We start from the raw sequence: 72,089 nt of genomic DNA on the forward strand, positions 1-72,089 counted from the left end.
TATGACACACGTTCATCGTGTGGTAGCCAGTCTCCAGCGGCCGCATCTTCTGGTATTCATACCCTTGTGTATTTATCTCCAATAGCGTATGGCAGAAGTGATGGTGTGCCACTTCTGAGATTAGATTATGAAAGACTGTAACTTCTGCCTTGGGTGATTTCTCAATTGTTTTCATTCTGTCTCAGGGACACCAAGGAACTACATCTGTGAAGATGCCTACTTAGTAATGAACGGAAACCTCCTTCACCAAACAGCAAGGAGTTGAGGCTTGCCAGTAGTCAGGCGAGTGAGCTGGGAAAAGAGTTCTAACTCCAGATGATCCTTCAAATGGCGGCAACTCCAGGAGATAGTCTGAATACAGTGTTGTGAGAGATGCTGAGCTGCAATCACAGTGAAGCTGCTCCTGGAGTCTCAAATCTCAAAAACTGTATAAGAAAATTCCTCCTTTTATAAATTATAAGTAGAGTTGATGTGTTTGTTGTTTTAAACTGTTAAGTTTTAGAGTCATTTGCTGCCAAGCAGTAAATAACTAATACAACATGAGTAAGAAGTAAACTTTCACTGAGCCACTGGGATTGTTTGTTACAGTACTTAACACTGACTAATACAGCTGCTGCTGCTGCTAAGTCGCTTCAGTCATGTCTGACTCTGTGCGACCCCACAGACGGCAGCCCACCAGGCTCCCCCATCCCTGGGATTCTCCCGGGCAAGAATACTGGAGTGAGTTGCCATTTCCTTCTCCAATGCATGAAAGTGAAAAGTGAAAGTGAAGTCGCTCAGTCATGTCCGACTCTTAGCGACCCCATGGACTGCAGCCTACCATGCTCCTCCATCCATGGGATTTTCCAGGCAAGAGTACTGGAGTGGGGTGCCATTGCCTTCTCCGGACTAATATATCAGGGTGATGCTTACAGTAACTGTGGACATACAGTGAGCAGCACTCTAAGCTCTCTAAGGGTAAAGGCTTTGGTTTGTTCCTCTTTGATATTTCACTGCCTAACACAGTGCCTGGACAAGGGTAGGCATTGAACAAATGATAAATAACGCATGTGGCTTTCAGTAAGATGCAACGTGTGGTCCTATGTATGGAATGTATAACTTTAAGGTTAGATGGCATTAAATGCACTCTATTCAGGGTCAGAAAAATTCTACAATTGTATTCCTACCAAATATGTAGACTGTAGTTGATCAAACATTCATCCAAAGAACAGAACTCGGTCATCTAGTTATGTATGTATTATTTCCAGACCAAGTACTCTGCTGCTGCTGCTGCTAAGTCACTTCAGTCGTGTCCGACTCTGTGCAACCCCAGAGATGGCAGCCCACCAGGCTCCCCTGTCTCTGGGATTCTGCAGGCAAGAACACTGGAGTGGGTTGCCATTTCCTTCTCCAATGCATGAAAGTGAAAAGTGAAAGTGAAGTTGCTCAGTCGTGTCCCACTCCTAGCGACCCCAAGGACTGCAGCCTACCAGGCTCCTCCGTCCATGGGATTTTCCAGGCAAGAGACCTGGAGTGGGGTGCCATTGCCTTCTCCGAGACCAAGTACTCTAATAGGTATTAATACATCTGTTAATTTAATCTTTATAAAAACTTGGTAAAGAGTGTGCTATTGCTCTTCTGGGTTTACTAATGAGAAAACAAACTCAAGAAAGTTAAGCACTTCATCCCAGATTTCAGAGCAATTCAGTAGCAGAGCCTGTGCTTGATGTGTGAATTGCAAATACCAAGGATCATGTGTGCATGCTAAGTCGCTTCAGTTGTGTCCGACTCTGGAGTGGGTTGCCGTAACTTCCTCCAGGGGATCTTCCCGACCCAGAGATCAAACCCATGTCTCTTAGGCCTCCTGCATTGGCAGGTGGTTCTTTACTACTAGTGTCACGTTATGCTAGGTTGCTCCCTGAATTGAATTCTCAAAGAAACAGGACAGAGCTCCAAAATCTAAGAAAAGGCTGTTAAATTGATGGCGTGGATTAAAAGATAACCCTATGAAGATAGAATAGAATAATCAAGACAGGCCTTGAGAGATTCCTATTAAGAGGTGCTAAGATCAAAGTTTCTAAAGTCCTGGAGGACCTGGACTGAGTCGTCCCTCAAACTGATAAACATGCCAGGGATGGGACCTCACTTGAAGCTTATCAGAGATTGTTTAGGAGACTGAAACACCTTCTGCCTGTAGATAATTAGATGCTTTCTCTGCCTCATGTCAGCTGCACAGAGACGTGGGTCACCACCCCAGAGGCCACCATGGAGAGAGAGGTAAAGAATATCCAGAAGTGAAGTGAAGTTAGTTGTTCAGTCGTGTCCAACTCTTAGTGACCCCGTGGACTGTAGCCCTCCAGGCTCCTCTGTCCATGGAATTCTCCAGGCAAGAGTACTGGAGTGGGTTGCCATACCCTTCTCCAGGGGATCTCCCCTACCTAGGGATTGATCACAGGTCTCTGGCATTGCAGGCAGATTCTTTACCATCTGAACCACCAGGGAAGTCCAAAGAATATCCAGAACCACAGGGCAACCAGCTCCACTGGAGTGGCAGAGACAGCGAGGCTTGGCTTCCCTCTAATTGACAAAAACCTTTATAACACATTCCTTCCAAGGCTTGCAAATCAGCACTAGCCTCAGAGAAATCAGGTATGAACCAAAGAAGCACAGGGAATAGATAGTTATCTCTGTGTTTGCCTCTCCTGTCGGTCCTGTTTTTGCTTGTTTTTCATGCGAACTTATGTGTGGTGAGGAGGCTGGGTATATATTTACTTTGGGCAGTAAATCTCTTAGCCCAGCCTTGTGGGAAGAAGTGGAAGTCGCTGTTTACAAGGAACACTGCCAATGGGCTAATAAGAATTTTTCATGACTTTTGGATGTTTGTAGAACTAAAGGCTTTTGAAGTCAGAATCCAAGGCTGACCTAGAGTCTTGGAGACCAGGATAATGACCTCTGGAAAGCTGCTGTGGCTAACGCAGAAATACCTTACTTATTCTGACATTTACAAACTTTGGTTGCCTAAGTATGCTCCTCTCCATCTTAGATAGGGAGACGGGTTTTTAATCTGTAACCGTTGGTGGTACGTCAGAGTTTTAAATTTATCTTTCACTTCATGGGGCAGTGGATTTTTCTAAAGAAATGAACGATGCATTCACCTTTAGCAAGGAGAATATATTAAAGTTGTGCAAAATAATATACCATTTTAAAATGTGGAAGATCTGTTTACATAAAAAGCAATTGATATGTACATTATTCTAATATTCTAATCATTCTAAATAATTTATTTAAGGAGGCCCTCAAAGATGTAATTGTAACAGGAACTAAGTTTAAATTCTTACACTTGAAAATAAAACTGACTGCTTTATAATGATTCACAATTTAGAATATATTTATGCTAGTAATTGTTTTCTCCCAATCATTTTGAATTAGCAACGTCTTGCTAGAGAAATTAAAAAAAAACCTACATTTATGCATCTTCATACTCCTTTGCAGCTGTGGCTCACAAAATCAATTACTAGGCATTAATTCAACACATAGTTTTTTCCACTAGGAAAAAATATAATTTAAAAAAAAGCCAATGATTGTCATTGTATAAATGAATTCAGGGTCCACTAACAAATGGATCAGTGGTGTGTGAAAGGCTTTGTCAAAGCCACCTGCTAAGTAAAGGGGCAACTTGGGGAGATTCCGAGGATCCTCCTACAGTCACCCCATTTGTCACACGTGTTCAATCTCCATCTTTTCCCTTTACTCCTAAACGAGTATAAATTAGGAGTTAGAAGAAGGTCTGAGCCAGATACAACACAGAGGAAGCCAGTGACTGGAGAGAAAGGTGAGCAGGTGCTAGGACAGTACCTGCCTAACACTAACAGCAGAGCTCCCAAGGGAAGGTTCCGGCAGTAGGCTCCTCTGTGATTCCTGCTCTTCCTGTGGCTGGTGGGTTGCTTCTTTACATATATGTCTTTACTGCCAAAGAATACTTTGTGTGTATGTCCTGACAACAGCCCTATTGTTTTTACACTCACCTTATTGTCGTTGTTGAGTTACTAAGTCATGTCCGACTCTTTGAGACCCCTTGGACTGCAGTACACCAGGCTTCCCTGTCCTTCACTATCTCCTGGAGTTTGCTCAAATTTATGTCCATTAAGTCCATTAAGTCAGTGATGCCATCCAACCATCTCATCCTCTGTCGTCCCCTCCTCTTCCTGCCTTCAATCTTTCCCAGCATCGGGGTCTTTTCCGTTGAGTTGGCTCTTCGCATCAGGTGGTCAAAGTATTGGAGCTTCAGCTTCAGCATCAGTCCTTCCAGTGAATATTCATGATTGATTTTCTTTAGGAAATCACTCATAAAGAATGCCTAACTGCTCCCCGTCTCCTACATTGTTCCCCATCTAACACTACGCTGCCACCTGACTACTCTCTGATATGCAAATTTGATCATGTTATTTCCCTATTACAGAATGGCTTCTCACTCACGGTTTCTCAACCCAACACTGGCTTTCAAGATCTTCCATGACCTGCCTCCAGCCTACTCTCCGGCACCATAGTCCCTCACTCTCCCTCCCAGCTCTGTGCTCACAAAGCACCTAAAAGGGTCTACCCTCTCCACCTTGGTATGCTTCACCTGCTCTCCTCTCTACCTGGAATCCTCTCTTGCTCCTACCTGTCCCCACCTGTGGCATCCTCTGCCTGATAAGCCCCTCCATCATCCTGTAAGACCTAGATCTTCATCTTGGAAGCCTTCTCTCTACCAACCAGGGCTGTGCTCTCCCACCTTGGAGCCTCCACTGTGACAGATGCAGCATTTACTACTCTATTTTCAAGTTTTGTTTTTTTTTTTTTACATCACTTCTATATATATCAGTATTTCTCTACATATGGCCTGAAGAACAAGTGCCTCGAAAATATTTGCCTCTGAGGCTTCCCTGGTGGCTCAGTGGTAAAATAATCTGCCTGCCAATGCAGAAGACACGGGTTTGATCCCTAATATGGGAAGTTCCCACATGCCTTGGAGCAACTAAGTGAACCTGTGCTCTAAAGCCCCGGAGCCATGACTATTGAAGCCCGTGATCCACAACCAGAGAAGCCGTCGCAGTGAGAAACCCATGCACAACAGGAAGAATTGCCCCTGCTTGAGAAAAGCCCATGCACAGCAACAAAGATCCAGAGCAGCCATAAATAAATAAATAAAGATATCTGCCTCTGAGAAATGCAGAAGGCTTGTTCCTGTTTGAAATAGGCCTGCTCAGGGCTTCTTAGGTGACTTAAGCTGCAAACCGCTTGGACTGGACTTTAAACTCCCAAGGGCAGGCATCATCTATTAGGACATGGTTGGTGATGAATGAATAAAAAAGTTAATTGCTCTTCTGCCACAGGTTGAGCTTCTGTAGCTCCTACTCTCTGTAATGTTTATGAATGCAGCTCAGAGTATAAGTTAGTCTTGTTTGCCATCGCATCTATCCCGGATCCTCGCCCAGGGCCCCAGGGCGTGATAGACACTAAATAAACACTTTTTCACAGATGGAAAGAAACTATGGCCTGAGGAGGCTCTGAGTGCTGTGCAGCAGGGCAAAGATGCAGCCAAAGCATGAAGAAGATTAGCACAAGGCCTGCTCAGTTACCCAGGAGGAGGCACTAAGTCCAACCAAGAGCATAGCTGGCAATGCTCTGATGTTCCTTTGTAGAAATCCTTGATGTGGGCTGTGAAATGTCAAATCCAGATTTGATTAAGCCCAACTCCAAAGCCCCAAGGCAAGTGTATATCCACGGTCTTAATGTAATTATTGGAGCCACCTCTGTCTGTTACTTTCAAAAGGGCTGAGCTAGCACCCCATCCATTGATACCAACTCCTACAAAATGAAGCCTGCAATTAATTCAGCACATCCCAAGTGGATCATGCCTAAAAAGCTTGATCTGGCTCCTTCCTGAAAATTGAAATATTAAATTAACACCCTTCCCCCCCCCCCCAAAAAAAAAGGTTCTGATCTACTGTAAAGCCAAAAGGAAGGGTGGGCTCCAAAGGCTACAGTAGAAATCAAAGTTCTGTTTCTTTTGCTTAGGGCTAGACTGGTGTCTATTTGGCACTTTCCACTTCCTCCTTCAAATGATAACCTATCAATTTTCAGATAACCCATGCTTTGAATTTTTAAAGGCAAGCCAGTAAACACCATTAGCTATTGTAAGGGCTATGCACTTCTAATTGAATGATCAGTGTATATAAGTGGAAACTTGGCTTTCCCTGCATAGGCACACTTTGAGGGATGGACCAAAAAAAAAAGTCAGGACAGAATCAAGTCTCCAACCAAAGTAGGCACATTGGGATCTATCAAATTAAACCCAAATGCCACAGTTTCACTGGAGCAGACCTGATTTCACCACTGCATTCTCAGAGGGAAGAGGGGTGGAGGGGTATCCACTCACAAGCTCCACCGCAAGCCAGAGCTCCACTTTGTTCTGTGAAATTCAGAACATATTTAATTCTTTTTTTTCCTAAAATTTACTCTTGCCCTCACTTAGGGTCTGGCTGGAGCTAAAATCATAAGAGCCAAAGACAGCAGGGGAAAGGCTGCTTTATTGTGAAATCCAATCTGAGTAAAAGCAAATGGATCAGCAATCTTTTGACCTCACCTAGAGGCACAGTCTGACTGACCCACATGGTTTAGAGAACTTGGAAAAGGTCTGATGAGCTGTCAAACCACTGAAAATTTAAAGCTTTGTTTGTCACCCTCTATAGAAGTGATTCCACAGTTTCTCAAATTCCAGAAGCTTCCTAAGCAGGACCAACAAGTCTGAGGAGACATAAGTCTCTTAGAAGTATCCTCATGTGTCTGGGACTCTGGAGATCAGCCCAGGCCAGTTATCTAGAGGCGATAATGGATTCTGCTGGAGCCGTCTGCACTAGACTTACCCCAAGAGATAGATCATTTCCAAACCAGCATCAAGTGTAGGAGGGTGGGGGGAGCAAACGGATTTTCACCACTTTTTGGTTCCTGCGTCAAGAGCTAATCCCAGACATGGCAATGACATTAAGGCAGGAGTCCTGGCAGCAGCTGCCACTGAGTCAACAGGTTTAAATTGCAAGCAGTCTTTAATGCACAGATTATATCAGACAGAGTTCCTGCCTTTCAGGGACTCCCTTGCCTAAAGTAAGTAAGTAAGTGTCAGTCACTCAATCATGTCTGACTCTTTGCAACCCCGTGGACTGTAGCCCGCCAGTCTCCTCTGTCCATGGGATTCTTCAGGCAAGAATACTGGAGTGGGTTGCCATTCCCTTCTCCAGGACATCTTCCCCACCCAGGGTTCAAACCCAGGTCTCCCACATTGCAGGTGGATTCTTTACCGTCTGAGCCACAGGGGATCCCTTGCCTAAAAACACGCATTATCTCACTCTCTCTTGACTTATATGTGACACCCAAACTCAAGTAAACCCCTTCCAGCTTGTCCTCATGGACTCTTCCATCTTCCCACCATATCCGCCATACATTCTATCCTTCAGACCAATGACTGGCAACCATGTTCTGTGAAGAGTCATATAGTAAATATTCAGGGTTTAGGGCTGTATGGTCTTTTTCATAATTATTCAACTCTGCTATTGTAGAACAAAATCATTCGTAAGGAGTAATGTAAATGAATGAGTCTGGCTATCTTTCAAAAAATCTTTTAAAATACATACATTTATTTATGACTGTGCTGGGTCTTCGTTGCTGCTTGAGGGCTTTCTCTAGTTGCAGTGCATGGGCTTCTTATTGTGGTGACTTCTCCTGTTGCAGAGCACATCCTCTAGAGTGCGAGCTCAGTATTTGTGGCACACGGGCTTAGTTGCCCTGTGGCACACAGAATCTTCCTGGACCAGGGCTTGAACCCATGTCCACCTCATTGGCAGGTGGATTCTTAACCACTGAACCACTAGGGATGTGCTCAACAAAACTTTACTAACAAATACAGGTGGCAGGCTAGATTTGGTCCCCAAGCTGTCAGTTTGCTAACTTTTGTTTTAAATAGACCCAACTTATTCCTTTGTAAGTGCTAGTGCTTCTGCCTGGGATCCTTTGGTGCTAGTTCTTCTGCCTGGGATCCTTTGTCCTTTTATCTCAGCTCAAATAAATTAATTCATTAAAATTCCTTATTTACTGCAAGATTATTAGATGCCAGATACTGTGCTAAGATCTAGAGATGCAACAGTGAAAAAACAGACATTTTCAATAGTGATAGACTTTAAATTCTAGTGGAAGCAAATGAACACTAAGCAAGTAGCAAACAACAGCACGCATGCCAGGTGGAACCAGGATGAAGAGAAATAAGGGAGGGTAGGTGAGTGAGTACGATGTTTTATTTTTAAAATATTTATTTGGCTGTGCTGGGTCTTAGTTGCAGTACGTGGGATCTTTAGTTGTGGCATGTGAGATCCAGTTCCCTGACCACAGATTGAACCTGGGCCCCCTGCACTGGGAGTGTGGAGTCTTAGCCACTGGACCACCAGGCAAGTCCTGAGGATGTTATATTAAATAGTGGTTGAGGAAGGCCACTCGGATGAAGTAACATGAGAGCAGAGACAAAAATAAAGCATGAATTCAGTCAATGTGGATATAGAAATAGAGGGGGTGGTGGTGGTAGGAAAAGCATTTCAGGCAGAGGGAACAGCAAGTGCAGGGCTCAAGGCAGAGCCTTCTTGGTATCTTAGAGGAAGTGACAGGAGACCAGTGTGATTGGAGTGAGGTGAACGAGGGAGGGATGAGCTCAGAGAGGTAGGGATGGGCAAAATTTTGTAGGGTCTCTTGGGGCCATGGAAAGGACTTTAATTTTTATTTAGAATAAGGCTAGAAACCACTGAAGGGTAGAGAGCAGAAGACTGAAATAATCTGCCTTATATTTCAACAAGATCTCTCCCCTAGCCATGTAAAGGATAGAGTACAGGGAGGCAAGAATAAAAGCAGAAAGACCGGATAAGAGCATTTTATAATAATCCAGGTGATACATGTTTCCCAGGATGACAAGAGGGAAAATGTTAAGAGTTTTTATGTTCTGAATATATTTAAAGCTGCAAGGTAAAATGTGAAGGAAATAGTTAGGGATGATGCCAAGAACTTTTGACCTGAGGAACTGGAAGGATGAAGTTTCCATTTATCGAGATGGCAAAGACTGTAGAAGGAACAGATTGGGTGGGAATAATCAAGATTTTTAAAAAATTATGTTATGTGCAAGATACCTGTTAACCCATAAGTGGAAATTTCAGGTAGCCTGTTATAGGACATAACTGCTTTGGAGTTCAATGGGAATATCATGGGGTGGGTATTGGGGAGTTATCTGAAATAGATGATATTTAAAGCCCTGAAATGAGGCAGGAACACTTAGAGAAAAAGGGAGAAGAGAACAGAGTTCAAGGCCTGAGTTCTGAAGTACACCATGTTCAGAGTTTGGGAAGATAAAGAAGAGTCAACACAGAAGACTTAAAAGGAGTGACCACGAGACAGGAAGTGAAGCAAGAGTGGCCTCCCAGGAGCCAAGTGAAGAAAGTCTTCCAATAAGGAGGAAATGAATAACTGTGTGAAATATTACTGACATATTGAGCAAGATGAGGACCAAGACATGACCCAGATTCAGCAGTGTGGGAGTCATTGTTGTCCTGGATAAGAACAGTGTGAGGACTGGTGAGTATGAGAGCTTGTAAGGAGTGTGTCAACAGAGAATGGGAGAGGCCCAAAGAGTACCTTCCTTCTCCTGGGACCCCATAATACTTCATACTCTCATAACATTTTTTCAGTTACAATTATCAGCTTATATTTCTATCTCTGCAACTACTCAGTGAGCAATCTGAATGCTGAGCCATGTTTATCATCCTCTATACAACCCAGCATGAGGTACTCATTAACTATTTGTCAAATGAATGTGAAACTGTAATCTAAGAGAGAAAGCTTTCATATAAATGAATATGGGTACCATTTAGACTGGGCTTCCTGGTTGCTGAGTGGGTAAAGAATCCACCTACAGTGCAAGAGATGCAGGAGATGTAGGTTCGATCCCTGGGTCAGGAAGATCCCCTGGAGGAGGGCACAGCAATCCACTCCAGTATTCTTGTCTGGAGAATCCCATGGAGCCTAGTGGGCTACAGTCCATGGGGTCGCAAAGAGTTGGACATGACTGAAGCAACTGATCATGCAAGCATGCCATTTAGACCAGCAAAAGTAATACTAATAAATGGGATTTTAAAAGGAAAGGTGATGGATGCTGTATATTACACATGGTGTTGTGACACTGTAGATATTTGGGTTTATTCCCTGAATATTTTATACTATTTTTGTGTTTAAATTATACATAAATTATTCTCCATAGTGTATGGCGAGATCCCTCAGTACAACTAGTTCAATTTTGTTAAAGAGTAGAGTGAAGATCTATAGAAATTAGGAGCTTTACCCTCTTCCTGTAAAGTTTATGTACTTGTAAGATTAAAATGTTTCTTACCTCCTTTCAAATTTTTCAAGTTACCAATGCACCATTGTTGCAGGAAGTCTCCAAAAATGCATAGTTCCTTATTCTCTCTCTTTATTTTAAGATTACATTTTTTAAAAGCAAGAATCACTAAAGTGAGTTACTTTGGGGTCTGAATAACACTGAGTTTGTTATTTCTCTCTTTGTTGGAATAATTATTTGAACATTGAGTTCTTAGAGCCATAACTATTAAGGTCCAGAAGCACAAATTATTACATGATGATTCAAGTGACTTTCTGATTATACTGCTTAATAAAATTAACACTGGAATCTGAAACACTGTGTCCAGAAGTCAAATGGTGACTTTCCAAGGGACCATTAAAAAAAAATAGATTCATTTTAGAGCATAAAATTTTGCAATCTTTATACTTCCAAGTGAGAGCTAGTTCGTTCAGTTAGTTACTGCAAATTAGTGATTCAGTTACATTTTATTTATTCAGTATGTGGGGAGAAGTTTTAAAAAGTGTTAAGTGAGTCATTTCATAAGACCAAAGCCAAGCAAAATTAGAGCAGCCCCTGGTTGAAGCTATTTTTATTGCAATAAGAACGTTTCTCACCGCATCCTAGGTACACAGGTGTGGTCAAACTTCAGCATGGAAAGTAAGAAGTCATGGATTCTAAGGCAATGGTTACTAATGCTTTGAATATGTAATGCCACAGACACATTTGCTATAAGAAGCCAAAAACATGTGACAGAGGAAACTAGGTAGAAACAGTTGAAAATTTTTCCCCTTTATATTCCACTTATCAATGGCTCAAAGACCCAAATTCCGACTTTACATAAAGGCTTTCTTTTTGCTATCTTATAGAGAAATAACTTAATAAAAAACTGTTCTTACGAATTACTCTTTTGTGCCTATCTAGCTCCTTATTTTCTGGGTCGTGGATTTAATAGGCTATAATGCTATTTAAACACCACAGATACTTAATGCAGCATGAAAAACCCTTAAGCTACAGGAAATTGAAAAAAAAAAAAAAAAGTCTCAGTGCCCTGGTCACAAAGTGAAAGATCTTCTTGACGTGAACCTCAAAAGTAAAACAAAATTACGTTTCCCTTAGGTTTCTGTGTGTCCCATGATCAGTAACCATGGTCTCCCATGATTTCATTCACGTACCTCTTAGGGGTTCTGTTCCAGCCAGCCAGCCAACTCTCAGCTCTAGGTGCTCTGGAAACTCAGCTCTGGAAAATATCAGGAGCTAAATCAATGATAAAGCCAAGAGGTTGCAACCATAAATGTCTTTTGAACACTCAAAATAATTACCTTATGCACATCAGGGAGCAAGTTCCTGGTACTCTTGGTGTCAGTAACAGGCTGTTCAATCAGGAGTCCTTGATCTAAAGAGAGTGCATGTGCTAAGTCGCTTCAGTCATGTCTGACTAAAGAGAGGATCTGTCAATAATGCAATCATGGCCAGTGCCCATTATCGTTGTCATCAATTTAGATAAACGAATACAAATCACCAGAGATGTTTAAAATCAGTATCTAATAATTATACAGATATTACAGAACATAATAGAATTTGAAAAATATATAAAAGAATAAAATATGATGGTCTTAGCATGCAGTGGGGAATGTATAAACATGATGAAGTAGGCCTCTGTCTTTACATTTCTTCTTGTTTTTATCCTTATTAAGGGGTCAAGAGAAAGTGTATGAAATTTTATGCTAGCAGACTAGAATGTTATGCTTTCTTTATTAAGAGGGAGAAGACAATATCTTCTCCAAAGACCACCAATTGATAAAGGAGATTACACTTCAGTTCAGTGATTTTTTGTTTATTAGAGTTAGGTGGAGTTTGCATCAAATTCAGCAACCGGTTTTTCAACGCAGTTTTACAGGCATTGCCTGTAACTATTCTTGGAAATACCGAGATAACATGCTTTCTTGTATTAAATCAGCTTTGTGTAAACCAAAGTGTTTCTGCCCTGCCCTGTCCTGGGTTTAAACAGCCACTCCTTCATTCTCCCTTCTGTTACCCTCCTACTATGCTCAAATAGGGAACTTTTTCATTTCTTTTACTTTCTTTCCTGTTCTTAAAAAGAAAATTGTTTTTCTCTTCTTCTTCAACAGTTTTCAAGCTGGTCATGCACGGTTTTGAAAGGCAGTGGAACGTAGCGGTTAGTATAAAGGTTTGGAGCTAAAGAGTCCTGGGTTTGAAACTCAGGTCTGACACTAACTGTGCCCCTTTGGGCAAATTATTATATACTTAGCTCTAAGCCTCAGACCTTCATCTGTAAAATGGGGATATTGAAAGCTACTTTCTCGGTTTTTGGGGTGACTATTGGAGAAAAAGCAGTTCAAAAGCGTTCAGAGAGCACAGCAGGCAGAAATCATAGCTATTATGATTTTTAAAATATGACAAACTGACTTGTAAAAACATAGGAAAGATAACTTTTTCACAGAAATACTATTTGTAATGTTCTAATGGACCCACGAACACACTGCAAAATTAGTGCCAGATGACATTAGTGGGAATTAAATGAAGAGCTTTGTCACCAAACTCCAGGCAAGCTTCATTTAGAATAGACACACAGCAAAGACAGAAGAAATCCAGAAAGCTGCTTTCATTTAAGAATTGTATATTTCTGCTCTTTACTTTGTCCAGAAAAGTATTTTAGAAGGTATATCTTTCCTAACAAGTTAAGAATGTGTGGTATGGATCAATAAAGGTTATAAAGTAACAGAGAAAATAGGCCCTCATCAGAGTTTGGTGCTTTACAATAGATAAAAAAGCAAAGAGCAATTTAATCAGCTTCCATAGGTCTGAGTTTCTCTTCTTGAGTCTTAGAAGAAGGGATCTTGCTTTGTTTCGGCTATTTCCCATGGAGAGCCCTCCCCGCCTCCCTTCAGTATTGAGGCTAATTACAACTGGTGAGGTAGTTTCCAGGCTGAATAAGAAATCAAAAGGGAAGGGAGGAGAGGTGGTGTGGATTTCAGAGAAAAAATAACTTAAGAAAAAGTATGTTCTCAGAGGGGGGAAAATGAGAGAATCAGGTCACTGAGCTGGAGCCAGGAAAAATCCACATGAGTGGAAACTGGAGCGATGAAAGTATTTCATATTAACACATCCGACGGCTGAATGTGCCTGGCCCAGAGCATGTTCTTCCCCTCCTGGAAAGTGGCCGGGGGCTGAAAGACCTCTAGGCTTTCCTCTGTCATATTCATTCACTAATCAGTGCTATTCAGCCAACTGGACACGTGGTCTTATGAGAGGTGCCCTGGAAAGCTGGAGGACCACATAGCAACAGTTATAATCAAAACCACCGGAGACTCTTATTTCAGCTTCTGAAATACGAAGCTTCAAAGGCAGTCATGCCTCCAATGCAAACAGCACTTTCTTTTCTTTCTTTCCTTCTTTCTTCTGTTTTCAGTTTTAGATTCAAGTACTTGCTAATTATATATCAATAGGGACAGAATGCATTTGGCCTAAAGCAAAGATATAAATGGTTTAAAGGGCAGGCAAAGTGTCATATGTCAGTAGACATTAGTTGAGGTTAAACTCTGCTGATGTGACCAGAATATTGACATCTCTGTTAGAGTCAATATCTCGAAATTGATGGTGTGGTTTGGCATACGTACTTCCTTAATGACTTGCCAGTATAATTCGAATATATCTAATAGCACTCCACACATCGGAGGGCCTTAAGCTCCTTCCTCTCGTGTTTTCACCAAAAACTCTCAAACCTTTTTGCTATCCAAATCTCAGTTGACAATGTGATATGAGGCACAACATTACAATTCTGAAAATCTTGGCAAAAAAATATGTCTGTCTGTCTATCATCTATATATGTTGTTTGTGTGGCTAATTTTGCTGCAATTCAGGTGATACTGGGCCTGAATTTGAGGATAAGGACCTAGAGGACTCATGAACACACTGCAAACTTAGCTTAAGATGACATTAATGGGAATGCAATGCAGACCTTTGTCACCCAACTCCAGGTAAGTTTCATTTAGTACAGACACAGAAAAAAATGAGATAGAAAAAAAAATAGAAAAATTATATTTGTTCAGAAAAAAAAGAGGAATGTTCTTTTATCTTTCTGTTTCCTCCTTTATCTCTAATTGCTGTGTTCTTCTCAGTTTGTGCCTTTGCAGCTTCCCCAACATAATGAGGCTTGTTGTCAATGACTAAGCAGTTTTTGTTTTATTTTGTTTATCTAGCTAATCCTAGTTGTTCATGACTTCTGAATTTTATCTCTCTGTTTCAGCTCAGTTTGACTTTCTAATTCAGGGTATCCACTTAACGATTCTACCTGGACCAGTGATTCTGAACTCTAATTCTACATGAGAGTCTGATGGAAAGGTTTAAAATACACCAGTATCTAAACAATTGAATTAGATTACCTGGATTAGGGGTCTGGGAGCTAACCAGTACCCTTTAATTTAGAAATGGTAAAACTCTGGTCCAAACTACCACATTTCAGTTACCTATTGGTGTGCAATAAACCATCCCAATATGTAAATAACTTAAAAGTGAAAAAAAAAGTGTTAGTTGCTCAGTAGTGTCCCACTTTTTTGATTCCATGGACTGTAGCCCACCAGGTTTTTCTGTCCATGGAATTCCCCAGGCAAGAATATTAGAGTGGATGCCATTCCTTGCTCCAGGGGATCTTCCCATCCCAGGGATTGAACCTGGGTCTCCTGCGTTGCAGACAGATTCTTTGCCATCTGAGCCACCAGGCAAGCCATTTTTTGATAATTCTATGGGACAGAAATCTGGGCAAGGCACATCTGGCTGGCTCTTCAGTCCCACATAGTGTCACCTAGAGTCATTCAGCTGCATTCAGTGGGCCCAGGGTCCAGTAAGTCTTCACTCATATGACAGGCACCTCAGTGATCTTCAGCATGGCCCCTCTCTCACCACAGAGCTACCTCGGGTTTCCTTATAACATGGTGGCCTCAGGTTAGTCAGACTTCTTAGATGGCGTCTGGCTTCTGAAAGAGAGGAAGCAAAAACTGTTAATCTCTTTCAAGGCTTAGCTTCTGAAGTCCCATATAACTACCTCCAAATTTGGTCAAAGCAAGGTACAAGGCCAGCCCAGATTCAAGGGGCGAGGAAATCAATTCTCCCTGATGTGAGAAGTAGCATGCATGCTCAGGGGCTGAGTAACCGCTGGTGGCAATGTTTTGAGATTACAGATCACACACCATCAGTTCCCAATCCTAAAGTCATGGCAGACATTTCTATCTCATCATGGCAGTCTCTCCCCTTGGTCCTGGAATTGTTCTCGGTGCTGGACCTCAGAGGTCAGAGGTCAGAGTTCAGGATATTGGAATGAGCATGCAGGTTGAAATGTACTGACTAAACCTGCTCTACTGGGAAAAGAGAAAGTTCTAAACTCTCTCTGCCATGGCTTATGAAGCAGAAGGATTGACATTCTCAGGGAAAATTAGGGAAAGTGCCAATGGTCTCCCGGCCCTACATGGGGAACAGGACAGTCTCTTCAGTTCTCATAGTAATCTGTGAAGTAGGAATTTCAGGTTTTGTTACTCTCCTCTAATTTTTTAGTTTTTTTTTTTTTTTTTTTAATGTTAATTTGGCTGCTCTGCGTCTTAGTTGTGGCATATGGGATTTTTGATCTTCGTGGTAGCATGAAGGATCTTTAGTTGGGGTGTACAAACTGCTAGTTGCAGCATGTGGAATCTAGTTCTCTGAACCAGGCGTTAAACCTGGCCCCCCTGCATTGGAGCACAGTCTTAGCCACTGGCCCACCAGGGAAGTCCCTCCTCTAGTATATAAAGGGGGAAACTGAGGCTGGCTGAAGACAAGGCACTGCTTTAGGTGCTGTAGAGAACATAAAGCTTGCCTAGACATTGTTGCAATTCTTAATATCATTTTCTGGCAAAGGAAAGGCATTTAAACAACTAACTATAATACCCAACATAATGAAATGAAGGTAATCAGAGAAGCAGGGAGGGAAAAAAAGGCCCTGGAAGTCAAAGGCAGAAAAAGAATAAGTGAGGTGATCTAAGTTGGATTTCATGAGGGACACGGATGGTGACAGGACAGCTTCTTCAGAAGAGAATGACTTGAACATCAGAAGCTAAGGGAAATATTGGGAAAATTAAGCCGGTCATAAATTTTTTTAATAAAAATATCCTCTTTAAGATCACGCTTTTATGATGCCACTTCATGACATCATACATTTTGCTTGCAAAAATGATGCTAAAACAAACCCAAGTTGATTTGTTATGTGTTTATTCAAAGAACTCCCATATGAATATACATGCATACTATACATTTTTAAAATGTGCATTTTAATACAGTTAATTTCATAATTTTAGTTTTGTTTTTCAAAATGGTTTTACTCCTCCCTATGAAACTTAAGAACTTAGTTTTGGTTGATTCATTATAAGTGGCATATTTTTCTGGTACCTGTTATTTTGGGGTTATGAAGTTAATGTGTAGAAAGTACCTATCATGTAATGAGCGGTTCACAAATTTTACTCTTTGTGCCGTAAATTTGTATGACTTTTGACAAATGCATTGTGTCAAATACCTACTGTGCCATTGTTATCTCTACTTTAACAAAGATGTATATGGTACTTACTATGTGATAGACACTAACTTATTTACTCCTTTTATAACCTTATTAGATGCTATTAGCACATCATCTCTGGTATAGGTAACAAGATTAAGATAGAAAGGCTAAGTAATTTCTTTAAAAATCACATAGCTAACATGGGTAGATCTCCACTGAGAACCTGGGGCATCCACCACTCTAATACCTTTCTGGTGTTATAATTATTTTTTTTTTAATTAAAAAAATTTTTAAATTGGAAGATAATTGCTTTACAATGTTGTGTTGGTTTCTGCCATACAAAAATGTGAATCAGCTATAAAGTATATATATATATATATCTCCTCCCTCTCGTGCCTCCCTTCCGCCCACCCCATCCCACCATCTAGAATGTCACAGAGCACCAGGTTGAGTTCCCTATGTTATGCAGCAACTTCCCACTATCTATTTTATACATGGTCTGTATTTGTTTCAATGCTACTCTCTCAAGCCGTCCCACCCTCTCTTTCCCCCACTGTGTCTACAAGTCCATTCTCTACGTCTGCATCTCCATTCCTGCCCTGCAAATAGGTTCATCAGAACCATTTTTCTAGATTCCATATATATGTGTTAATATACAATATTTGTTTTTTATTCTATATATTTTTTTTACTTTTATGGCATTCTTCTCTTCCTCTTCTTCATCCTAAAACAATTTCCCTTTTACCACACATTGAATTTAACTTTTACCTGCTACATCTCATTACTGGCCTTTTCATTTTAAAAAAATTTTAATATGTTTTTCCTTCATTCAAAACCTAATAATCAGTCTAACAAAAATTTTCAAACACATTAAAATATGATTTATTCTGTAAGCTGAGTAGAGACTAGAGTACAATATGCTGCTGCTGCTGCTAAGTCACTTCAGTCGTGCCTGACTCTGTGTGACCCCATAGACGGCAACCCACCAGGCTCCCCTGTCCCTGGGATTCTCCAGGCAAGAACACTGGAGTGGGTTGCCATTTCCTTCTCCAATGCATGAAAGTGAAAAGTGAAAGTGAAGTCACTCAGTCATGTCCGACTCTTAGCGACCCCATGGACTTCAGCCTACCAGGCTCCTCCATCCATGGATTTTCCAGGCAAGAGTACTGGAGTGGGGTGCCATTGTCTTGTTAGCATTTAATCAATTGCTGTTCAGTTCAGAAATTTGAAGAGTGCAGACAGGAGCTCCATGGTAGTTATCACACACAAAAATGATGGTTACTCTGATGCCACTAACATGCTGTCTGAGAAGAACAACAGCTGACTGACCCTTGTCTGCCTTGGAACCAAGGTACTTAAGAATCAATAAAACATGAGATTTTAAAGAAAAGGCAGTCTGAAAAGTTAATACAATAATTTTATCACTTGTAAATGGTTTCTATCTTCCTGTCATTCACCAAAATATACAAAAGCAGACTTTCTATCTCCTTTAGAAATTTTAGGAGCTGCTAAAGAAATGGATAATATTTAGGAGCAGTGGATTCTAATCATCTCTATGTCTTTTCTTTTGGAAAAGAGGATGCATATCTTGAAGATAATCATAAAAAGCTTTTCAGGAGACATAATATCTCAACCAAGATGCATTCACTATTCTCTTTTCAGTGGATTTAGAGTGAAACTATACATGGAAAGAGTTGGAAAATTATTCAAGCAAATATCAAAGAAAGACGTTCCTTCAATTCACTAATTACATCCTATATATCCTGATATAAAAATCAAAATCAGTTGCTATCAAAAAAGTCTGAGCTCAGAGAGCAGACAATTCAAATTTGATATTCACTTGGTTTTGAAAAAGTCTCAAAAGGCAATGTTCCTTGGAATTCTAAGACATTTTACTCTTTCCACTGTTGTATGAGCAAGGCCAAAATTTAGGCTAATGACAGTGAAAATTACGTTACCCATCCCTGGGTATTTTCCTAAAGTTCCCCAGTGGATAATAAGAGGAATGTAAATAGTATCAATAACCTCAGATACACAGATGACACCACCCTTATGGCAGAAAGTGAAAAAGAACTAAAGAGCCCCTTGATGAAAGTGAAAAAGGAGAGTGAAAAAGTTGGCTTAAAACTCAACATTCAGAAAACTAAGGTCATGCCATCCAGTCCCATCACTTCATGGCAAATAGATGGGGAAACAATGGAAACAGTGACAGACTTTATTTTGGGGGGGGCGGGGGCTCCAAAATCACTGCAGATGATGACTGCAGCCATGAAATTAAAAGATGCTTGCTCCCTGGAGGAAAAGCTATGACCAACCTAGACAGTATATTAAAAATCAGAAACATTACTTTACCAACAAAGTTCTGTCTAGTCAAAGCTATGGTTTTTCCAGTAGTCATGTATGGATGTGAGAGTTGGACTATAAAGAAAGCTGAGCGCTGAACAATTGATGCTTTTCAAGTGTGGTGTTGGAGAAGACTCTTGAGAGTCCCTTGGACTGCAAGGAGATCCAACCAGTCTATCCTAAAAGAAATCAGTCCTATATATTCATTGGAAGGACTGATGCTGAAGCTGAAACTCCAATACTTTGGCCACCTGATGCAAAGAACTGACTCATTAGAAAAGACCCTGATGCTGGGAAAGATTGAAGGCAGGAGAAGGGGACAACACAGGATGAGAAGGTTGGATGGCATCACTGACGCAATGGACATGAGTTTGAGTAGGTTCCAGGAGTTGGTGATGGATAGGGAAGCCTGGAGTGCTGCAGTCCACGGGGTCGTAAAGAGTCGGACACGACTGAGTGACTGAACTGAACTGAACTGAATTAATGTTGATTGAACGCCTGCAAGGTACTAGATGCTTTTCATATTGTTTCATTTAAACCCCGTAATAATCACATATGAAAATTACAGACCAAGAGAGGAATTTGTTATTTTTAATGCAAAGGAAGCTATTCAATGTGAGAAAACTGGAATGGTAAGAGATGTTCATTCCCTTTTTTTTTGCATAAGCAAGTGGTGGAGTTAGGCTCAGAACTCAGGTCTCGGTGCTCAGTGTTTGTTTGTTCCACTGAGTCTGCCATTAGCTTCTGAGCTCCTAAGCTGGGCAGGGGCTGGGGGTGGGGGGAGGAGGTAGTCTAGAGGAGGCGGATGTAAGTGGCGGGAAAGCAGCTTCATTGAGGAATGTCAGGACAGAGAGGAGGTGGGGTCCAAGGTGATGACGTGTAAGAAGGACACCGGCCAGCTAGGGAAGACTTGAACAGGACCCTCTACCTGGATGTGCTAGCTTCAAGTTCCAGGTTTGATTCCAGCTTCTCTTCACCTACTAAATCCAGCTCCTGGGCAGTTTCCCACAGCCCATTAAGACCCACCTCCTTCCACTGGTGGCGTCATGCTCGCTGTAAAGCTGAAGTGTTGCAGGCCTCCTCCAGCATGGCTGTATTTCCTGTCATTAGACTATTTTCCTCAGGGCCCAGCTCCAGAGAGGTCTTGGCTTCTCAGCCAAAAAGACCTGGGATCGTCAGGCAGTAATTCTTCAATTTATTGCCCCTGTTTCACATTCCTGACCTGTGAGTATTCGCAGACAGAGACCAGCTTTCCGAAGCCCAGCCTAAGCTGCTTTGATTTTGTCATTGTCCTATAATTTCATGGAAATGGCTGCTCTGATGCCAACAAATGACTAATAAAGTCCCTCTGCCCACTCATTTTTAATGTCATTCTGGAACTCCAGAACAGGGACCATCTGGTCACGGTGCTTACTTTAATATAAAAGAGGGGCTGAGTTGAAAATCATATTTCTGAGAGAAGGCTGGATGAACCTTCTGTTTGTGTACCCAAAGCACAGCAAAACAAGTGTAGCATTTCATCTGGGGCGCTGATGAGATACGCTGAGTGCCGTGTAGGCAGCTCTGTCCATGGGGAGGTTAAATTCTGACATACACACATATGATATACAGATATCAATCAGTACTACTAACTGTCACATGAAGAGCACTATCCGTGTGTCAGGCAATGTGCAAAGCACCCTGGATTATTTTGTAATAGGCAGGTATTAGTGTACTCACTTCACAGGTGAAATAAATAGAGACTTACGGAAGTTAAGGAAACTTGCTCCAACTCACACAGCTAGTAAATAACAGAGCCAGGCTTGGAACCGAGGTCCATCAGTCTCTACTTATGTGCCCTGAGCAATTGACTGACTCATTGCAGTAAGGGCTTTTGGAAGAAAAGCCATCCTAAGCAATGACTAATCTTTCAGCTCTGTAAATGGTGAATCCAGGAAGCTATGTGGAGATTTTTTTTTCCTTTTTAATTTTGGAATTATTTTAGATTTTACAGAGAAGTTACAAAGACAGCAACAGAGTACTCCTGTCTACCTTCATTCAGCTTCTTCTAGTGTTAACATCTTACCTAGCCATACTGTATTTGTCAGAATTAAGAAAGCACCTTTGTTACAATACTAATAACTAAACTACAGACTTTGTTCAGATTGTAGTACAATTTTTATTTGTAAGTTTTTCTTGTAACTTTTGATTTTATCATCCTTTTTAGGATCTTTTTTGTTGTTCTTTTAGTAAATTTGATTTTTTTAAAAAATGTATTAAGGCTTTGGTTTTTTAGAGCAGTTTCAGGTTCACAACAGAACTGAGAGGAAGGTACGGTGATTCCCCATATACTCTCTGTTAACTCACATGTATAGCCTCACCCATTATCTCAATCATTAACACAATGGTACATTTGTTACAGTTGATGAATCTGTTTTGACATGTCATCACCCAAAGTCCCTAGTTTATATTAGGATGCACTCTTGGTGCTGTATATTCTATGAGTTTGGACAAATGTGTAATGTCATGTATCCCCCACTGTGTTACAACATAGAATAGTTACACTTCCTTGAAATTCCTCTGTGCTCTTCCTCTTTAACCCCAACTCTCCCTGCCAACTCCTGGCAACCACAGATATTTCTTGCTGTCTCCATAGTTTTGCTTTTCCCAGAATGCCATATAGTTGGAATCACATAGTATGTAGCCTTTTCAGATTGGCTTCTTTCTCTTTTAAGAAAATTAAATATGTATTTAAAGTTATTCCATGTCTTTTCATAGCTTAACAGCTCATTTGATTTTGGTGGTGAATCATATTTCATGGTCTGGATGTACCACACTACGCATTTATCCATTCTTCCAAGGAGGAACATCTTGGTTGCTTCCAAATTTGCTCTAAACATCCGCATGCAGGTTTCAGGGTGGACAAAATTTTCAACACCTTTGGGTAAACACCAAGAAGCACAATTGCTGAATCGTATGGTAAGAATATATTTAGTTTTATAAGACCACCACACTGTCCTCCAAAGTGGCTGTACCATTTTGCATTCTTATCAGCAATGGATGAGAGTTCCTGTTGCCAAGACTCTATAGTGGTGGATCTATATATATATATATTTAAATGTTATAGAGAGTTGAATGTCGTTTTCCACTTTAAGTTATATACTTCACCACCGCTGCTGGTGCCTGACATCAAGGACTCCAAACATTGCTGCACTGGGCTGAGTATACACCTCTTGGTTGCTCATGGTCAGTTAAGACCCAGGCATTCTCCCTTCTGCCCCTCTTCTCCACTTTCAGCCTCACCTGGTTTCTGTATGTTAATCTCAACCGTGTGACTCGACTTAGTCATTCTGACTCTGCTCTCAGATGCTTCTTACCAAGATTTTGCAACCTGACTCAGAATGTGCAAGTTTCTGACCTCAGTTTCTACGTGCCACATCAATTATCCTTCGGGACATGTTCCAAATTGACTGGAATTCAATTTCAATTGTCTCTCGAGCTTGACATTTCAGTTTTTGTGTTCTTATCATTGGGCTGTACCCTTACTCTGCTTATCTCAATAATCACAGTGCATACAGAAAGACGTAAATCCCCACCCAGCATGTGTGGGTGCTCAGTTGCTAAGTTGTGTCTGACTCTTTTCTACCTCAAGGATGGTAGCCTGCCTGGTTCCTCTGTCCATGAGATTTTTCAGGCAAGAATACTGGAGTGGGTTGCCATTTCCTTCTCAGGGGATCTTTCTGACCCAGGGATTGAATTCATGTCTCCATTAATTTACCCCATTATATGGAGAAAATGTGAAGCTAAAATGAATGTTCTGAGTTACATAGCACATTACTGGAAAATTAGAAGACACAGGGAAGGAGAGAAAACTCTGTTAGGAGAAGTGGAGCTTAAAATAAAAATTAAACAGAGATCAAACATCATGGAAAGGTATATTTTGGAAAAAACTTATAAGTCTTTTCCCTGCCAAAGGGCAGAAATATTTTAATCCAGTTTTGGAAAGGAATGCTGTTATAATTCACAGAATTTAAACTTGGGCTTTGACCAGGCAAAACAAGTATTAAAAATCAGACTTAACATGTCTGAAACAAATTGATTATTTTATTTTTTCTGAAGTCTGTTCTTCCTCTTGCTCTTCCTCGTTTTATTACTGAGTCTACTGTGTTCCCAGGCACCAGGCTAGAAAAGTCATCTTTTATTCTGTTCATGCTAGTGTGAAATCAGTTACCAATTCCTGCAGACTTTGTCTCTGTCACTCTCACATTTGCCCATATTTTTCCATTTTCACTGTCGCTAGTCCTTTGCTTAGATTGTTTTACGAATGTCTCGAGCTATGTGTGTCTAGTGCATGTGTGGGCAGTTTAATTACTAATGTTTAGTCACTGCAGGTCATCAATCTGTTCAAAAGCTTCAATGGTATTCGCATACCTACTGGATTTAGAACAGACTTTACTCTAGCTTTTGAGGCTCTCCATAGTCTTACCCCACTTGCCCAGATGTATCTATTATGACTCCCTTCTTTGCACACCATAAACTAGCCTTACTGGTCTTTGTTTTTCCCTGAATGGATACTGCCACAGGGCATTTGCACATGCTACTTATTCCACTTGGGAAGGCCTTGTCTATTCCCATTCCTAATATCAACTTGATGGCATATAGTACCTCAATGGTTAGCAAACTACAGCCTGAATGCCAAATCTGGGCTACCAGACTGCTTTTATCGATAAAGTCTTACTGGAACACAGTCACATTCATTTCACAGCTCATTCTTTTCAGTATGCTTTCTAAGGCTGTTTTTGCACTGAAACAGCAGTGTAGAGTAATTGTGACAGAGACCTTATAGCCTGCAAAGCTTAAAATATTTATTTTCTGGTCCTTTACAAAAAATAGTAATTCTAATCCCCAATACTAATTCCCTTAACTTAATATCCAATTCAATGTGTTTTAGCAAAAATTCGTTGAGCTCCTACCATGTGCTAAACATGTAAACACAAAAGATATGAACCATCCCATAAAGATTTTGCTGTCTAAAATTGATGAAAATTTTATAAGTGAATTCCTCTACAATATGATAAGTAGATAGCAAATACAGGAGATATCTGGAAGCAGAGAATAGAGAATTATTAATCTTTTGGAGGGCTGAAGAGGTAGGTAAAAAGAGTTAATAGCTGAGTTGGGTTTGAAATTATGTATAGGAGTTTACTCTGGAGATAAGAGATTAAAGCTATTCTAGACAGAGGAAGAACAGATGCAAAAGTGTAGAGGAACATAGTCTCATGGTCTCTTTGGGGAAACTTGGGAAGGCTCTTACAGAAACAAATGGAATGAGACTAATTGGTTTATGCAGTCAGATTAACCTAGGTTTGAATTCTGACTCTGATACTCACTAGTTGTACAACTTTGAGTAAATCCTTAGCTTCTAATAGTCCATTTTTTCATCCTGGCAGTATTCACACAAATCAACTGATGTGATATAGGTGAAAGTTTCTGGCATAATGTTTGATACAGTTTATGTGCCCCCCAAAAATGTAGTTCCTAGTATGTAGCAAAACAAAAATGTTTATGTAGGTTAGAATAGGACAGGAAGGGTAAGGAGAAAGACTTGTGCATGCCCAGTTACTCTGTCACATCTGACTCTTTGCGATCCCATGGACTATAGTCCACCAGGCTCCTTTGTCCTTGGGATTTTCCAGGCAAGAATACTAGAGTAGGTTGCCATTTCCTACTCCAAGGGATCTTCTCGACCCAGGGATTGAACTCATATCTCCTGGGTCTCCAGGCAAATTCTTTGCCACTGGGAAGCCCTGCTGCTGCTGCTGCTAAGTCGCTTCAGTCGTGTCTGACTCTGTGTGACCCCATAGACAGAAGCCCACCAGATTCCCCCATCCCTGGGATTCTCCAGGCAAGAACACTGGAGTGGGTTGCCATTTCCTTCTCCAATGCATGAAAGGGAAAAGTGAAAGGGAAGTCGTTCAGTCGTGTCCAACTCTTTGTGACCCTATGGACTGCAGCCTACCAGGCTCCTCTGTCCCCTGGGATTTTCCAGGCAAGAGTACTGGAGTGGGGTGCCATTGCCTTCTCCGTGGGAAGCCCTAGAGAAAGACATACCTCAGCTCAAAACACAAAGATGCCTACTCTTTTCTCTGTATCTTAGTCTCTGTTCTCCCCAGAGTACTTTTTCTTTCCTGCCTTATATATGGCAGGTGTTGATCTCATCCTCTCTTCCAAATGGGCAGGGATATTTGAGGGCAGAGATATTTCTTTATTCCTTTTTGTGTCTCCCAAAGTGCCTAGCACCATGTCACACATAGAACAAGCCACTGATGAATGCTTGTTGAATTTTTGAATCTTAGATTGTGAAGGTATTTTTATAATAATCAACCTTATTATTTTATATGAAATTGAGACTGATGGGTTGGAAGATGTTTGATTTGCTCAAGCTTGCCCACTTTGATGATCACAAGCCTAACACGTAGCTAGCTTCCAAGAAGGTGGAATTTGTTTTAGTCCTTTCTTCTACTCTTCCCTCATGTGTTCAATCTAGGGCAATTTTCTCTTTCAGGAACATCCTCCACTCCACCTTCCACTGCAGATACCTCCTCTGTCTGTTGTTACATTCACACTGAGATGCTCAGGTTTTGTGTTACACCTTTTCTGGGTGGGCACATGGAAAAGAGAGTTAGAATAATCAGGAGTGGATTGGTGGCGGGATTTCAGGCATCAGGAGGAAATCAGTATGTCTTCAAATCCTTTCACAAAAGCAATCCTTAATCTGCCATATATAAGGACCATCCTATGGGTTCCAGAAATAACAGAACCTTTATAGCTGTGTTAATAACTATTATATATTAAGAGCTTACCATGTAGTAGACACTTTGCATGAGTTACATCTAGCTCTCACAGCACCCATGCACGTTACTTTCCACTTTCACAGATGCAGAAACGGAGGTTCAGAAAGGTTAAGCAACTTTCAGAAAACCATATAGCTAAGGAGCAGATCCCAGATCTGCCTATTTCATCAGAGTTCCTAACAATGCCCTCTAACTGCCCAGTGACTGGGAAGGGGGTTAGATAAAATTTTCAGGCTTCAGTTCCCTGCTATACATTCCTCCTTTCCAAAAATTTCCAAGATGATGATCCTTGGAAAACCTGTCTGAGAGCAAGGCTAGCTATATAATATGCAGGCCCAGTGCAAAATAAAAATGCACAATCTTTGTTGAAAAATACTTAGGAATAAATCTACCTAAAGAAACAAAAGACCTATATATAGAAAACTATAAAACACTGATGAAAGAAATCAAAGATGACACAAATATATGGAGAAATATACCATGTTCATGGATCGGAGGAATCAATATAGTGAAAATGAATATACTACCCAAAGTAATCTATAGATTCAATGCAATCCCTATCAAGCTACCAATGGTATTTTTCAGAGAACCAGAACAAATAATTTCACAATTTGTATGGAAATACAGAAAACCTCAAATAGCCAAAGCACTCTTGAGAAAGAAGAATGGAACTGGAGGAATCAACCTGCCTGACTTCAGGCTCTACTACAAAGCCACAGTCATCAAGACAGTATGGTACTTGCACAAAGACAGAAATATAGATCAATGGAACAAAATAGAAAGCCCAGAGATAAATCCACACACCTATGAACACCGAATCTTTGACAAAAGAGGCAAGAATATACAATGGAGAAAAGACAATCTCTTTAACAAATGGTGCTGGGAAAACTGGTCAACCACTTGTAAAAGAATGAAATTAGAACACTTTCTAACACCATCAGTTCAGTTCAGTTCAGTCGCTCAGTCGTGTCCTACTCTTTGCAACCCCATGAATCGCAGCACGCCAGGCCTCCCTGTACATCACCAACTCCTGGAGTTCACCCAGACTCACATCCATCGAGTGAGTGATGCCATCCAGCCATCTCATCCTCTGTCATCCCCTTCTCCTCCTGCCCCCAATCCCTCCCAGCATCAGAGTCTTTTCCAATGAGTCAACTCTTTGAATGAGGTGGCCAAAGTACTGGAGTTTCAGCTTTAGTATCATTCCTTCCAAAGAAATCCCAGGGCTGATCTCCTTCAGAATGGACTGGTTGGATCTCCTTGCAGTCCAAGGGACTCTCAAGAGTCTTCTCCAACACCACAGTTCAAAAGCATCAATTCTTCAGCGCTCAGCCTTCTTCACAGTCCAACTCTCTCATTCATACATGACCACAGGAAAAACCATAGCCTTGACTAGACGAACCTTTGTTGGCAAAGGAATGTCTCTGCTTTTGAATATGCTGTCTAGGTTGGTCATAACTTTCCTTCCAAGGAGTAAGCATCTTTTAATTTCATGGCTGCAGTCACCATCTGCAGTGATTTTGGAGCCCAGAAAAATAAAGTCTGCCACTGTTTCCACTGTTTCCCCAACTATTTCCCATGAAGTGATGGGACCAGATGCCATGATCTTCGTTTTCTGAATGTTGAGCTTTAAGCCAACTTTTTCACTCTCCACTTTCACTTTCATCAAGAGGCTTTTTAGTTCCTCTTCATTTTCTGCCCTAAGGGTGGTATCATCTGCATATCTGAGTTTATTGATATTTCTCCCGGCAATCTTGATTCCAGCTTGTGTTTCTTACAGTCCAGCGTTTCTCATGATGTACTAACACCATACACAAAAATAAATTCAAAATGGATTAAAGACCTAAATGTAAGATCAGAAACTATAAAACTCCTAGAGGAAAACATAGGCAAAACCCTCTCTGACGTAAATCATAGCAAGATCCTCTATGACTCACCTGCCAGAGTAATGGAAATAAAAGCAAAAATAAACAAATGGGGCCTAATTAAACTTAAAAGCTTTTGCACAACGAAGGAAACTATAAGCAAGGTGAAAAGACAGGCTTCATAATGGGAGAAAATAATAGCAAATTAAGCAACTGACAAACAACTAATCTCAGAAATATACAAGCAACTCCTACAGCTCAATTCCAGAAAAATAAATGACCCAATCAAAAAATGGGCCAAAGATCTAAATAGACATTTCTCCAAAGAAGACATACAGATGGCTAACAAACACATGAAAAGATGCTCAACATCACTCATTATCAGAGAAATGCAAATCAAAACCACAATGAGGTACCATCTCACGCCAGTCAGAATGGCTGCTATCCAAAAGTCTACAAGCAATAAATGCTGGCGAGGGTGCAGAGAAAAAGGAACCCTCTTACACTGTTGGTGGGAAGGCAAACTAGTACAGCCACTATGGAGAACAGTGTGGAGATTCCTTAAAAAACTGGACATAGAACTGCCTTATGATCCAGCAATCCCACTGCTGGGCATACACACTGAGGAAACCAGAATTGAAAGAGACACGTGTACCCCAATGTTCATCGCAGCACTGTTTATAATAGCCAGGACATGGAAGCACCTAGATGTCCATCGGCAGATGAATGGATAAGAAATTTGTGGTACATATACACAAAGGAATATTACTTAGCTATTAAAAAGAATGCATTTGAATCAGTTCTAATGAGGTGGCTGAAACTGGAGTCTATTATACAGAGTGAAGGAAGTCAGAAAGAAAAACACCAATACAGTATATTAATGCATATATATGGAATTTAGAAAGATGGTAACAATGACCCTATATGTGAGACAGCAGATTTGGGAGAATAGCATTGAAATATATATATTATCATATGTGAAATAGATCACCAATCCAGGTTAGATGCATGAGACAGGGTGCTCAGGGCTGGTGCACTGGAATGACTCTGAGGGATGGGATGGGGAGGGAGATGGGAGGGAGGTTCAGGATGGGGAACACATGTACACCCATGGCAGATTCATGTCAATGTATGGCAAAAGCCATTGTTAAAATAAATTAAAAAAAAAATAAGAAAAAGAAAAAGCAGTTGGGAGAACTATACTCAATATTTTGCAGTAACCAATAAGGGGAAAAAATTGAAAAAGAATATATATAAATATATATATATATAACTGATATATAACTGAATCACTTTGCTATATACCTGAAACTAACACTACATTGTCAGTCAATTATCAGATCAGATCAGTCGCTCAGTCGTGTCTGACTCTTTGTGACCCCATGAATCGCAGCACGCCAGGCCTCCCTGTCCATCACTAACTCCCGGAGTTCACTGAGACTCACGTCCATCGAGTCAGTGATGACATCCAGCCATCCCATCCTCTGTCGTCCTCTTCTCCTCCTGCCCCCAATCCCTCCCAGCATCAGAGTCTTTTCCAATGAGTCAACTCTTTGCATGAGGTGGCCAAAGTGCTGGAATTTCAGCTTTAGTATCATTCCTTCCAAAGAAATCCCAGGGCTGATCTCCTTCAGAATGGACTGGTTGGATCTCTTTGCAATCCAAGGGACTCTCAAGAGTCTTCTCCAACACCACAGTTCAAAAGCATCAATTCTTCGGCGCTCAGCCTTCTTCACAGTCCAACTCTCACATTCATACATGACCACAGGAAAAACCATAGCCTTGACTAGACGAACCTTTGTTGGCAAAGTAATGTCTCTGCTTTTGAATATGCTATTTAGGTTGGTCATAACTTTCCTTCCAAGGAGTAAGCATACTTCAACAACAACAAAAAAGAAAGTAAGTAAGAGCAGGGGTAAAATGATATTAAAGGTATTAAAAGACATTTTTTTTCCTTCTGTGGCTTTCCCCATGGACAGAGGAGCCTGGTGGGCTATAGCCCATAGGGTGACAGAGTCAGACACGACTGAAGCGACTCAGCACGCATGCACATACTTATATATTTTGTTCTTGTCAGAAGAATGGAAATGATGCGCTGTGTCTGCATCATGTCTTGATATATACACATTGTACCCGCACCCTCTACCTTTTGGCTGAGTAAAGAGGAACTGAAAGAAGGAACTATGTGTTGCCTGTCTCTCCCTTTCCTCCTATGTCATCATTTTTGGCAAAAGTGTTTGGCTAAAGCAGGAGAATAACATGAATGAAAAACGATGGGATTCTTAAATGGCCAATGCTTCTTTTAGAATCCAATTGCTTTTTTTTTTCTGTTCAAAGCATGTTCTGGTTCAGGCTGAAGGTGTAGACTTGGGCTGTCAGCACCCTTGGATTACTCAGTTTTAATGTTACTTGTACTCACTTTCAGCCTTGCTGAACTTGCCTGTGTCGTGGGTCCCTCAGAAGTGTATGCTTATGAGGCATCTTAAACACTATATGCAAATGAGGTGACAGACATGCTGCTTGTGGGTACCCTCTCGGCTCATGTGCACACTCCATTGCCCCACAGAGCCTTGCTTATAAAATAAAAGTTCTAAAATAAAATTCTGGAGAATTTCAAGATGGCAATAGAAGAGCACTGAAGCAAGTATAGAGCCCCTAAAGCTATATAAGGTTGTATGCCCATGAATCTGGACCTTCCTGGGAGTTATTAATATGGGTGTGGAAGAAGGAATGTTCTACAAGTCAAACTGTAAGCTTTCTTATGGCTTAGTCCCTTTAGACACTTACCAACCTTCTTCAGCAAGGATTCAAATCCCACTTGAAAATCTTCAACTCAGCCAGTCCTTTAGATGAGGAAGTGAAGTCTCAGGCCATTATCTCAGATGTTCAGAATCAACTCTACTTGTTTCTGATCTCAGCAACTGTACCTGTCTTCCCAGTGGTCAATCTCCCACCCTACACTCTGGCAGCTTCAGACCCTGCCTGGTCTTGTCCATATTCACCTTTCTCACCCCATCTGGGTCTGTAGTTTCGTATAGGTAATTTTAGTATCAGTCTAGAATTTAGTATAATACTCGAGGAAATTTCAATGAGAGAAAGATCAATTACTTAAAATTCTCTATTCTTTGTTCTATGTGAGTTTTCTTTTTTTATTCAGCATTCAACAGACCTTGACCAAGTAGCTCCTGCATTGAATGAGCAAGAGCTCTTGGGAGTGGGGAGGGGGCGCTAAGGTAAAGATGCTATGGTCACTGACTTCCAGACAGTCATGCTCTAGGCTTCTGAGCCTGGAGCACTGTTACTAAATGTATCATTTAAATTAAGAAGTGTTCTAGGCATCTCCCTCTCTGGACTCCTTTCTATCCCAGAAGGGTGGTTTATGTGATAAACGTAAGGGCAGGTGCACTGGGGCCATTTTCCCAGATCAGCCCTCCATGCTCTCCATTTTTGTTTGTTTTGTTTTCCTTCTATTTTTTTGTTCATGCTGCCTTGGCATGTGGGATCTTAGTTCCCTGACCAGGGTTGGAACCTGTGCGCCCTGCAATGGAACACAGTGTCTTAACCCCTGGATCACCAGGAAAAGTCCCTTCATGCTGTCCCTTTAAGGGGTGATGCTTTTAGCACAAACTGTACTCTATATTCAAGTAAATAAAATATGCCCCTTAATCTTGAAGGCTTGGCCAAAAATTTTCAGAACTCTCTAACTATGGTTTTCTAACTGATTTCTGGACTTAATTTCAAATAATTTATACAAGGTTTCTAGTGTCTGTGAAACAAAAGTAAAACAAAGTCACTCAGTTGTGTCTGACTCTTTGTGACCCCATGGACTGTATAGTCCATTGAATTCTCCAGGCCAGAATACTGGAGTGGGTAGCCTTTCCCTTCTCCAGGGAATCTTCCCAACCCAGGGATCGAACCCAGGTCTCCTGCTTTGCAGGTTGATTCTTTACCAGCTGAGCCAAAAGGGAAGACCTCTAGTGTCTGCCACATCTTCCATTTCCCTTAACCCTTAATCAACGACTTCACTGTATGGAACTTCTCTTGTCTTGCATTTTTAACTCCTTGTCTTAAGAGCATTCTTGATTTCAATGCCAAGGGTGTAGGAGACTTTCTGTTCTAAACCTGAATTAGCAAAAACATTTGGCTTGAATGATTGTAGAGATGTATACATGCTTCAATATCACTGCTGACATGACAGTTCAGTTTTAAAGGTGGCGGATTGGAAAATTATAGTTAAAAGAACACTCTCCTCTCCAAAGGGGTGGTGACATAAGTGGTGGGAGAGGGAAGGAGTCACTACTTATTTAAAATCATTTTTGTCTGTGACTTGGGAAATTGAATTATCATCAAGAATTCTGCTTCACTGTGGCCAGCGTTCTATATGATATTAATTAGTCATTTACTGATTCAACAAAGAGTTTCTTAAGGGTTTACCATGTGTCAGTTACTGTGCTAAGCTTTGAGAACACAGCAGAAAAGACACAGCCCTCACTTGTCTCAGCAGTAATTATGATGTAAAGGTTATGAAGTGAAAGAAAAATACAGTTATCTGATTTTGAGGATTAGGGAAGACTTTTAAAATTTATTTTTTAAAAAATGGAAGTATTGCTAATTTACAATGTCATGTTAGTTTTAGTTGTACAGCACAGTGATTCAGTTATGTGTATATATATATATAGGTATATACACATACCCATTCTTTTTTAGAGAAAAAATATAGATATAGTTAAGCATCTCAATCACTGGTTTTCAAATTTTAGAGAACCCTCTGATTCCACAGGTCTGAGACTAGCCAATAATTTGCATTTTTAAATGACAGGTAAGTCTAATGTAGAGGTCTTCAGAGTGCCTTTCAAAAGATATTTAACAGAGATACGTACATGTGGACATGGAGGGGGAGAGGAAGGTGGGTCAAATTGGGAGATTAGGATTGACATACATACACTAACGTTTATAAAATAGATAGCTAGTGGGAAGCTGCTGTATGGCACAGGGAGTTCAGGTTGCTGCTCTGTGATGACCTAGAGAGGTGGGATACGGGTGGGAGGGAGGCTCAAGAGGGAAGGGATATATATATGCTTGTAGCTGATTCACTTCATTGTACAGCAGAAACTAACACAACATCGTAAAGCAATTATACTCCAATTTAAGAAAAGATATTTAACTAAGCTGCTTTATATTTCCATTATCATTTCCATTTGTTACTCCCGGGGGAAAAAAAAAAAATGCAGTTTTTTGTTTCACAAAAAGAAGCACAATTTGATAACCTGCTGCAGAGAGAGCTATTCGTCACTTTCATTTTTCTCCTGTAAAGAGAGTTGTGAAGTTTTGTCATGAAGTTCAATCATTTGTTAGAAGAGACTGAGCTATCATGAGGTTTGCTTCAAGACCCACCATTATTGCAGATTTGAACCATGTTAGGTAAACAAATATTTTTGTAAAACAGAATCATGTATTTTTCTTGAGAATATGAAAATGGGCTATCAATGTGAATGCACATAAATATAAGAAGAAGCACTATATGGATTAGTCCATTTTCACTTTAATAGAATATTTTTTAGAATACTTTATTTAGAATACTTTTATTTCCTTAGCTTAGTAATTATTTTTTAAAGATGTAGCTGTTTAGCAATATTTTAAGGATATATTTTTTAAAACATTGAAGTTGACATTTTTGAATTTGCATTTTATTAGAACACAATCTAATTTCTAAATCCCAACCATGAAGGACTCAGCTGATAATTATAGTCTTGAAGGGGCTTCAAATCCACCTTAATGGTACTGTGTCAACCAACCAACCAGAGGCCACACTTCAATTTTTAAATAACAGAGTAAATAATTAAACAGCATATCAAATTATGTTTTGGATAACTATCACAGCCTAATTTTTGAAGCACTCTTAAAAAAAGTGTAAATGGTTCATTAGAGGTACTTTTGAAGCCAAAAATGCTAATACACGTCACGTGGAAATCCTAAAAGGAACTTGGCATGAGACGCAGAATGAACTTGCCACTGAAAATGGAAGATTAAACAAAAACTCTATCAATATGGCTATAATTGAAACACATGTACAGGTACATAGATGCAATAAATGTTTATGGTAGACACACTGGTGATCTAACTTTCTCTCTTTGCATCAGTTTTGCATGCGTTCATAAATGCCTTTGTTTAAACAATTTTATGATCGATTCCATTATACCTTGCTACGGCTGTGAATGAAAAATACACTTCTTGACTTTTAAAACACCAGGCCAGAAGCTACAAAAAAAAGCATCAGTCTTTATATCCAATATCTCATCTTTGTTGACACACATTTCTTTGTCTTACAACTGAAAGAAATCTATCATTTTATGATCATTATCAAAATGCTTGTTAACTGCATTTTTCCCTGAGACACGCTTGAGAAATTTTAAGGTGGTACTGGATTATTTCCTTCACGGATTCCTTATTCTGAGTTCCAAAGAACACTAAGTCTTAGTCAAAACCCAATATTTATGTGATGTAGATGTTATCACATTCTTTGCAGTGGTGGTTCTTTCTTGATGTTTTTAAAAAACTGTTTTCCATTTACATGACTCCAATTCAGTTCTCCATAATAAAATCATCTTTTGCTGAGAGGATATAATGGCAAAATGCCTATAATCACACAAGACTATACATTTTACATGGCATGCCTAATTGCATTTTTTAAGGAATAAAATGTTCTGGCGCTCAGATGAGAGAATGGCCCAAGGAATCCAGAAAGAATTGAATCGAAAATGCTTAATCAGCTTCAAGTCTGTTCACCAGCCTTGTAGTTCAACTGAAAAATAAACCCTAGTTGCAGGAATTTTAATTGATTACACCAGTTCAATCAAAACAACTGCTGACCACCTCGGCTCAGAGTTTAAAGCAAAAGGGTGGCAATAAACACTTCCCAGTTCGGTTGTCACTACTGGTTATGTGGCCTTGGGAAAAGCATGTAACATCTCTGGGCCTTTTATTTCCATAAAATGATAGAAATGACATTCAATAATCCCTTAGCTCTTCTCGGGCTGGAAAATTCAGTAAGTTGTTTAAAGCAGTTGTTCTACCAGCATCATTAAAAGGCAACTCGGAAATGACGGAATTGATGAAGGGTGTCAAAGACTTTGACCTGATGACATGCACCTACTGCTCCTTACACAAAATGACTGACTCATCCTCGACCACCCAGCTGATTCCCTCAGGGCTGATGTCTTCACATCTTTCAGGAGGGGAGATGAGACCCACTCTAACCTTTCTGAACTCAAAGGCAGCTGGTTCAAAACAACACGGAAGACAGAGTCAGACCTGAGAATGTGCAAGCACAGCAGCCTCTTCTTCCTTCCTGTGAGCCCTGCAAAGATAAACAAAAGATGAAGATACTGGGAGAGGTGGTGGGGGGTAAGGCTCAATTACCATCTGCAAATGTGCGTATATCTGCAGGTGTCAGGGTCTGTGAATTCAAAATCTCCATAACCAACCAACCAACCAAAAGGAGAACATTTTCACACATAACATGTGAAAACTATATTACACTTCCATTTCTTAGCCTGTCTGGATAGATACACACACACTCCAATTTAACAAGTCACAAGTTTCAGAATGTGACTGAGTATGTCTGCTGCAATAAATGTTACTCATAGAAATTTTAGGGCTAAGCCGGGTTTAAATTTCAGCCTTAATTCCATCCTGAAGAGTTATTTAGATATTACTATTTTCTGTAGTGTATTAGTGTAGAGTCTAATTCTAAAACATTTCCTTATGTGAAATGAATATTTTAAAGACACAACTCATTCATCATTTCCTTTCTAAATGATTTTTGTCTTAGGATATCACAAGGCTTTTCACAGTTCAGAGATTAAATATTCAACACATTTGTTGTTTGCTGTTTAGTCACTAAGTCATGTTCAACTGTTTTATGACCCCATGGACTGTAGCCTGCCAGGGTCCTCTCCATGGGATTCCCCAGGAAGAATACTGGAGTGGGTTGCCATTTCCTTCTCCAGGGAGTCTTCCCAACACAGGGATTGAACCCACGTCTCAGTATGTTTCCTGCATCATCAGACAGTTTCTTTACCATTGAGCTACCTGGGAAGCCCATTGAATACATAGTAGACTTAAATCCAAACTGGATTTTGAGGTGTAACATTTTGAAAGCAGAAGCAAATAAAAGCACCCAATTATTCACAGAAGTATTTCTCAGAAGGTTATGAGGTAAAGAGGAGAGGTCCTGGGATTTGGTTTTACTGGACTTGGCCTGGATTTTGCTGGCAGTTGTAACATAAACTCTGTAAAGCTGATAAGTTAACTAAAATGCCAAGGAGCTCAGTTCTGTCATATGTAAACTGGTTTGACACTACATTTTCTGTGCTTAGTCACTCAGTTGTGTCCAACTCTTTATGACTCATTGGACTATAGCCCACCGTGCTCCTCTGTCCACAGGATTCTCCAGGCAAGAATATTGGAGTGGGTTGCCATTGCCTTCTCCAGGGGATCTTCCCAACCCAGGGATCAAACCTGAGTCTCCTGTGTTTCCTGCACTGCAGGTGGATTCTTTACCTGCTGAGTCATTAGTTTCCTTACGTACTTACAAAGGTAGTATTGACATTGAAGACACAAACTGGTATGAAATATAACACTTAGCACACCCAGATTTGATTAAACCCTATGAAAACAACGTTTTACTAAAATGGGGAGTCTGCTGAGCTTGGACTGTCCATCCTAAGACTGATATTAAAATGTCATTTGGGGGTTCAACTATTCCAGGTGTCATTAACAGTAACAGAAGGGGCTTTTTAGTGAAAGGAATCATTGAGGATGATTGAATGTACTACAATATGAGAATTCACTGTAAGTTAATGGTGTAACATATGATGAAAGGTTGGACGTGATATTAACATCCAGTTCCTCCTCCTGTCAATTCTCTGCCTTATGTGGTCTGGGATCCCTTATCTGTCCATCTCCAGATTTTGTGTCTCCTAACACAGTTAGAACTGGACATGGAACAACAGACTGGTTCCAAATAGGAAAAGGAGTACATCAAGGCTGTATATTGTCACCATGCTTATTTAACTTATATGCAGAGTACATCATGAGAAATGCTGGGTTGGAAGAAGCACAAGCTGGAATCAAGATTGCCGGGAGAAATATCAATAACCTCAGATATGCAGATGACACCACCCTTATGGCAGAAAGTGAAGAGGAACTAAAAAGCGTCTTGATGAAAGTGAAAGAAGAGAGTGAAAAAGTTGGCTTAAAGCTCAACATTCAGAAAACTAAGATCATGACATCTGGTCCCATCACTTCATGGCAAATAGATGGGGAAACGGTGGAAACAGTGGCAGACTTTATTTTTGGGGGCTCCAAAATCGCTGCAGATGGTGATTGCAGCCATGAAATTAAAAGACACTTACTCCTTGGAAGAAAAGTTATGACCAACCTAGATAACATATTGAAAAGCAGAGACATTACTTTGCCAACAAAGGTCCTTCTAGTCAAGGCTATGGTTTTCCCAGTGGTAATGTATGGATGTGACAGTTGGACTGTGAAGAAGGCTGAGCTCCGAAGAATTGGTGCTTTTGAACTGTGGTGTTGGAGAAGACTCTTGAGAGTCCCTTGGACTGCAAGGAGATCCAACCAGTCCATTCTGAAGGAGATCAGTCCTGGGATTTCTTTGGAAGGAATGATGCTAAAGCTGAAACTCCAGTACTTTGGCCACCTCATGAGAAGAGTTGACTCATTGGAAAAGACTGTGATGCTGGGAGGGATTGGAGGCAGGAGGAGAAGGGGACGACAGAGGATGAGATGGCTGGATGGCATCACTGACTCGATGGACGTGAGTTTGCGTGAACTCCGGAAGTTGGTGATGGACAGGGAGGCCTGGCGTGCTGCGATTCATGGAGTCGCAAAGAGTCGGACACGACTGAAGCGACTGAACTGAACTGAACTGAATGTTTGTCATCTGTGTTTCTGGTAATCATCTAGACTCATTAAAATGGTTAGATTCCTTTGCACATTGACTAGGGATAATTTCCAAATTCCATGGAATTTGCATCAGTGACTTCCTCATCCCCATTGTCCTCTGGGAAACAGAAACACTGATTATTTCCTACAGGGAATGCTGTTAATGCTACATGTGGTTCCTGTTCTGCTTGTTCTGTTTATTGAGGTATTACTTACATGAGGAACACTTAATGTACCTCTCTACTTCTCTTTTGTTGTTGTTTAGTCACTCAGTTGCGTCTGACTCTTTGCGACCCCATGGACTGCAGCCTGCCAAGCTCTTCTCTCCGTGGGAGTCTCCAGGCAAGAACACTGGAGTGGGTTGCCATTTCCTTCTCCAGGGGGATCTTCCCGACCCAGGGATCATGCCTGTTCTCCAGGGGATCTTCCCAACCCAGGGATCATGCCTGTATCTCCTGCATTACAGGCAGATTCTTTACCTCTGTGCCACCTGGGAAGCTCTTTCTTGTACAGGATTGCATTTTTCTGAGCTGTTTTGTGAGGATAGGAGGGGTTAGGCGTGCTTGAAATTTTGGCAAAATGAGAAAACTGTTTATGGTAAGTGACTTAAAAATTTCTCCTCTGTTATTCAGAATTTATGAAGTTTAAGGTACTTTCTGGGTCTCCTCATCCTCCTTTATTTTTTCATTATAATTGTCACTTATTTAGTATCTAATATGTGCTGAGTGTTTTATACATGTAATCTCATGTAATCCCCATAAAGACTCTTTGAAGTATTTCATTCTACTGACCCAAAAGCACACATGTAAAGGGATGATTTCACCTCTTTCTCAAGATCACACAGCTAGCTGGATTCATCCTTGTCCTATCTGCCTGTACCAAAGCCATGATTTAATCACACTCTTCTGTCAAGGCCCTTGTCCACCTCAACTCTAGCCACTCAGGACTGTAATGCTGAACTTTTTAGTGTCTATTTTTAAGGCAATCGTTTTCAAAGTTAAAGGTTTTAGTTAAATACAGGGTTTCATTAAGATTTACTTCCAAAATGTACACTTAGCAATAAGGTGATAGAGTTTTTACTTTAATCCTTTAGTAACATTATCAACATGTGTTCTTAACATCATAACCTCTCAGGGTAAAACATGGTATTAAAGGGCATTTAGTTTGATGCTGGAATTTCCTCTATAACATCTTTGCTATCAAGCTTCACCTCTCTTTGAACAAAGTGTTCCCACTGTCTGCCCCAGCATCCCATCCCCTCCTTGGACACTTGAGGCTTTGAGATTTAATGTCTGGTCACAGAAAAAACGTTGGTGTTAGACAGGGGAGGCACTGGCCCAGGGAAGTCACATGTAATCAATTCCTGGATACAGGATGTACTTAAGGAACAAGGACTAGTGTTGAAAAATTTCTTTTGTCTTGCCCTCACTTTTTAGATTACTAACCACCAAAATAGGGAAATGTAAACTTGCATGGGAGTTTGTCATTCTACCACTTGCTTTCTTTCCTCAGCGGAAAAGGTCTGCCTTGAATGGTAGGATTTTAAAAGACTCAGCTTTATAATCACAACACATCGATGCATCTTTATTGATGACCAGTGAAGACAGTACACTAATAGTTCCTTATGCATTTTCAGACATTGTGTTAAGTGTTTAGGGCCTTCTTTTGTTTAATCTCATGAAAAGGAAATACCACCTACGGATACGATGAGGACTAAATGAGATAAGACAGAAAAAGCACTTAAACCCAGCCTGTCTGGACCCCCTATAATCCTTGGTGAATGTACTGTGATTATGATCAGTTACTTTCCTACTCTTACAGGAGAAGCTGGAGTAGGCTGGTAATGGATAATCACCCTCAATATCAACTCACATTTTTTACTTGATACCGTTTTCAACCTGCTGTGAAACTCTATCCAGACCCTAACGTGACCCTCTATCTACTCTGCTGCCAATTTCAACATGAAGTGTTCTACTTTTCACCGCTGATCAAGTCTGTTTGGGACAAAGGCTGATCTGAGGGCTGATCACAGTGAAAGAGATTCTATTGCCAATAATAAACTGAGCCTGGCCAGCCGTGATCAGAGACTTGACCTTAAAGTGTTGACACGACAGCTGGCAGATTTGAATACTGGGAATGAGCAAGTCACAACAGCTCCAGCAGGCCTCTGGACAAACATATAGACAATGACGTGCATTTCAGTAATTAGAGTCCAGACAAGGTTTTGCAGGGAAACCAAGGGACCAGCCCACAACACTTAGCATTCTTAACTTGTTTACCTAGAAACTAGAGGAAGGAGAAGTCAGTGATTAGTAAAACAAATGTTTCATGAACAAGCTTACTCTTGGGTACAACTTCTTTTTCTGAATCCTAGAATTTCCACCCACCACTAACCTTGATTTGTAATAATGCATCCATTCAGAAAACAAAGATCATGGCATCCGGTCCCATCACTTCATGGCAAATAGACGGGGAAACAGTGGAAACAGTGTCCGACTTTATTTTGGGGGGCTCCAAAATCACTGCAGATGGTGACTGCAGCCATGAAATTAAAAGACGCTTACTCCTTGGAAGCAAAGTTATGACCAATCTAGATAGCATATTCAAAAGCAGAGACATTACTTTGCCAACAAAGGTTCATCTAGTCAAGGCTATGGTTTTCCCTGTGGTCATGTATGGATGTGAGAGTTGGACTGTGAAGAAGGCTGAGCGCCAAAGAATTGATGCTTTTGAATTGTGGTGTTGGAGAAGACTCTTGAGAGTCCCTTGGACTGCAAGGAGATCCAACCAGTCCATTCTAAAGGAGATCAGCCCTTTGGGGTTTCTTTCTTCCAAAGGGATTTCTTTGGAAGGAATGATGCTAAAGCTGAAACTCCAGGAGTTTGGCCACCTCATGAGAAGAGTTGACTCATTGGAAAAGACTCTGATGCTGGGAGGGATTGGGGGCAAGAGGAGAAGGGGACTACAGAGGATGAGATGGCTGGATGGCATCACTGACTTGATGGACATGAGACTGCGTGAATTCTGGGAGTTGGTGATGGACAGGGAGGCCTGGTATGCTGCGATTCATGGGGTCGCAAAGAGTCGGACACGACTGAGCGACTGATCTGATCTGATCTGAAGTCTCATTTCCAGCAAGAGAAACTAGAGGAGGGTGCTCTCTGTTTTCTTTTAACATGGTGAGAAGAATATCTGGGAGCAGGAAGTAAGCTTTCAAATTAATTAATTATAATGTATGACATTGAAAATGCCAAATAAGAACATCAAAAAGCTCATTATTACTTTCCCAGTATTCCAATCAACTGTGTATTTGTAAAAGTGTTCTGAGTTAGCAAAATTTTGAGTGGAAAAGGGTTTGAAATTTACCCAATAGATAACCTTTCATAATGGTTTAGCAATTCCAAGATTATCTAGGTCAGACTGCATGGTCTCAAGATCATAGTGAATTAATAATTTCTTATACAGAAATTGCCAGAAAACAGGAGGAAATTAGATGCATAAGTAGAGATTTGTGAAAATTGGGAATGACAGGAAAAAGAAAATTCAATTTCTTACTATGTATATCAGGCACTTCATTAAAAACTTAACCTTATTTGCTTTTTAAAAATCAAGACAATGCATGTTCAAAATTTTAAAACACAGATATAGTAACAAAACTTTTACTACCAACTTCTCTCTCCCTCAGTCCCAAATCCATTCCCACTTTCAACCATTTTAGAAGTATCTTTTATTTCCATATTTATACAATACATTTATAACGCTTTTTGATTATTTTAAAAACGTTTAGACATTGCCTACTGAATAATGATTTTCTGTTTGGAAAATGAGGATTCTCTCTCTTAGCTCAACCCCTTTCTCCATAGACCTAATATGATTCTGTTCAAATTTTATTAAACCAGGAACGTGAGGACAGGTCAAAAGACTGAAAAAAAAGGGGAGAAATTGAATGGAATGATGATTTTTTTTAACTTGGCTACTCATTTTTGCTTGAAATTACTGCTTAAGCAGAAAATTAGAAATGCAAAATATATACCTAAGCATCAAGCTACAATTCTATGGACAACAGGTATTCCGGGCCTCTCTTTGTTTCTCTCTGAAGTACAGACTGAGTTCAAGGTTTCAAAAGTCGACACAGTGTCCAGACTCCTCCAGGTCAGATGAAGCAGGACATGGAGGTCATAGCTGTTGAGCTTGCCTTTGGTGATGGTGGTGGCCATTGGGGCTATGTCAACACTCTGCACATGTCTGCATGCTAAGTCACTTGAATCATGTCTGACTCTCTGGGACCCTATGGATGGCAGCCTGTCCATGGGGATTCTCTAGGCAAAATTACTGGAGTGGGTTGCTGTGCCCTACTCCAGGGGATCTTCTTGACCCAGGGATCGAACCCAGATCTCTTATGTCTACCTGCATTTGCAGGCAGGTTCTTTTACCACTAGTGCTACTCGGGAAGCTCCATGTCAGTACTCCAGGCCTACACAATTATTTTATATACATATATATATTGCTTGGTCTATGAAATAATTATATTCAAAAAATATTTTTTAATTTTGTCTAAAAATTCAAAATAATATGTATTCATATAAAGCTTAAAAACACTTTTATGATTATATAAATATTAAAAATAGTATGAGAATAATTATTCTTGGTACCTATTTCTGTAGTTTTATCATTTAAAGTTATACCTAGATCTAATATCAAGACACTGGAAAATTTATGAAGAGTGTAATTTTTAATGGTCTTATTATTTTAGTTTTTGTCCACAAAATTGTCTACAGTCTTCCTTAAAGGTACATTTTTTAGTGGTTAATAAGTTTGACATTTTGAAAACCTTAATTGACTTTTCTCTGTTGGCCATAAATTTTTTACTGAGAAAATACTCTCTTTAAAGCTGCTGAGATATTTTGTAATTTCAAAGTAAATTCTGCTCAATGAAGGATAGTCTTAAGGGAGTTTATTGAATTTTATAAATATTTTACTCTAACTATTTTAAACATACTGCCTTCTACCCTTCATTCAGAGTGCTTCTTTTTTCAAATATTTTTAGGAATCCAGACACATCAAATAAGTTTTCTCTGTTTTTGCAATTATTTTAATCTTTTGCCACATTTAGATGCTGCAATGTCACAGGTCTTCTTAATTTTATTGCATTCCATTCTGAAGAAGTCCATAAAAAGGTTCTTCTCACAAGTTGAAATATTTCAAAACACAACTACAGAATTTCAGACTTAAATTCTGTTCACCATGCTACCATCATCTAACTTGTTCAATTCCTTCCTTACTTTTGTAGAAATAAATTATAATGTATTTTCATCTGCAGAGTTTATTTTTAAGAACTGTAATTACCGAAAGTTTCAAAAGTCAGTTGGAAGCTCCTTTACTTTTTAAGATTTTAATAAAAGTTTTCTAACTATCTCTGAACATAATTTAGAATTCTCATTTTCAGAACAAAAGTTTAATGCCAAGGCAGAATATTTACAATGGTACAAAAAGTAGTGTGTGTGTGTATGTGTGTGTGTGTGTGTATACACATATAGTAAAGTAAACTGTTCAGTCCTGTCTGATTTTTTGTGACTCCACGGACTAGGTCTCCTAGGGGGGCAGAGTCAGGCACAACTAAATCGACTTAGCACAGTGTCACACTACGGTACTGCTAGTGTATATACAAAAGAAATATTTTGCTAAGTTGCTTTAGTTGTGTCTGACGCTGTCCCACTAGGAACCACAGCCCACCAGGCTCCTCTCTGCATGGGATTCTCCAGGCAAGAATACTGGAGTGGGTTGCCATTCCTTTTTCCAGGGGATCTTCCTGACCCAGGTCTCGAACCTGTGTCTTTTATGTCTCCTTCGTTGGCATGTTGGTGCTTTATCACTAGTGCCACAATATTATTTAGCCATAAAAAGAAGGAAATCCTGCTATTTGTGACACCATGGATGGACCTTGAGGGTATTATGCCAGTGAATGCCAGACCAAAAAAGATAAATAGTGCATGATCTCGCTTATATGCAGAATCTTTAAAAAAAGCTGAACTCATATAGATTGCTGCAAATGTAATTTCAGATTTTGCATTATTTATATTTTCATGTGATATTAGAATACATTCTTAATAAATGTGGTTATATTATACATCATTTTAATGCACATTTTTCGCTTTATGCTTTTTGCTAATGACTTATTCAGTTCAGTTCAGTCGCTCAGTCGTGTCCGACTCTTTGCAACCCCATGAACTGCAGCACACCAGGCCTCCCTGTCCATCACCAACTCCCAGAGCTTACTCAAACTCATGTCCACTGAGTTGGTGATGCCATCCAGCCATCTCAACCTCTGTTGTCCCCTTCTCCTCCTGCCTTCAATCTTTCCCAGCAGCAGGGTCTTTTCAAATGAGTCAGCTCTTTGCATCAGGTGGACAAATTATTGGAGTTTCAGCTTCAACATCAGTCCTTCCAATGAACACCCAGGACTGATCTCCTTTAGAATGGACTGGTTGGATCTCCTTACAGTACAAGAGAGTCTCAGGAGTCTTCTCCAACACCACAGTTCAAAAGCATCAATTCTTTGGCACTCAACTTTCTTTATAGTCCAACTCTCACACCCATACATGACCACTGGAAAAACCATAGCCTTGACTAGATGGACTTTTGTTGGCAAAGTAATGTCTCTGCTTTTGAATATGCTGTCTAGGTTGGTCATAACTTTCCTTCCAAGGAGTAAGCATCTTTTAATTTCATGGCTGCACTCACCATCTGCAGTGATTTTGGAGCTCCAGAAAATTAAGTCTGCCACTGTTTCCACTATTTCCCCATCTATTTGCCATGAAGTGATGGGATTGGATGCCATGATCTTAGTTTTCTGAATGTTGAGCTTTAAGCCAACTTTTTCACTCTCCTCTTTCATTTTCATCAAGAAGCTCTTTAGTTCTGCTTCACTTTCTGCCATAAGGATGGTGTCATCTGCATATTTGAGATTATTGATATTTCTCCCAGTAATCTTGATTCCAGCTTGTGCTTCTTCCAGCCCAGCGTTTCTCATGATGTACTCTGCATATAAGTTAAATAAGCAGGGTGACAATATACAGCCTGACGTACTCCTTTTCCTATTTGGAACCAGTCTGTTGTTCCATGTCCAGTTCTAACTGTTGCTTCCTAACATGCATTCAGGTTTCTCAAGAGACAGGTTAGGTGGTCTGGTATTCCCATCTCTTTCAGAATTTTCCACAGTTTATTGTGATCCACACAGTCAAAGGCTTTGGCATAGTCAATTGCTTTTTTGATGATTCAGCGGATGTTGGCAATTTGATCTCTGGTACCTCTGCCTTCTCTAAAACCAGCTTGGACATCTGGAAGTTCACGACAGTTCATGTACTGCTGAATCCTGGCTTGAAGAATTTTGAGCCTTACTTTACTAGTGTGTGCTGCTGCTGCTAAGTCGCTTCAGTCGTGTCCAACTCTGTGCGACCCCATGGGCTGCAGCCTACCAGGCTTCTCCGTCCATGGGATTCTCCAGGCAAGAACACTGTTATAGCTTCCTCTGTTTGCTGATCTCTTCAGTGTCTGATTTCTGCCCTGCAGATGACATGATCCTCTACATAGAAAACCCTAAAGACTCCACCAGAAAATTACTAGAACTAATCAATGAATATAGTAAAGTTGCAGGATATAAAATCAACACACATAAATTCCTTGCTTTCCTATACACTAATAATGAGAAAATAGAAAGAGAAATTAAGGAAACAATTCCATTCACCATTGCAACGGAAAGAATAAAATACTTAGGAATATATCTACCTAAAGAAACTAAAGACCTATATATAGAAAACTATAAAACACTGGTGAAAGAAATCAAAGAGGACACTAATAGATGGAGAAATATACCATGTTCATGGATTGGAAGAATCAATATAATGAAAATGAGTATACGATCCAAAGCAATTTATAGATTCAATGCAATCCCTATCAAGCTACCAACGGTATTCTTCACAGAGCTAGAACAAATAATTTCACAGTTTATATGGAAATACAGAAAACCTTGAATAGCCAAAGCAATCTTGAGAAAGAAAAATGGAACTGGAGGAATCAACCTGCCTGACTTCAGGCTCTACTACAAAGCCACAGTCATCAAGACAGTATGGTACTGGCACAAAGACAGAAACATAGGTCAATGGAACAAAATAGAAAACCCAGAGATAAATCCATGCACATATGGACACCTTATCTTTGACAAAGGAGGCAAGAATATACAATGGATTAAAGACAATCTCTTTAACAAGTGGTGCTGGGAAAACTGGTCGACCACGTGTAAAAGAATGAAACTAGAACACTTTCTAACACCAATCACAAAAATAAACTCAAAATGGATTAACGATCTAAATGTAAGACCAGAAACTATAAAACTCCTAGAGGAGAACATAGGCAAAACACTCTCCGACATACATCACAGCAGGATCCTCTATGACCCACCTCCCAGAATATTGGAAATAAAAGCAAAAATAAACAAATGGGACCTAATTAAACTTAAAAGCTTCTGCACAACAAAGGAAACTATAAGCAAGATGAAAAGACAGCCTTCAGAATGGGAGAAAATAATAGCAAATGAAGCAACTGACAAACAACTAATCTCAAAAATATACAAGCAACTCCTACAGCTCAATTCCAGAAAAATAAATGACCCAATCAAAAAATGGGCCAAAGAACTAAATAGACATTTCTCCAAAGAAGACATACAGATGGCTAACAAACACATGAAAAGATGCTCAACATCACTCATTATCAGAGAAATGCAAATCAAAACTACAATGAGGTACCATTTCATGCCAGTCAGAATGGCTGCGATCCAAAAGTCTACAAGCAATAAATGCTGGAGAGGGTGTGGAGAAAAGGGAACCCTCTTACACTGTTGGTGGGAATGCAAACTAGTACAGCCATTATGGAGAACAGTGTGGAGATTCCTTAAAAAACTGGAAATAGAACTGCCATACGATCCAGCAATCCCACTGTTGGGCATACACACCGAGGAAACCAGAATTGAAAGAGACACGTGTACCCCAGTGTTCATCGCAGCACTGTTTATAACAGCCAGGACATGGAAGCAACCTAGATGTCCATCAGCAGATGAATGGATAAGAAAGCTGTGGAATGGATAAGAAAGCAGTGGTACATATACACAATGGAGTATTACTCAGGCATTAAAAAGAATACATTTGAATCAGTTCTAATGAGGTGGATGAAACTGGAGCCTATTATACAGAGTGAAGTAAGCCAGAAGGAAAAACACCAATACAGTTTACTAACGCATATACATGGAATTTAGAAAGATGGTAACAATAACCCTGTATACGAGACAGCAAAAGAGACACTGATGTATAGAACAGTCTTTTGGACTCTGTGGGAGAGGGAGAGGGTGGGATGATTTGGGAGAATGGCATTGAAACATGCATAATATCATGTATGAAACGAGTTGCCAGTCCAGGTTTGATGCAAGATACTGGATGCTTGGGGCTGGTGCACTGGGACAACCCAGAGGGATGGTATCGGGAGGGAGGGAGGGAGGAGGGTTCAGGATGGGAAATACATGTATACCCGTGGCAGATTCATTTTGATATATGGCAAAACCAATATAATATTGTAAAGTTTAAAAATAAAATTAAATTAAATTAAAAAAGAACACTGGAGTGGGTTGCCATTTCCTTCTCCGATGCATGAAAGTGGAAAGTGAAAGTGAAGTTGCTCAGTCGTGTCTGACTCTTAGCGACCCCATGGACTGCACCTACCAGGCTTTTCCATCCATGGGATTTTCTAGGCAACAGTATTAGAGTGGGGTGCCATTGCCTTCTCCGGATACTAGTGTGTGAGATGAGTGCAATTGTGCGGTAGTTTGAGCATTCTTTGGCATTGCCTTTCTTTGGGATTGGAATGAAAACTGACCTTTTCCAGTCCTGTGGCCACTGCTGAATTTTCCAGATTTGCTGACATATTGAGTGCAGCACTTGTATAGCATCATATTTTAGGATTTGAAATAACTCAACTGGAATTCCATCACCTCCACTAGCTTTGTTTGTAGTGATGCTTCAAACAAAGGCCCACCTGACTTCACATTCCAGGATGTCTGGCTCTAGGTGAGTGATCACACCATCGTGATTATCTGGGTTGTGAAGATCTTTTTTGTATGCTTCTGTGTATTCTTGCCACCTCTTCTTAATATCTTCTGCTTCTGTTAGGTCCATACCATTTCCATCATTTATGGAGCCCATCTTTGCATGAAATGTTCCCTTGGTATCTCTAATTTTCTTGAAGAGATCTCTAGTCTTTCCCATTCTATTATTTTCTTCTATTTCTTTGCACTGATCACTGAGGAATGCTTTCTTATCTCTCCTTGCTATTCTCTGGAATAACTACTTACTTTATTTATTTCATATTTTTTAGACTATAGAAATCATGCTGCACAAAAAGCAAATTCAAGTAATTTTCTTATTCGAGTTCAATATGGGTCATAAAGCAGCAGAGACAACTCACAATATCAACAATGCATTTGGCCCAGGAACTGCTAACAAACATACGGTGCAGTAGTGGTTCAAGAATTTTTCCAAAAGGAGATGAGAGCCTTGAGGATGATGAGGAGCATAGTGGCCGGTGATTGAAAGTTGACAATGACTGATTGAGTGCAATCATTGGAGCTGGAGCTGATCCTCTTACAACTACACAAGAAGACACTGAAGAACTCAACGTTGACTCTTCTACAGTTATTCAGCATTTGAGGCAAATTGGAAGGGTGAAAAAGCTTGATAAGTGGGTGCCCCATGAGCTGACTGAAAATTTGAAAAAAAAAAAACTGTAATTTTGAAGTGTCATCTTTTCTTGTACACAACAACAATTGAACCATTTCTGGATTGGATTGTGATGTGCAACGCAAGTGGATCGTATATGACAACTGGAAACAACAAGCTCAGTGGTTGGACTGAGAAGAAGCTCCAATGCACTTTCCAAAGCCAAACCTGCACCAAAAAAAGGTCATGGTCACTGTTTGGTGGTCTGCTGCCTGTCTGATCCGCTATAGTTTTCTGAATCCAGGCAAAAGTATTACATCTGAAAATTATGCTCAGCAAATCAATGAGATGCCCTGAAAACTGAAATACCTGCAGCCAGCATTGGTCAACGGAATGGGCCCAGTTCTTCTCTACCATAATGCCCAACCACACATGGCACAGCCAAGGCTTCAAAAGGCGAATGAATTGGGCTGCGAAGTTCTGCCTCATCCTGCATATTTACCTGACCTCTCACCAACCAACTACCACTTCTTCAAGCATCTTGAGAACTTTTTTGCTGGGAAAATGCTTCCACAAGCACCAGCAGAATGCAGAAAATGTTTTCCAAGACTTCACAGAATCCCAGAGCATGGATTTTTATGCTACAGGAGTAAGCAAACTTATTTCTTGTCGGCAAAAATGTGTTGATTGTAATGGTTCCCTATGTTAATTAATAAACATGTGCTGGGGCCTAGCTATATGATTTAAAATTCACAGTCGAAAATAGCAGTTACTTTGGCACCAACCTAATAGAAACAGTAGATGGTGGTTGTCAGGGTCTGGCAGTGAGGGAAATGAGATGCTGGTCAAAGGTCACAAGCTTACTCTGGGGGAAATTTTCCTAATATTATTCTCCTAATTTTTAGTTAGATGTCTTAATTCAGCTGGCATGCTTTAAATTTCCATTATTCATTCCTATCCTAATTGTTTCATTTTATTAAACATTTTATCCCTCTGGGGATACTAATTGTAACATTTTGAAGTTTCTTTCTACTTTCTGTACTATTTCAATACCCTATGATTTTCTTTTTGGTTGTTGTTTGGTTTTGTTCCTTATATTTTTTCTTATACTCTGAAGGTATTTGTTATTTCTCTGAATCTGAGGCATTCAGTAGCCACCCTGATATACGCTGTGAGTGACAGAGGCTTTTAACTGGTCAGCTATATACCATAGATTAATCTTCCTTTTCTCTTTTATCCCTGTATTTCTTCCTCTTTTCTTTTTAAGTCTTTATTGAATCTGTTACAATATTGTTTCTGTTTTATGTTTTGCTTTTTTGGCCATGAGACATGTGGGATCTTGAACGCGTATCCCCTGCTTTGGAGAGAGAAGTCTTAACCACTGGGGCACCAGGCAAGTCCTTGTATTTTTCCCTCTTTCCTTCCTTTTCCTTCCTTCCCTTCCTTCTTTTATTTGTTTATTTGTTTTATTTGTTTATTTGTTTATTATGCTAATACTTAAATATATTCTCCCTGTAAGATATAAATAGCTGCCCACACTCCTTTGGCCCACAAGTTTGATTCTAAAACTTGTACTTCTGATTTTACTTTCCATGAATTGAGGAAACTTTAATGAGGTAAGAACTTCACATGGCTTAAAATATATATTGTGTGTCACAGACAGAATGCAGTGCTCTGCTTAATAAAATACTATGATTAACAGTCAAATATAAGCCATGAAAGGAGTACCAATTTCCAAATATCTAGACAAAAATACAATACAATGAACAGTATTTTTATATAGAAAACCATTTACTATTTTCTTGATTATTCAAGAGATTGTTTAGGATCATGGAGGCCTGTATGTTTTCATTCTGAATACTGTTATAGATGTGTCAGTATAATAATAATAATAGTCAATAAAGTACTTTTGAATTCTAATGAATAATAGAATTTCCTATAGCAAAGTTATTAGAATCTCATGTGTTCTGGTGATTCCTACCAACTATATCAGGGCCAATAAATGTATTTGGTAAAGGGATAGGTAGCAAATAATGTTGGCTTTCTGGGCATAACAGTTTGTTGAAACTACTCGACATTTACACAGCAAAGCAGCTGCAGATATGTAAATAAATGAGAGTAGCTGCATTCCAATAAAACTTTACTTAAAAAATAGGTGGAAGGCCAGATAAACCAAAAGGCTAATTTGGGCCAGAAGAGTCTTATAGTTTGTAAGGCTGTAGATAGCTGATTTCTGATCTATTTGCATACAGGTTCCAATACAAATTTCTACTACATTTTAAAATATTTCTCTTTAATTCTAACATTTCCCTTTAAATATATTTCTAACACTAGTACCTAAGATCCAAAATATCAAAAATAAAACTCAGAATGTCTGTATAGGTCATACCACCACATCTATTTCTCTTATAATTTTTCTTCCATCCTTTTCATTTTAATTTTATTTATGTATTTATTTTGGCTGGCCTGGATCTTCGTTGCTTAGCCCAGGCTTTCTCTAGTTGTGGTGAGCAGGAGTTACTTTTCACTGCGGTATGCCGGCCTTCTCATTGCAGTGGCTTCTCCTGTTGTAGAGCGTATCCTCTGGGCATGCAGGCTTCAGTGATTGTAGCACATGGGCTCCACAGCTGAAGCTCACAGGCTTTAGAGCACGGGCTCCGTAGTTGTGGTGTATGGGCTTAGCCGCTCTGTGGCATGTGGAATCTTCCTGGACGAGGGATCGAATCTGTGCCCCCTGCATTGGCAGGTGGATTCTTATCCACCACACCACCAGGGAAGTCCCTTCTATTCTTTATTTCCCAAAATGCATCCTTCTTCCTTGCTCTCCGGCTCTTTTAATTAGTTCTTAGTTCTGTTGTTTCTACTTTCATGATGTATTTCACATCTCTCTCTCTTTTTTTTTTAACTACGTTTCCTTTATCACTGTCTTTCATTAACTAGTGTTCAGGTTCTCATTAACTTGTCTAGACTCTCACTGGATGTGGTCTCTCTACTTCCATGTCGTATCCTTTCTAGTTCCACATATCCACAGCTGCCAGTTTAATCTTCCCATAGCAGAAGGCTGATCATACCACTTCCTAGCTTGGGAGCCACCGCCACCTCCTTATTAACCAAAAATAAAGGCCCAAATTCAAATCTTTCATGATCTGGACCTACTCAGCTTTACCAAATATCATTTCTTACTTATTTTCTTATGAGCTCAATTTCAGCTAAAATAGACAACTTGCTTTACCTTTCATGCAAACCCTGTACTTTTCATTCTTCCCATCCTATACTTTTGCTTGTGCTAAATGCTTGTTTCTTGGTCTAGTATTGCAGTGGCCAATATGTAGACATGAGACATGCAGTTGCTGAGTTAACTTTTCACATGCTCAGTAGCCATATGTGGCCAGTGTCTACCATGTTACACAGGGAAGATACAGAACATTTTCATCATTGCAGAAAATTCTGTTGAATGGTGCTGGCCTAGAATATGCTGCTCACCTTGCCTCACATTTAATCCTATATGATCTTTACTGCCTAGCTCAAATAACACCTCTTTTGACCACCCCCCCTCCCCGACTTTTTTTGACCATGCCTTGTAGCATGTGGGATCTTAGTTCGCCAACTAAAGCCTGAACCCACACCACGTGCGTTAGAAGCATGGAGTCTTGGCTACTGGACCACCAGGGAAGTCCCCCACCCCTTTATGTGATAGCATTTTATATGTGTTGGTGTTGTGGCACTTACCACTTTCTATCTAGATATACAGTGACTTAAATATGTGTTATGCACTAGACCATTTGCTCATTCTTTTGTTTCCTTGTTAATAACTAATCCAATGTCATGTGCATAGTAGGTGTTTGAAAAGGATTTGTTGACAAGCCTCATTGAAACATTCTCTAAAGCTTTGTAAAAATGGAAATATTTCCATAACAAAGAGTAATAACCCTGCTTCACAAACTTACCAGCTAGAATTGGCATAAAATTTGAGACATGGAAACTATATTTGTAGAAATGATGTTCTATTTTAGAAAGCCTAATGATAAATCAACATGACTTTCATAAATTGTGATTGATTTTCATCGGCTTCGGGAGGCAACATAGCACAATGAAAAGAAGATGGATGTGAGAACCAGATTGCCCTATATTAGAATCCTGTTTCCATCAATTACCGACTCAGCATGGCCAAGTTACTTAATTTCTCAGCCTCATCGAGATGGTAATAGCTACCTGCATTCATTGAAACTTTTTGATAGCAAGTGACAGAAAAAGAAATCAAACTAGCTTTATCAGAAAAAAATATTAATGGACTCATGTAACTGAAAAAGCCCAGTGTCTTCAACATTACTGGATCTGCGTTCTCAAATAATGATACAGCTTCATTTGTAGGAAGGCTCTTGCTACTGAGTAATAAGATGGCCACTACAAGATTTAAAGGATCACATGTTCTTTACAACTCAGGATCCAAGAGGAAGAAAAGCTCCCGAAAATGTCTCAGGAGGTATCTCATTGGTCTGTCTTCTGTTAAGAACATTTTTGAATCATCAGTGGCTAACAGAAGGAGAGTCCAGCCAAGTCTGGGTCAAATGACCAGACTGAGGCCTGTGGCAAGGAAAACAGGCTCACCGGATAACATGGATGGAGCAGGACTGCTACAGAAGGGAGGCGGGTTCTCCAAAAGGAGGAACACTAGACAAACAAAAGTGGTTATGCCCTCTAATTTAGGGGTGTTGTATTACACAGCTGCCGCAGGCCCGCTCTTCATTGTATTCTCTGTGAATGGTGTCTGTTAGATCTGGACAAAGTGTAAAGTCTCTCTCCCTTACAGGTTTGTAGTGAGGATTAAATGGTATAATATAGATTAAATGACCAACAACTGATACTCAAAAAAAGTCTTTTCTCTTTATTCTTTTGCACCTCCCACCACCCACTTAAACCAAGGGAAGGCCAATCAGTTAATTCAATAGTGATGGAGGTCTGAATTAAAGCCCTCCAGATTTACTAGCATTTGCTCTGAAATAAAAGAGAAACAAATCTTATTTTCTTTTAATATTTGCACCTCAAAGAGCAATCTTCAGTCAATTCAGAAGGCTATGATTCTAGTAAGATTAATTAAGTTGCATATGTCCTTTATATTATTAAGTGCCTCCACAAATGCCATATTAACTCAAAGTTGCTTACTAAATATCTTAGAATCCAAGTATTATGTTAGGTAGAACTCTGGTCTCCATTCACCTGTAATCAGATAATGTTTCTATTTGTAGTTTAACATTCAACAGATTAACATGGATCAATTTAACACTTAATATTAAAACTGGCCCGTTTTTGCTAATGCAGAAACTTTTAAATTATAGCATAAAGAAGGCAGGAGATGTTGGTTCTACCCCTGGGTTGGGAAGATCCCCTGGAGTAGGAAATGGCACTCCACTCCAGTATTCTTGCCTGGAAAAGTCCAAGGACAGAGGAGCCTGGTGGGCTATAGTCCATGGGGCCCCAAAGTCAGATACGACTGAGAGAAATAAGTAACATAGAGAAATTTTTCTCTCTCAAAATAAGTCCAGAAGTATAACATTTAGAGGTTGGAATGATAGTTCCATGGTTATCATTAGATACCCAAGTTTCTTACAGCTTTCTATTCTCATATCTTTAGAATGTGGCCCCATCTTCATGTCCTCAAGAAGGCTGTCAGAGCTCCAGCCATCATATCCACTATTCATTAAGACTAGAGGGAAAGAGCCAAAGGGTATATACCAGAGGATTTACTCCTCTTTGAAGAGTTTGGACACATCATATCGTGTCTCCTTTTGGCTATGTTAGGTAAAATAAAAACTAGGTAATTCAGTTTTTATTGATTTAAGCTGGGAATACTGCATCTCCAATAAAAATTGGAGCTTTGTTAATAACAAAAAAAGAGCATGGCTTTTGAACTAGTAACTAGCAGGTTCTGTAACATACAAATTATCATTGTCTCCAATATTTTGTTTGAATAAAAGGTTTTAAACCTTTAAGGAAAAAATGTAAAAACCACTGATGTACTCAAACTCTAGAAATAGAACAGCCACATGTGCTTAATTTAACAGAATGATACTCAAAAAAGGCAGGATGACTGTGATATTCACACCTTAGGTTCAAAAGCCTTAAACTTAACTCTGTTCATTATGGATATTTTGAATAATAAATAATACTGGTGTATACATTTCACCACTTCCTTTAGAAGCCTTTGAAAATTGAACTGCAGCCTTATGTATATGTTCCTACTTGTCACTTCCTTCTCATTGTGTCCCTGTACCCATTTGGATCAAGAGATGGTTGAAACATGAGTCAAATAGGAAATGCATGATGTGTACAGTTCCACATCTTGGAACTGCCACTGAAGCCCAGGCTACCTTCTGGGGCTCCCTGGGCCCATGCTCTGGTCCCTCCATAACCATGGGGTAGTGATTATGTTAGCAAAGCAAATGGCTCATTCATGTGGTTGGGAACCAGAGTGAACATTTGGAAAACACTCACATATTTAAATAGACTAAAATGGCTTTTCTGCTCAAGACACTAAGCTGGTTTGCCCATGACATCAGCTTGCTTTGAAGAGCAGAGGGAATCATTTTTACAAGCACTTATTCAAATTGAAAAAATCATGTTTTGCTTTGATTTTAGCAGAGTCTCAGGGGTTTATTGCACGAACTTCTTTCTTCACTGCCTATTTGAATTTGATGTGTTCTTTAAGAGCCAATGTCAGTCCTCAAGCCCTTGCAATTTCTGCCTCTAAAATGTGGTTCCATTCACTGGTGGTACAGGTCATATACTTAGCATGCATCACACATTGCTTTCTTGCATTAGTGGCCTTTTCTTGTTTGTGTCTCCAGTCTCCCTAACTGAATTTAAGGCCTCTTAGGTCTAGGGGATCATATAATGTATTATCCAAATTGGGACACTTTTGAGACTAAAAAGAGATGTTGTTAATAATTATAGTTCAGTCCAGGCATGAACCTGAACTGTTCAAGCAAATTATAATGTGTGGCCACTCTTTTAAGGTTAGAAGCCATTATTTACTGTTTCTTTCTTATCACTCACAGGACCTAGTGTAATTCTTGTGTAAGCAGACATTAAAGTCTTAAAAATAAATACCTTAGTGAGGCAGCAAAGAATTTCTTCTAAAACAGCTGTGAAATAGATGGAAGATGGGGACAGGACCCTGTGGGTAGGAGATTTAATGGCCCAATACAGGAAGTAACCACAGAGCAGAAGCCTTTAAATAATCAGAGAAAGACTGTTCACAGGAGAAACCAGCCTAGAATTTATATTTTTAACACCAAAATGCACCTTCATTGCAAGAATAGAGAAGGGAAAGTGTTTTTAAGGGCCATTTTTGTAGAATGTGTTCTTGTTTCAGAAGCATCACACTTCCTAAGCATCACATGAATGTCCGCATCAGTCTGAGGAGGAGGAAATAAGAACAGAATCAGAGAGAAATAAAGACCCTCAACCAAGACACTATGAATACTCTGCAGTTCCCTTTATTGATAAAAACTTCATATTGTCTAGTGTGGTCCAGCCAAGGATGAGAACAAAATAGATCTTCCTCAATGGAGAATGAAATCTGAACCACAGGTTCTCTACCCTAGGGTATATTTCATATATTCTCAACATTTTGGATAACTCTCATCATTGCTCTCAAAAGTGACATAGAGTCGTCCAGTGGTTAAGAATCCACCTTGAAATGTGAGGGGCATGGGTTTGATCCCTTGTTGGGGAACTAAGATCCCACATGCTGTGGAGCAACTAACCCACACACTGCAGCTTCTGAACCCTCACACTGTAGAGCCCACACACCCCAGAGCCCACACACCACAGCTAGAGAGTCTGTGTCCTGCAAGTAAAGATCCTTAGTTGAGAAAACTAAGCAACACTGGCATTATGGCATCAGCCATCAGATTGAAAACATGGTTCTAGCAAAGATTCTAGTAAGGTAATGCTCAAAATTCTACGCAGGTCAGGAAGCAACAGTTAGAACTGGACATGGAACAACAGACTGGTTCCAAATAGGAAAAGGAGTATGTCAAGGCTGCATATTGTCACCCTGCTTATTTAACTTCTATGCAGAGTACATCATGAGAAATGCTGGACTGGAAGAAGCACAAGCTGGAATCAAGATTTCTGGGAGAAATATCAATAACCTCAGATATGCAGATGACATCACCCTTATGGCAGAAAGTGAAGAGAAACTAAAAAGCCTCTTGATGAAGGTGAAAGAGGAGAGTGAAAAAGTTGGCTTAAAGCTCAACATTCAGAAAACGAAGATCATGGCATCTGGTCCCATCACTTCATGGGAAATGGATGGAGAAACAGTGGAAACAGTGTCAGACTTTATTTTTGGGGGCTCCAAAATCATTGCAGATGGTAATTGCAGCCATGAAATTGAAAGATGCTTACTCCTTGGAAGGAAAATTATGACCAACCTAGACAGCATATTGAAAAGCAAAGACATTACTTTGCCAACAAAGGTTCATCTAGTCAAGGCTATGGTTTTTCCTGTGGTCATGTATGGATGTGAGAGTTGGACTGTGAAGAAAGCTGAGTGCCGAAGAATTGATGCTTTTGAACTGTGGTGTTGGAGAAGACTCTTGAGAGTCCATTGGACTGCAAGGACATTCCAACCAGTCCATTCTGAAGGAGATCAGCCCTGGGATTTCTTTGAAAGGAATGATGCTAAAGCTGAAACTGCAGTACTTTGGCCACCTCATGCGAAGAGTTGACTCACTGGAGAAGATGCTGGGAGGGATTGGGGGCAGGAGGAGAAGTGGACAACAGAGGATGAGATGGCTGGATGACATCACTAACTCAATGGACATGAGTCTGAGTGAACTCCGGGAGTTGGTGATGGACAGGGGCCTGGTGTGCTGTCATTCATGGGGTTGCAAAGAGTTGGACACGATTGAGTGACTGAACTGAACTGAACTGAGCAAAGATTCATCCCAACACACACTGGACATTAGAAATATGATGTGGGGGGAAAACAGGCTTTTGAGGCAAGCCACCTCCATATGTTCTACCTCTTTCTCTTTTCTTCAAATAATAACCCATCTAAAAATTAGGGACAATAATAGTACCTCTGTCTGCAGAGCCTTTGGGATCGTGAAATGAGATAATACATGTGGAAGTGTTATAAACTCCAGATCTCTTTAAGGATACACATTCTCTTTCTCATTGCCTATTTGAATCGACTCTTTGAATTCCATCTCTCTCAAGTAGTCTAAGGCTAGGCCACCAAAACGCAAACATACAGTTACAAGGTTTAAAAAAAAAAAATCAGCAAAACAACTGGTTGTTACGTGATCCTTGACAACAGTTGGACAGACTTCTCCTCCAAATTAAATGAAGTGTTTTGGCAGCCGGTAAATGTAGCCTAATATATAGCAAGGGAAGAGAGCTATTTTCCTTAGGGAGAGTGTAATTTTAACAGAAGTTCAACTTACACATTTTAAGATCTGTATTTTGAATGTCTCTGTTAAATGCAAAATGAATATAATTAGTTATGAGATATCTTGCCCTTGGCTACAGTATGCATTAAGCCACAGCATAATATCATTCACAAGCTATTCATACTCTGCGGTATATTTCAGGACTTCCTGTGCTGTAGTCTCTTAAAGCAAATACTGTATCTAGTTTCAGAACCTAACAGTTGTTTCTTCAGAATGGTTAGGAGTGGGTGCCACACATCTGGGGCCTTCGAATAGTCTAGCCAGACATATAAATTCCTATGAACAGGATCTACATCTTTTCATGCATGGGTCCTTGACATGTAAACAAAACCCGGGACAGTGAAATAAATGTGTATAGAATAAATAACAGAAGAGGCAGACCTCTGATGAAATATTCCAGAGATGTCATGTCCAGAAAATGATCATTTTGAGCCATTTTAGAGCCCCACACTACCTGGAACCTCCATTTTCCCTCTATCTATCCTCCAGAAGTGGAGAAGGCAATGGCACCCCACTCCAGTACTCTTGCCTGGAAAATCCCATGGACAGAGGAGCCTGGTGGGCTGCAGTCCATGGGGTCACTAAGAGTCGGACACGACTGAGCGACTTCCCTTTCACTTTTCACTTTTATGCGTTGGAGAAGGAAATGGCAACCCACTCCAGTGTTCTTGCCTGGAGAATCCCAGGGACGAGGGAGCCTGGTGGGCTGCCGTCTCTGGGGTCGCACAGAGTCGGACACGACTGAAGCAACTTGGCGGCAGCAGCAGCAGCCTCCAGAAGTGGTCACTGTGATTACTGAATGGTGACGGTGCCGTTGTCAGTGGACATGCCCTTTCTGGAATCTCCTAACTTTGTGACAATTATCTCAGTGGATAAAATACAAAGTTCTGCAAGGTCACTAGAGAAAGAGTGAGCATGGGGCCCAGGATGAGCACGTGGCCCGCAGCCTGTGTCAACAGAGAGTTGTTTTTTAATAATTTGTGTTATCTAGTATGTTCATACATTGAAAACCAAAAAGAAGTTGTGCTTCCTCTTATGCGGTTTTCCTGAGTTCTTCTGCAACCTGAAAGAGCTAACTTAAGGAAAAGTGAAGAACAGGGTGTACACGACTTCTTCTGTTTGTGAAGCCTAACACAGGAAATAATGTCTGTTTCTAGAATATGGAGAGAGGTTCACAGCCCAGTGACAAGATCTGCAGCTTGATAGTGATTTCGATCAGGCCTGTAGTGCCATTGGTCTTGAGCTAACTAAAGATAGGGATGGGCTTACTTGTTTTCCATCTAACACTTTGCATTTCTCTAAAGTACATCTGCAAACAGTGAGTGCTCAATAAATGGTGACTAGTTGTGTGTGTGTGTTTTAACTCGTTTTAAAGGGCTAAGGAAAAAAAAATTTCTTAACTTGTTTCTTAACCAGTTAAACAGTAGGTGGAAAAAAAGAGAGAGAATGAGTTTCAGTTAATTGTACATCTTTCCTGAGTGAAAAATTATATGCCAAGTACTACACCCTGGAGGGGTGTAAAAAACACAAGCAAAGTGTAGCTCCTTTGCTACATGGCTCACAGCTACATGGCTCACTGGAAACTCAAACAGAAAAAGATGTAAGGAGTAGCATTTCTACAAATACATTGCATTCATTAGCATTGGACATTATAAAACATGTTTTGCCATAACGGTGAAAAACCTATTTGATACCAAAAGTCCAAAATGAATCTGTTTGATATCATATACATGTAACAACAATTGATTTTCAATAACTGACTTCTCAAATTATCAACATCTTAATAGTACCAGAGAAACTGTCCAGTTTCAATTGTTTCAATTTAATAAGTTGGTGAATGACTAAATTGTTTTTCAGTTTATGGTGGGGGTTTGTGGACATAGCCTATAGGAGCCCAACTCTATCTTCTTTAATAGCCCAAAATGACTATCACGCTGTATATGTACATACATGAATGCATATATATATATATTTATATACATATGTGTACATATATATCTAAAACTCACATCTCATACATTCTCTCATTGTTAAACTGAGCACAGATCTATTGGTGGAGCCCAACTGTATCTTCTCTAAGGTGTGTGTGTACATATATGAATGCATATATATGTACATATGCTGCTGCCACTGCTGCTGCTAAGTCACTTCAGTCGTGTCCGACTCTGTGCGACCCCATAGACGGCAGCCCACCAGGCTCCCCCGTCCCTGGGATTCTCCAGGCAAGAACACTGGAGTGGGTTGCCATTTCCTTCTCCAGCGCATGAAAGTGAAAAGTGAAAGTGAAGTCGCTCAGTCGTGTTCAACTCTTAGCAACCCCATGGACTGCAGCCCACCAGGCTCCTCCATCCATGGGATTTTCCAGGCAAGAGTACTGGAGTGGGGTGCCACTGCCTTTATACATATATAAATGTATGTACATATGTGTACACTTCCCAGGTGGCTCTAGTGGTATAGAACCTGCCTGCTAACACAAGAGATGTTACAGAGATGGGTTTGATCCCTGAGTCAGAAAGATCCCCTGGAGGGAGGGCACAGCAACCCACTCCAGTATTCTTGCTTGGAGAATCCCATGGACAGAGGAGCCTGGCGGGCTGCAGTCCATTGGGTCGCACAAAGTCAAACACAACTGAAGTGACTTAGCATGCACATCTAAAACTTACACCATGTTTGTTCTCGCATTGTTAAACTGAGCACAGATCTATTAGTGAAGCTTTCACTCAGACTACAATAGCCAGCTGTCTTTAGAAAGCATTACTGAGTCTTTACCATGCAGACCAGAAAAGGAATATTTGAAAGTGTAATGAGCCCGTAAGCACTCAGATATTCATTGCACATCGTGATGATTACATCTGAGAATCTGTTCCTGCTTTATTCTATTTTTTTCTTAAGAAATAGTCTTATCTTTAGGAATGCGTGGAAGCAAAATGACTAGTTTCTAACAGACGGCATTAAAACTGTTGTGAGTACAAGGCAGAAACACAACAGTAAAATTGCAAACTGAGACGAGGAATCAAATCGGGGCAGAAAAGTGTAAGATTTGAGAATAAATTATGCATAGGACGAACTGGTAATCATTTTGAGAAGGAGACGCAGATTTAAATAACCAAATTAAAAAAAAAAAGTGACTGGTAGAAACTGTCAAGTGTAGTGTTGAACAAGACAGACTCCACCTCCAGTGCTGAGTTTGAATCTTCAACCTCCCTTCCACTTACAAATCATGTAACTTTGAACTAGAACTTAAGCTTTCTCAGTCTCATTCCTCTCTCTGCTTTGCACACAATACCTACTTAGTGAAAACAATGGTTCACGACAGTAGTAACATTCATTGAGCACTTTACTATGTGTCAGACACTAGAGTAAGAATGTCACATGAATAAGTTAACTCTCATGTTAGTCCAATGAGGCAAGTGCTATTACTGTTTTCCTATTTAACATATGAGAAAACTGAAGCTAGACTAGATTAGGTGATTTGCCCAAAGAGAGAAAGCTGAGATCTGAACCTGGCAGACTGATTCTAAAGCCTGTGGTTTAAGAACTATGATATCATATTGCCATATAAAGTGCTTATCATACCTTGGCATAGAGTAAGGCTTCAATAAAGTCCGTCAAAAGAGATACATTCAAAATTAACTGAGGAAGAAAACCAAATAACCTGCCAGAAGGAAACCGACTTGGCCCTGTATTCCAAATACGTGCTGTGGTATTATGTATGGAGATGTGAGATGATGCTGAAGTAGCTGACAGAGCCCAATTCAACATCAAACAATGAGCTTACTGGGAATAAGCTCAAATGAGCCTAAACTGTTCATCACAATCTCAGGCTCGGTTAGTTGATACATCCTGTCCAAAGCATATGCATCCCCGCTTCCTTCCATTTCACATGTCTCCTTTCCTTCCATATCTATTGTAATGGTGGCAACTTGGGTCTAATAACGTTCGTACTGGCTTGGCTGTAAGCCTTTATCTTTGCAGCTGATTCACAGTCACGCTGACCTCGTCCATTTGCGGCTAAAGTGAACACCTCGTTAGAGCTGACCTTGAATCCAATTCAAACGGCAGAGGTTTGGACACCCTGAAAATCCCCTTCTCTGTCTTTCAGAAGTATTCAAAGAGTCAAACGCCACTGAGCGATTTCCCCTCACTCCTATTCTGCAAATCAGGGAATGAACCAAGCCTGCCTCCTGGTTCTTCTTGTCCCCTCTCCTGACACAAGCCGGGGGGTGCTTGCTCCACACAACCACCCTTGTTGGCTGCCACGGCCCTCAGGAAACCTATTACCCTAAATAATTGTCATATTCTCGTGCACTCAGTCACAGGGAAGAATTTCAATCTCCCTCTTCTCTCCCCTTGGAGAGGAGGTTGAGGTCATGGGACTGAAAGGATCCTGTCTTGTCTCCCAACAAGAGGGGTCTGTGCAGCTGCTGCATCCACAGCAGACGGAAGGCGTGTGGCTGAGGCTCTTCCAGCCACTTCCTGTGTCTGGCTTTGATTTCTTAGAGGGCAGATGCACATATTCCAGAGTCGCTCCCTGATTCAGCGGCGACCAGCAACAGCAACTGTGACCAGAAATCTGAAGCAACCCTTTTCTTTTCTGAAGCTCCTCCACTTTGTCCCAGATCCTCTCTTTTGTTATCTTCTTCCAGTCCTCTCTCTCCTTCCACTCAGAGCAGCATGTGACTGAGTTCTAGCAGTAGTAGCCACTCAGTTGTGTCTGACTCTTTGCGACCTCATGGACTGTATAGACCACCCGGCTCTTCTGTCCATGGGATTTCCCAGGCAAGCATACTGGAATGGGTCGCCATTTCCTTCTCCAGTGGCTGAGTTCGACTGAGCGCTAAATAATCACTGGTCTTAATTATAAACAGCCTCAGCTGAGAGAGAGGATTTCATTAATGCTAGGAAAGCCAAGCCCAGGAAGCAAAATGGGTGTAGGTAGTAAGATGGAACCCAAACCAATTTCCCAATAAAGAACAGAAAAAACCTGTAACCAAGATTCAGCTCATCCTCCAAGTCATAGCTCTCTGTGACCTGACCCTTGCCTACTATTCCAGCTCATTTTTCCCTTACATTTCCCTTCAAACTTTATACTACAGCAACAGTGTTGATTTTACCTCCAATATCCAGAGTCATTTCCTTCGTCTGAGTCTTTGTGGAACCTCCCCTCTGCCTGAAACACCTCACTATCTTCCTGGGTGTGTGTGAGTCGCTCAGTCCGTGTCGCATTCTTTGTGACTCCAAGGACTGTAGCCCACCAGGCTCCTCTGTTAATGGGGTTTTCCAGGCAAGAATACTGGAGTGGGTTGCCATTTCCTTCTCCAGGGGATCTTCCCAACACAGACGTTGAACCTGGGTCTCCTACATTGCAGACAGACTCTTTACTGACTGAACCACAGGGAAGACCCACTGTCTTCCTGGAAATATCTCGTTTAACTTTTAAAACCTGGCATTGACACTGCTTTATCCACTGATTGATTTAATTGGCTTGGGTTGTGACCTGAGCCTTGGGAGTTTTAAAGACTCTCCAGGTGATACTAATATGCACCAGTTTTGAGACTCACTGCTCTGCTGCTGCAGAGAAGGCAATGGCACCCCACTCCAGTACTCTTGCCTGGAAAATCCTATGGATGGAGGAGGCTGGTAGGCTGCAGTCCATGGGGTCGCTAAGAGTCGGACACGACTGAGCGACTTCACTTTCACTTTTTACTTTCATGCATTGGAGAAGGAAATGGCAACCCACTCCAGTGTTCTTGCCTGGAAAATCCCAGGGATGGTGGAGCCCAGTGGGCTGCCGTCTCTTGGATCACACAGAATTGGACATGACTGAAGCAACTTAGCAGCAGCAGCAGCAGCAGAAATATTCTAAAGTATTACCCAAGTTAAGCAACACTGCATATAAGTGCCTCCACAATCGCTGAGATGAGCTCTATAATCTGAGCCAATTTCTACTAAAATGTGAACAAGGTATTCAATCTTATATACCAATGAAACTAAGAAGCTGAGATAAGGAAAGATGAGGGATATAAGAAAGATTGGTAAAAAGAACAAAAGAAACAAAAGTGTATTGTTAAGCTTAAATTCTTATGCTTAATAGAAAAAAAAATTTACTAAAATTTCAAATGATCCCAAATTGGGAAGTAATGAAACACAAGGAAATGAAACAGTATTAACATACATATTTTGTTTTCTGGGAGCATATAATGCTGATGAGCTCTATTTGTTGTCCAAAACTGCTGCTGCTAAGTCACTTCAGTCGTGTCCAACTCTGTGTGACCCCATAGATGGTTTGTCAAATAAATCGAGCCCACCAGCCTCCCCCGTCCCTGGGATTCTCCAGGCAAGAACACTGGAGTGGGTTGCCATTTCCTTCTCCAATGCGTAAAAGTAAAAAGTGAAAGTGAAGTCGCTCAGTCATGTCCGACTCTTAGCAACCCCATGGACTGCAGCCTACCAGGCTCCTCCGTCCATGGATTTTCCAGGCAAGAGTACTGGAGTGGGGTGCCATCACCTTCTCCACACTGCTCTAGGTCAGTGGTTTTCAAACTTGAACAAGGATCAGGATCCGCTAGAGGGTTTGTTCAAGCAGAGATTGCAGGGTTTACTCTCTGAATTTAGAATTCAGTAGTTCTGAGGCCTGAGAATTTGCATTTCTCATAAGTTTCCAGATGCTGATTCTGCTGGGCCTGGGACCATGGTTTGAGAATGAGTGCTCTATGTATGGGCTTCCCCAGTGGCTCAGGGGTGGAGAATCCACCTGCAATGCAGGAACCGCAGGAGAAGCAGGTTTGATCCTTGGGTGGGGAAGATCCCCTGGAGGAGGGCATGTAACCCACTCCAGTTATGCTTGGCTGGAGAATCCCATGGGCAGAGGACCCTGGCAGGCTACAGTCTGTAGGGTAGTAAAGAGTCAGACATGACTGAAGTGATTTAGCACACACACATGCTCTGTTTAAACTAACTTGCATAGGTTCCTACATTGCACTTATATTACTTAAACTGCACTTAATTGCAGTTGCCACTCTGCATTGTTATCAGTGTACCCACAAGTCTATCCCTGTCATCATAAGGTAAAAATACCAGCTTTTTTTTTACTGCACCTGGTATATGGTAGGTTCCCAATAAACGATATCTGAATGTGATGTCTAATTATCACAGAGATAGAAAGTCACATACTAAATTTATGCTAGTCGTTTTTGGGTACTGGATCTAACAAATGTCCCATGCATCTGAGTTTAAATCTAGAAGGCAGTTTTCTTAGCTTCTGTGAATTCCGTCTGGGATTTTGGTGATAGGATTGGTTTGGCAAAGTACTCCTCAAACACTGGGATGAAAAGCCTTATGCAAAAGCAGATTATATTACACTACATCAACAACACCTCTTTTAAAATTGACATTTAATGAGTATCTCTATCAGTATAGGCCTTTTAAGGGCTCTCCATAAAATGTTACGAAAAATGAGACCATTTAAAATACAGGCAAACAATGAGTCCCATTCACACGGCTTCTTCACATTATTTCTTTAGTATCACGAATCTCTAACATGATCACTCACTCTCCTCCAGGGAAGTTGGCACAAGTTAGACATATTGATTGTCTGATTACAAATATAGAATGTGGCAGTGAGGACTATGGGAGGAACCCATTCGTCCCTGTGCCTTCTACATAGACCACAGACTGAACACACACTCAACTACAAAGCAATGGAACCAGATAGTAAAATGTTAAACTCAAGGAGATCAGACTCTGATGCAGAACACTGATTTCATTGTTTCACAGAACCTTGTAAAATAAGTCCAAAGAGATATTTACAAAAGGCTTTCCTAATCCTTGCTAATTTCTTAAACACCTACTTTCAGGAAGAATAAATTTGCTCTCTATCCACTGCCCTGTAGAACATGAAAATTACAAAGTGTGTTGGCATAGATCTTTCTGAACTCAGAACCCTGAACTGATGATATGGTATTTTTCATTTGTAACTATGCATATATCTGTGTGTGTGTGGGGGGTGGGGGGTGGGTCTTGCTTGTTGTACATTTTAGGTGTCTTCTACCTTGCTGCTGCTGCTGCTGCTAAGTCACTTCAGTCGTGTCCGACTCTGTGTGACCCCATAGACGGCAGCCCACCAGGCTCCCCGTCCCTGGGATTCTCCAGGCAAGAACACTGGAGTGGGTTGTCATTTTCTTCTCCAACACATGAAAGTGAAAAGTGAAAGTGAAATCACTCAGTCATGTCTGACTCTTAGCAACCCCGTGGACTGCAGCTTACCAGGCTTCTCCGTCCGTGGGATTTTCCAGGCAAGAGTACTGGAGTGGTGTGCCATTGCCTTCTCCGCTTCTACCTTGATGACCACCTAATTGTTCTGGAAAGGCAGTGCTGTCCTTGGTGGTACAGAAGGTAATGCCATTTGACATCTGAGTAGTATCCAAGTTATTGTTCAGTCACTAAGTCATGTCTGAATCATTGTGATCCCATGGACTGCAGCATGCCAGGCTTCCCTGTCCCTCACCATCTCCCAGAGTGTGCTCAAACTCATGTTCATTGAATTGGTGATGCCATCCAACCATCTTATCCTCTTCCCCCGCTTCTCCTTCTGTCCTCAATCTTCCCAGCATCAGGGTCTTTTCCAGTGAGTCAGCTCTTTGCATCGGGTGCCCAAAGTATTGGACCTTCAGCTTCAGCATCAGTCCTTCCAATGAATATTCAGGATTGATTTCTTTTAGGATTGACTGTTTTAATTTCCTTGCTGTCCAAGGGACTCTCAAGAGTATTCTCCAGCACCACAGTTCAAAAGCATCAATTTTTTGGCACTCAGCCTTCTTTAGGGTTCAGCTCTCACATCCATACATGACTACTGGAAAAAACATAGCTTTGTCTATATGCATCTTTGTTGACAAAGTGACGTTTCTGCTTTTTAATATGCTCTCCAGGTCTGTCATAGCCTTTCTTCCAGAGAACAAGCATCTTTTAATTTCATGGCTGCAGTTACTGTCCACAGTGATTTTGGAGCCCAGGAAAATAAAATCTGTCACTGTTTCCACTTTTTCCCCATCTATTTGCCATGAAGTGATGGAACTGGCTTCCATGAGCTTACTACTCTGAATGCTCAGTTTTAAGCCAACTTTTTCATTTTCCTCTTTATTTGAAAAATGTTGACTGAGTGAGGGACACAAGATGAGAAATTTGCCCTTTAATCTCTGAAAATTTTAAACCAGAAAAGTTGTCTGGTCAATCTGTCTTAACTGGAGCTCTGTGTCCCTGGTCACCTTTAATCATTATCTATGACTGCATCCTTATTCTAAGAATGTCAAAATACCTGGATACTGGCTTTCTGAATTAAGTGCATTACAACTGAATTCCACTGTTAGCAAGCAGTCAAACATGAGCAAATCAGGAATGAAACATTCTGTAGATTGTGCCTACCTTTTTTTGTAAAAAAATAAAATAATAATAATAAAGGGCAAATTTGCCTAAAATTTATGGGCAATGCACTTGGAGTTCAGAGTGTCTGTGTTTAGGATCTAAAGTACATTATGAGGGCAGGCAGAAACAGATTCAGTGACTGCTTTTTGTTGTTCTCTGTTCTGTCTTTGGCTAGTTGGTTGGTTTTCAAATTGACATCACTGCCTTCATTTTTCTGTTTCAGGCTTAACAATCTTGGATGAGAAGATGTATAAACCACCAGATCCCAACCTTGCTCTCACTTCAGGAGTACGAATGGAGTAAAAGTACAACTCAAGCGTACAGACTACTTGATACTATCTTCTTGATTCTATCACCTCTCTTAATAAGATCTATCTTTCTAATGACACATTTGTTAAAACTATATAAGCTATGGTTTTTATAGCTTATATAAAGTCTAAAAATTATCAAGGATGACTGAATTTAATTTAAAATATTTACATGTCTAAACAGTCAGTTGATGGGCTGCCAAACTTAAGGTGAGTAATTAAATAAAACCATGTGTGTGTGCAGGCTAAGTCGCTTCAATGATGTCCCACTCTTTGGAATCCTCTGGACTATAGCCTGGCAGGCTCCTCTGTCCATGGAATTCTGAAGGCAAGTATACTGGAGTGGGTTGCCATGCCCTTCTCTCCAGGGGATCTTCCCAACCCAGGGGTCAAACCAGGTCTTTTTCATCTCCTGCCCTGGTACGCAGTTTCTTTACCACTAGCACCACCTCAGTTCAGTTCAGTTCAGTCCTCAGTCATGTCCGACTCTTTGCGACCCCACGAATTGCAGCATGCCAGGCCTCCCTGTCCATCACCAACTCCCAGAGTTCACTCAAACTCATGTCCATTGAGTCAGTGATGCCATCCAGCCATCTCATCCTCTGTCGTCCCCTTCTCCTCCTGCCCCCAATCCCTCCCGGATTCAGAGTCTTTCCAATGAGTCAACTCTTTGCATGAGACGGGCAAAGTATTGGAGTTTCAGCTTTAGCATCATTCCTTCTAAAGAAATCCCAGGGCTGATCTCCTTCAGAATGGACTGGTTGGATCTCATTGCAGTCCAAGGGACTCTCAAGAGTCTTCTCCAACACCACAGTTCAAAAGCATCGATTCTTTCGCACTCAGCTTTCTTCACAGTCCAACTCTCATATCAATACATGACCACCAGAAAAACCATAGCCTTGACTAGACGAAACTTTGTTGGCAAAGTAATGTCTCTGCTTTTTGAATATGCTATCTAGGTTAGTCATAACTTTCCTTCCAAGGAGTAAGCATCTTTTAATTTCATGGCTGCAGTCACCATCTGCAGTGATTTTGGAGCCCCCAAAAATAAAGTCTGACACTGTTTCCACTGTTTCCCTATCTATTTCCCATGAAGTGAGGGGACCAGATGCCATGATCTGTTTTCTGAATGTTGAGCTTTAAGCCAACTTTTTCACTCTCCTCTTTCACCTTCATCAAGAGGCTTTTTAGTTCCTCTTCACTTTCTGCCATAAGGGTGGTGTCATCTGCATATCTGAGGTTATTGATATTTCTCCCGGCAGTCTTGACTCCAGCTTGTGCTTCATCCAGTCCAGCGTTTCTCATGATGTACTCTGCATATAAGTTAAATAAGCAGGGTGATAATATGCAGCCTTGACATACTCCTTGTCCTATTTGGAACCAGTCTGTTGTTCCATGTCTAGTTCTAACTGTTGCTTCCTGACCTGCATATAGGTTTCTCAAGAGGCAGGTCAGGTGGTCTGGTATTCCCATCTCATTCAGAATTTTCCATAGTTTATTGTGATCCACACAGTCAAAGGCTTTGGCATAGTCAATAAAGCAAAAGTAGATGTTTTTCTGGAACTCTCTTGCTTTTTCGATGATCCAGCAGATGTTGGCAATTTGATCTCTGGTTCCTCTGCCTTCTCTAAACGAGCTTTAACATCTGGAAGTTCACGGTTCACATATTGCTGAAGCCTGGCTTGGAGAATTTTGAGTATTACTTTACTAGCATGTAAGATGAGTGTAATTGTGCAGTAGTTTGAGCATTCTTTGGCATTGCCTTTCTTTGGGACTGGAATGAAAACTGACCTTTTCCAGTCCTGTGGCCACTGCTGAGTTTTCCAAATTTGCTGGCATATGGAGTGCAGCACTTTCACAGCATCATCTTTCAGGATTTGAAATAGCTCAACTGGAATGCCATCACCTCCACTAGCTTTGTTTGTAGTGATGCTTTCTAAGGCCCACTTGACTTCACATTCCAGGATGTCTGGCTCTAGGTCAGTGATCACACCATCGTGATTATCTTGGTCGTGAAGATCTTTTTTGTACAGGTCTGTGTATTCTTGCCATCTCTTCTTAATATCTTCTGCTTCTGTTAGGTCCATACCATTTCTGTCCTTTATTGAGCCCATCTTTGCATGAAATGTTCCCTTGGTATCTCTAATTTTCTTGAAGAGATCTCTAGTCTTTCCTATTCTGTTGTTTGCCTCTATTTCTTTGCAGTGATCGCTGAAGAAGGCTTTCTTATCTCTCCTTGCTATTCTTTGCAACTCCACATTCAGATGCTTATATCTTTCCTTTTCTCCTTTGTTTTTCGCTTCTCTTCTTTTCACAGCTATTTGTAAGGCCTCCCCAGACAGCCATTTTGCCTTTTTGCATTTCTTTTCCATGGGGATGGTCTTGATCCCTGTCTCCTGTACAATGTCATGAACCTCCGTCCATAGTTCATCAGGCACTCTATCTATCAGATCTAGTCCCTTAAATCTATTTCTCACTTCCACTGTATAATCATAAGGGATTTGATTTAGATCATACTTGAATGGACTAGTGGTTTTCCCTACTTTCTTCAATTTAAGTCTGAATTTGGCAATAAGGAGTTCATGATCTGAGCCACAGTCAGCTCCCAGTCTTGTTTTTGTTAACTGTATAGAGCTTCTCCATCTTTGGCTGCAAAGAATATAATCAATCTGATTTCGGTGTTGACCATCTGGTAATGTCCATGTGTAGAGTCTTCTCTTGTGTTGTTGGAAAAGGGTGTTTGCTATGACCAGTGTGTTCTCTTGGCAAAACTCTATTAGCCTTTGCCCTGCTTCATTCCGTATTCGAAGGCTAAATTTGCCTGTTACCCAAGGTGTTTCTTGACTTCCTACTTTTGCATTCCAGTCCACTATAATGAAAAGGATATCTTTTTTGGGTGTTAGTTCTAAAAGGTCTTGTAGGGCTTCATAGAACCGTTCAACTTCAGCTTCTTCAGCGTTACTGGTTGGGGCATAGACTTGGATTAATGTGATATTGAATGGTTTGCCTTGGAAATGAACAGAGATCATCCTGTCATTTTTGAGATTGCATCCAAGTACTGCATTTCAGACTCTTTTGTTGACCATGATGGTTACTCCATTTCTTTTAAGGGATTTCCGCCCTCAGTAGTAGATTTGATGGTCATCTGAGTTAAATTCACCCATTCCAGTCCATTTTAGTTCTCTGATTCCTAGAACGTTGACGTTCACTCTTGCCATCTCCTGTTTGACCACTTCCAATTTGCCTTGATTCATGGACCTAACATTCCAAGTTCCTATGCAATATTGCTCTTTACAGCATTGGATTTTGCTTCTATCACCAGTCACATCCACAACTGGGTATTGTTTTTGCTTTGGCTCCATCCCTTCAGTCTTTCTGGAGTTATTTCTCCAATGATCTCCAGTAGCATATTGGGCACCTACCGACCTGGGGAATTCATCTTTCAGTATCCTATCATTTTGCCTTTTCATATTGTTCATGGGGTTCTCAAGGCAAGAATACTGAAGTGGTTTGCCATTCCCTTCTCCAGTGGACCACATTCTGTCAGACCTCTCCGCCATGACCTGCCCGTCTTGGGTGGCCCCATATGGCATGGCTTAGTTTCATTGAGCTAGACAAGGTGGTCCATGTGATTAGATTGACTAAGTTTTCTGTGATTATGATTTTGGTGTGTCTGCTCTCTGATGCCCTCTTGCAACACCTACCATCTTAGTTGGGTTTCTCTTAACTTGGACTTGGGGTATCTCTTCACGGCTGCTCCAGCAAAGCGCAAAGCACCACCTGGAAAGCCCAAATAAAAGCATCAGCTAAGTTCAGTCACTCAGTGTGTCCACTCTTTGTGACTCCATGGACTGCAGCACCCAGGCTTCCCTGTCCATCACCAACTCCTGGAACTTGCTCAAACTCATGTCCAGCGAGTTGGTGATGCCATCCAACCATCTCATCCTCTGTCATCCCCTTCTCCTCCCGCCTTCAATCTTTCCCAGCATCAGGGTCTTTTCCAATGAGTCAGTTCTTCGCATCACATGGCCAAATATTGGAGTTTCAGCTTCAGCATCAGTCCTTCCAATGAATATTCAGGACTGATTTCCTTCAGGATGGACTGGATGGATCTCTTTGCTGTCCAAGGGACTCTCAAGAGTCTTCTCCAGCACCACAATGCAAAAGCATCAATTCTTCAGTGC

This window comes from Bos javanicus, chromosome 5, assembly GCF_032452875.1.
Source record: "Bos javanicus breed banteng chromosome 5, ARS-OSU_banteng_1.0, whole genome shotgun sequence".
Lineage (NCBI taxonomy): Eukaryota > Metazoa > Chordata > Mammalia > Artiodactyla > Bovidae > Bos > Bos javanicus.